The 72089-nt window shown below is 40.4% G+C and overlaps 1 protein-coding gene and 1 long non-coding RNA gene across 4 annotated transcripts; both read right to left on the reverse strand.

The window, feature by feature from the left end:
• Positions 1-301: 301 nt before the first annotated feature.
• Positions 302-4544, reverse strand: LOC148057475 (uncharacterized). The gene is made up of 3 exons (XR_015705885.1): positions 4465-4544; positions 461-554; positions 302-372 (listed from the first exon to the last, which is right to left on the reverse strand). It is a non-coding gene; the product is annotated as an uncharacterized LOC148057475 (long non-coding RNA).
• A 502-nt stretch (positions 4545-5046) lies between these two features.
• ECI2 (enoyl-CoA delta isomerase 2) lies at positions 5047-39189 on the reverse strand. Of its 3 annotated transcripts, XM_087762639.1 has the most exons (12): positions 39041-39151; positions 24060-24115; positions 23396-23574; positions 19696-19858; positions 18309-18407; positions 16493-16684; positions 15604-15673; positions 13621-13723; positions 11852-11972; positions 8626-8715; positions 6399-6542; positions 5047-5594 (listed from the first exon to the last, which is right to left on the reverse strand). In XM_087762639.1, exons 2-12 carry the CDS (start codon positions 24075-24077, stop codon positions 5439-5441), a joined length of 1335 nt encoding a protein of 444 aa, XP_087618765.1. In that variant the 5' UTR covers positions 24078-24115; positions 39041-39151; the 3' UTR covers positions 5047-5438. The 3 variants fall into 3 exon arrangements, with proteins under 3 accessions (XP_087618765.1, XP_087618781.1, XP_087618772.1); XM_087762655.1 differs by lacking the exon at positions 24060-24115 and having other exon boundaries at positions 39041-39141; XM_087762646.1 differs by lacking the exons at positions 23396-23574; positions 24060-24115 and having other exon boundaries at positions 39041-39189.
• Positions 39190-72089: the final 32900 nt, after the last annotated feature.

Here is a 72089-nt window from a genome sequence, read left to right on the forward strand (position 1 = left end):
ACAAAATAACATGCTCTAGAAGAGACTAAAGGCTTTCACTTGAACATACTGTTGGTTACTTCCCAAGTGCCCTTCCTTAACTTCAATGAAAACAAATTTACATCAATTAATAAAGGCCCTTTGAGCGCTCCAATTAGAAAATATATAAGCTGATAATTACCTGTTGATATTTAATTCCACAGAGTGCTAACATGTCTTTGCATGCATTGCTCTCACCTGTTCAGCCTGGCTGGCTGGCTGTGACATTAACTACTCGATTTAATTTGGTATAATTATTAAAACATTCTTTTACCTGCTCACAGCAATTTTGCCTTCATTATGTGTCTTCTTCCAGGCATGAAACATTGCTGCTTTGTTGATATTTTGAGTTAGCTAAAGTAAGGAAAACAGTTTTGTCTAAGTATCAGAAACATGTTTCAGAATGAGCACAAGGAATACAAAATCAAACAGGATACCTAACTGATTTGGCCAACGAAGTCCACCTGTGTTGTGCTACACTTATTTTCAGATGACCTCAAATCTATCAATACGTCCACTGGAAGTCTGCAAGAGTCCTGCAAAAAGAACAAACCCATCTGGGATACAGTGCATGTGAAAACACTTCTCAGAAATTATCACTTTTACCTTTTTTTTCTTTGATCTTTTACTAGAAAGTTTCAACCTGCTACAAGCGTGTATCTGTTAGTTCCAGTAGCTGAACTTGGCTTTTAATAACATACCTCAAATGTTGTGCCTGCATTTGAACAAGACGGGGATTTTAGGTGGGGAGAAATAACTTCTGTAAAACTAACTACCATAGTCAGAGAAGAGAGGTGTGCTTCTGAGGACACGTGAAGAAAGAGCTATGTGCCAGAAAAAAATTCCAACCACTCTAACAAAGGATATCTTCCTACAAACCTTGTTTTCTTCATAATCTTAGCACTCTATGTCTCTAACGTAATATAGGTGCATGTAAGCTTTGCACTCATGAAAAGCGCTGGTTCATGAGGTTTGCAAGTCCCGGAAAAGAACATCTCAGCCTGGAATGCAGAGCTCAGGGCACCTCTGGGACAGCAGGAGGATTCACGCAGGGACACACGCTGTGCTGCAACCCCCTGAAAAGCTACTATAGAATTTTCAGTCATACAGATTTATATTTTAATCCCAAAGTTTCTGACAATATGACAACAGCAATCTTAGCCTTTTTGCTCCAACCCCCCTGCAAACCCTGAACTGATTGCCTTGCAAAGCTCTGCAGGCTTCGCTGCAAGTGCAGTTAGTCGTCATCTTGTGCTGCGTAACCTTCTCAGTGAGAAGCTCCTGAACTGCTATCACAGGTGTGTTCCACAACAACTGATTAATTAAAGCAATATCATGTTAAATGCTCTATACAAACTGCTTTCAACTGTACACATCTCGATTATATTGAATGGAGAAGCGGTTAATAAGTCACAAAAGGATTTGGTTTGGGTTTTTTTTCCCAGGTTTTAGATGTTGCATTCTAGACCTATTCCACCTACTTAGGGCTAAAATGTATTGATATTACATTTCTCTTGTTACAGGCAATACGGAGCGAGTTTGCAAATCAAAGAGGAAAACCAATCCTCCAAGAAAATTCTGTGAATGAAAATATTTTGTTTAGTTACTGCAAGAAGATTATGTAATGTGCATAGTTGTCTGTCCCTAAATATCTAGGAAAGGTATAGATGGAGGAAACCTTTTAAGAATGGCCATGGTTTAGACTTTTTCATTATAAACTCTAACTTGTTTGAAAAACTTAAGAGTCCTTGTTTAGATATGAGATCTACTATGTTACCCTCATGGACGTGTTCACATTCAGCTGGGACAAAGGAGAGGCACTTTAATGCAGCAGAGTTGTTACAGGATATTTACAACTAAACTGTGAATTTAATGTTAGAAACATAAAAGCCACCATCATGATGCAGCCTGAAAATACTGAATCCTTTATGATAAAAATATGGAGTATATCACTAATGTTTCACAATGCCCTTACATGCAGAGTTTTGTATTTTTGACAGGCTTTGGATTTCTAATTGCTGGTCTCAAATCTGCTTTTAGTCAAACAGGTGTTGTATTAGCAGTAACTATAATGAATATAATCAATGAAAGTTGCAGGTCTTATATCCAGTGTAAGCTTAGAACACCTTATTTTGTGAAACTAGGTGCAGATATCTTGCCATTGGTATTTCTGTGGGATCTGTTTGATTACTTACCTGTGATTCTATACAAACATGGAGGCAGATTATTAAGCACGTACATAATTGTGTCAAGTGTGACCTGAATCCTATTGTGCATTGCACCCCCATGTTAGCAAGATGTACACCACCCAATGGTGATACCTTGATGGGAACATAAGGAACATTCAGGAACGTTTGATGTAATCCTGACAATCCAATTATAATAAATATTATTAGCAAGTGACTGTATTTCAGAAGAAATTATCTAAAGTTGCTAATTTGTTGTATGGAGTAAATAGAAATTGTTGGAAGAGATTCATCAGACTTGCTTTGTTGTTCTTAATATCAGACACCTATAAAATGTGTAAAAACTACTAAAGATGCTGCTAATCAGAAACATGTTTTGTGAACAAAAGAGTTATGAAGTAAACTTCATAAATGATCTGAGACAATGATTTAACTTTTCAAAAAGTTAACTAAAACCACCCAGGATTTCCATTCCCTAGAAGCAATGTTGACTTATTCTCACAACTCAGAGAGAGTCAGAACAGGAAAAAATATTTCAACAGATCTAATTCATTACAAAACCAGTGATGGTTCATCTCCCATTGCTGTAAGTGGTATGCTGGCATCTACCGACCGAGGAAACCCTGTTTCTGCTATTTCATCCATCAACTGATTATCAATGGCTGCATTTTCCCTCGAGGAAAGCAAACACATCACACACACACGAAACACACTTGATGACTTACCACGTGCTCTATTAAATCTACTAAATGTTATCACTGATAAAGAGCTTTCAAAAGACTGAACAACTGTTTATCCCCAGCTATGCCAACAATGGTCACCACTACACCACCACCGAAGTGCCATAAAAACCCCACAGAAAGTGTTTCAGGCTTATGTAAGCAGCGTGGGGGGGAAAAAAAAAAAAAAAAAAAAAAGCCTTGGCAAGACAAATCCATGTTTCACCCCCTGGTCCTGAAGGCACGTCCCCTCTGCTGCCCCAAGCCCAGGGGCTGCCCTGGGCCAGGGTCACAGCTCTTGGCCTCTTCCTTGCCCTGCACAACTGCCGCCATTTTGTAGCCAGCACTGAGCCTCACACCCTGGGGTGGCCCGGCAACGCCTGCCCGGAGCCAAGGTGGCCCCACTGGGCTACCTGTTGCTGCCCAATGGCTGCCCCATCCACAGCGGGGTGCACCTGGGTGGGATAGCGGAGGCTGTTGCCTCATGGGGCTGGGGCACCACGGTGGCCCTGAGCCTGCCTAGCCTGCCGGCAGCACTCGCCTCCCACCTGGGTCTCCGGCTCAGTTTCTTCTCTCATTGCTTCTCCTGCCACCATCCCCTGGGCCTCGGCCACCCCTCAGTCCCACCCCTGCACCAGCCCTGTGGCATTGCCCGTGCACATTGCCCCACAGAGGCATCCTTCCTCCCACCGCCATGCCTTGGGGGCTAGGGCCACATCCCCTCTCTGGGTGCTGGGAGGGAAGGCAGAAGAGCCCCCCTGTCCCTTGGCTGTTTCACACCTGCTGGAAGCACGCCCTCCCCTGCCCTTTTCTGTGTTACTTCATCGTAACGGGAAATTATTTTGGTTTCCCTCTCTTTCCTGTCAGCTGGGTTCAAGGCTGGTCTCGGGTCTCCCTGGCAGATTTACCCTCTCCTTCTCCCCCGTACCTCTCTACCGCTTCACTCTCCCCGTGTTTCTGTTGGCCCTGCTTCTGCCATCCTGTGTGCGACAGCAGACTTGGTTTTGCTGGTACATCCTGTGTGGCAGCATTGACTCTCTCAGAGGGTGAAGGAGGGCCCTAAATATATTTAATAGTTCTTAGTGTCACTTTTAACTGCTGTACCATAGCTGCGGGACGCATATCCACACTCCTCCTTTTCTTTGTCTCTGATCCCATTTATCTTTCTCAGTAGTTAAATCCCAAGGGCCAGGTACCACATTGGAGGCAAAGTCTGGATTTTAAGACCTGCTTACCATGCGAGGCAGCAGCGTCACTGCCAAGCAGTCACCCTGCATGGCCGTACTGCCCAGGCACAGGTGACTTTCCAACAGCGGCACCGCAGGTCTCGGCCCAGGCACGCTGGCGGCACCCAAAGCCGTCCATTTCTGGCAGCTCGCTCCTCTGCTCCAGCAGCTCCCACCCCCGTCCTGCGCCCCGGTGCTCCGGCACTCGCATCCAGACAAGAAACTGGCATCCACCTTGACCTCTGCTGCACCTATGCCAACCTCCCTCTGCATCACCCGCAGGCACCCATTGAACTCCTGCTTTTATGTACGTACCTGCCTAAGCACACAGGGCCAGGACCAGCGTGCCGCCTTTTGGGTTTCTCACCATCGACGCTCTTGAGATCAGAGTCTAGAGCACTGAAATTAAAGATTTTTTTTTTTTTTTTTTTTTTACAACAATCAGCTCCTTGTCATTGAGAAGCTTTTCATGATGAGTAACTGCTGCTCCTCTACGATTTCCTTTTGTTAGCATGAATAAAATGTCTACCTCCTTCCAGCAGCCTGACCCTGTCCCCTGCAGTGCCTCGTATGTTCTCTACCCAGACATCCACGAACAGTGGAGAAATTTTCTGTTGGAAAATAATTGTTTTGTTAATTTAACTCCAAAATGGCTATGATAAAAGGTCATACTATCTTTAATGGGATTTTTCACAGAAAAGGGCAATATGAAGCAATTAATGGAAAAATATATTTAAGATTAGAACCATAAAGCTCACTACAAACATCTTTGAGAATCTTCCAAGTTAGTCAAGTGAATACTTTTTGTAAGACTATTATATTAATACACCTCCAGGAACTACCTTCCCTCTCACTGAGGATGTTTAATAGAAGAAGTAAGAATCAGCACAACAGTAATTAAATACTTCTATTTATTTTTTCATTAATACAGTGTTTCCTTCCCCACAGATGAATAAAAAGAATCACTCATAAGACATTTATTGAAGAGCTACCAAAATATGGTGCTATTGAATCTGTTGCTTCTTTTGGAAGACAATCTGCTTTAGCCTTATTCAGAAACATCACTGCTGCCTACAGAGTAATGAACCTTTTTTCCCCCCAACCTAAATATCCATAATGCATCCAAGGCACATACCATTGTATTAATTTTATGAACCAGTTTTAACCCAGTACTCAGAACAGAAATACACCACATCAAAAGGTGTAAGAATTATTATTTGAAGAGAAAAGTTTAACGATAAGGGCAGCTTAAGCTATTGCCAGAAGGTGAATTATTCTACTGGTGAAGATCAGAGTTTTGATTTCTTCTGAAAGAAGCTGACAATAGCATTTACACATTCATCAGATAACCACCTCTCCTTCAGGACTTCACACTCTCTACTGTTGACTTCATGGAGCTTCTCCTTTTCCATACTTCGTAACAGTTGCTTTGACACTGCCAAGGACTGGAGGAGAAAGAGAGGAACATTAGGAAGTTATGTTTTTTATACCTTAATTTAATGTTTCAGAAAATAGCACAATAAACACATTACAATTCAAACAGAGTTGTAGTAACATTATATTTTTTAGCTGTTAGCCAACCTTTTTGCTGGAAGTAATTATTGCATTTAATTACTAAGACTGCTAAAAAGGTGGAGGAGGTTCATGGGAAGCAAAACAGCAGTCCATTAAGTGCTCATAATCAGAGTAGATGGGCATAAGTAGCTAATCCTGTTCAATTGTCTGCAGTGCCAAATGCAACCTACATTATCAGCAGTTGCCACGAGTTCAATGTAACATAATACCATTGTGACTCAAGTAGTTTTGCAAAACTCAAACTAGCAAGCAGGAGGACTGAATTCAGCAAAAAGGAAAGCCATCCAGCGTCATCGTGAGCACCCACAGTGCACACAGTACAATTAATATTGCAGAACCAGTGGTAAGGCTCTTAAGCCTAAACTATTGTCAAAACAAAAATCTAAGAGAAGGAACCCAAGGCACGCACAGAGATTCCAAGTGGATTAATTTTTAAGGCTTTTCAGGCATCGAATCTCTGTGTACGGTGCACTGTTTTAGACTCAGCCAGGGTAGAAGAGAGGTATCTGTTTCACAGCAGCAGAGGGACAGGGACAGACCTGTGCTTGAAGGAAAATATATCGAGTCTGGTTATTTCAATTAGGGTGAAGTGAAACCAAGTAGCAGGATAGGTTTGGCAGGAGGATTGGGAATGCTACAGGCTTACAAGGTGGAGAAAAAATTAAAATACTGACATTTTTGGGGAGGCTTGCATAAGCTTCTAATCTTGCCCAAACTTCCTTCTGAAAAGTGCTGTCGGGGAAGACTTCAGTCACAAGTCCCTGGGCACAGGCTTCTGCTGCAGTCAGCTTTTTATTGAAAAGCAAAATCTCATTTGCCTGTATAAAGAAAAGTAGAAAGTGTGATTCAATGACACACAAGACTTGAGTAATCTGACAGGAAAGGTACAAGCTTCCAAGTCACATTTATTTTACTCTCTTGCTCATTAATGTCTGCCCTCTGAAAAGAACACAGAATCACAGAATTGATGAGGTTGGAAGGGACCTCCAGATACTGTCTAGTTCAAACCCCCTGCCCAAGCAGGGTCAGCTGGAGCAGGCTGCCCAGGACTCTGTCCTGTTGGGTTTTGAGTATCTCCAAGGATGAAGACACTTCTCCAAGGATGAAGACTTCACAGCACCTCTGCACAACCTGTTCCCGTGTTTCACCACCCTCACTATAAAACTTTTTTTTTTTTTTTATGTTCAGATGGAAGTTCCTGTCTTTCAATTTGTACCCCTTTCTTCTTGTCCTGTCACTGGGCACCACTGACAAGAATTTGTCTCCATCTTCTTAATACCTTCCCATCAGGTATTTATAAACAAGCCTTCTCTGCTCCAGGAAAAACAGTCCCAGCTCTCTCAGCCTCTTCTCATATGTAATATGCTCCAGTGCCTTAATCATCTTTGTGGCTCTTTGCTGGGCCTGCTCCAGTATGTCCATGTCTCTCTTGTAGCTGGAGCCCAGAGCCAAGCACAGCACTCCAGCTGTGGTCTCACCAGTGTTGAGCAGAGGGGAAGAATAACCTCCCTCAACCTGCTGGCAATGCTCCGTCTAATGCAATCCAGGATGCCGTTGGCCTTTGCTGCAAGGGTGCATTGCTGGCTCATGGGCAACTTGCCCACCAGGACACACAGCTCCTTCTCTGCAAAGCTGCTTTCCAGCCAGTAAACCCCCATCACGCGCTGGTGCATGGGATTATTTCTTCCCAGGCGCAGGACTCTGCTTTCTCCTCTACTGAAGTCTATGAGATTCTCCAGTTCTCCAGCCTGTCCATGTCCCTTTGAATGGCAACGCATCTGGTGTATCAACCATTCCTCTCAGTTCTGTATCACCTGTTGAGGGTGCACTCAGTCCCATCATCCCAGCCATAGTGAAGAGGTTAATAAGTATTAGACCCAGTATCAACCCCAGGGCTACACCACTAGCGGCTGGCCTCCAGCTCCTACGGTTCACCAAGAGTCTACATGTCTTTTTGAGCAGAGCTCCAAGGTTGTCACCTGAAATTACCGCATCATGAATGCATTTGCTCACTTCCTGCAGTGACTCCAAGATATCTAGAACATGTACTGGTAGGTTATAGCTCACTGAATAGACGACCCTTGATACTTGGATGTTTATGAAGCACTTGTTCTACTCCTTACAGATTTAAACCCAGCTCAACAAAACCACATTATATTAATGCAGGCAATAATATCAGATAAGTATTTGAAACTATCATTTTTTTTCCTGTGGGATATCAAAAGACCAGAAAGGGAGTTATGCCATTCTAAGAAAAGAAAATTTAGATTCTGCTGTCTCTCCTTTTTTTTCTTTGCGTTTTCTTCTTTTTTTTTAATTACTATTATTTAGTTTCCTTATTTCTAGAGTAGACAGAGAAAATAAGAGTATGGACAGAAGACCAATGTATATTAGAACAAAACAGATTCTCTAAAAGGTCTGTAAGTAAATACATAAATGGATTGTTTCACATTCTCATTTGGAGGAATGGTTGAATACAAGTTTCCCACAGGGTTGGCAGAAACCACTGCAACACTTGCTCCCTTGCCTGATAAAGGCAGCCTACCAAGACATTTCTTAAGAGTGCTCTTATTTTCTTTTTTTAATCCTTCTTTACATCATTCCCTCTCATTGCTGTAAGAAAGATACAACTTTTTGCCATATAGAAATTGTCTCCAGAAGGTGGAGAAGGCCATGGGAAAGAAAACCTTCATCGGTATCACAGTATGGCTTTACAAGTGGTCACTACTCTGCTATGGTGCCTGTGCTGACACTGTCATTACATTTCTTGATCTTTGTTTCAAAAGATATGAACAGGAGCTTTCTTTGAGGACTCTTGCGGAGACTCCACCTGCTCTTACAGTTGGAGGATACCAACACGCAAAGGTCAGGTGACCCCACATACAGTGCAGACGTTCTTACCTTAGCTAAGCCCATGATTTTTGGAAACAGGTAAGAGGAACATCCTTCTGGGCTCTGTCCAAGTTGACTAAATGGGCTGTGAAATGTAGCCTGGGGAAAACAAACAAGCAAACAAAAAAACCCAAAGCAAATCTCACAACAGAGCACAGGACTAAAGTAACATGATTTAGTTTTCATTTTAAAGCTTCTACTGTGACAGAGTTCACCAGAAATACATTTGAACTGTTACCATAATAGTCTTTAAATACCATTTGGTAACATCGTTTCATCCTCTCAGTGCACCTAAGAGCTGACTTTGTCTGTATAATTCAATTCCCTTATCATAACAACCCCACTGATGAAGTTACCTTAATTGAATACAGTGCTTAGAGAAACTAACTTGGATGTGCAAAATCTTTACAGAAAAGATGTTTATACACATCTGCACTAAAAGTTATTAAATACATAGCCCAAATACCTTAAGAGGTAAAGAGCATTTTGCTTTCTGTAGGCACACTAAGTTTATTCTACTCCTGAAAAATTCAAGTCGTTGAATCTTATGTCCTCAAATTTTATGCAAATTTTAAAAGAACCTGTGGCAGAAACGCATCATGGGATCATACAAAATAATACCCTAATTGCAAGTTAGAGCTGAAGTGGAGAATTTTATGTTTTGACAACTTACATCAACTTTAAGCAAGGAAGACAAAATGCTTGCCTTTATTTCCATTTAAAAATATGAACTGATACACAAAGAGTGCACAAGTTGCCAAAGCAGCTTTCAGTGTAATAGAAGGTAATCATCTCTTACTGTACTGCAGATGGCCGTGCAGTAAGACAGATCAATAGACTCCCTAGGATGAAAGTGACAATTAGATCATTGTAAGAAAAGATTAGACGTCTGCCAGGATACAGGCTAGTGTAATTGGTCCTGCTTTAGCAAGGGGAGATGAACATGGTACAAACTGGTACAAACTGGTGCTCCAGGAACTGGAGCAAAATCCAGTGCAGAAGGCAATGTCAACTGCCTGCCCAAAATGCTGATCTGTTGTCAGACTGGGCTGCACAGTGTACCGTAAATGTGGTTGGTAATGGTCTGCTCTGGGAATACCTGGCTGAGAGTAAAACCAGACCCTGGACATAGAAAAGCTAGCTACTTCTGGAGTAGGTAGTCAATGCCTAAGGCACTACAACCAAACTACTGGAGAATGTGAAATTAAGTAGTAATTTGGATGAGAATGACCTTACTGCACAGGAATTCACAGCCCTGGAAAGGGAAGACTAGAGAACAACCACCTTTGAGAAGGCTTCAATAAACTTGAAGTTAATAGGAAAGTTCTCATGGAGACTAATCTAAAGTGAAAAGCTAAGAAATCCTCAAAGAGCTGTTACCAAGGGCACAAGCAAAAGCTGTCCCAGTGCAGGTAGGAAGGTACTAACAGATTGTCTCAGCTAAATCATGAGCTCATCACTGACTTCAAACACAAGTACACAGAAAGTGAAAACTACGTCAGACAACTAAGTCTGAAATGAATGTAAGCATGCAGAGATTAAAAAAATAGAAATACAAGGCAAAAATAAGACGCATTTACCCATAGTTATGTATATGAGTAGTTCAAGTAGTTCAAGGAGGTTCAAGTATGCCTCTCAAAGTATGAGGTATGAATCCTTCAAGAAAGAAGGATACTATTAACAGGACAAAACATTTAATGCTTATTTGGATTAAACTTCAACTAAATTTATACTAACTTATGGCTGCAGGAGATATTATGCCTAGGGGGAAGTGATTAGAATTCAAGATATTCTTAATAAAGTGGCGAGGTACGAGTAAGATGATGCTATTTAATACCATCAAGTTAAAGTTTGGCACGAATAACGTGGTATGCAGTATACGATAGACAATAGGGACAACTGTTTAACTGGCAACTCTACAGTAAGGGATCCAGGTGTAATAGGAGATCACAAGTATGTAAATTAAGTAACATCATGGGATGTCAAAACAGAAATACAGTCTGCAGAATGAGGAGAAATTGTTCTGCTCTATTTTGTATCAGTAAGACACGAGTTGGAGCGATGTGTCCAGTTTGTGCCGCTATACTTAAAGAGACATGAAACAACTGGAAGGAGTCCAGAGGAATGTGACTGCAGGCCTAAGAAAGCACATGAGAAAAAAAAAAATGAATGAATTGCAGCTATTCAGCTCAAAAAAAGAAAAGATTGAGAGAGTGGATGTAAACCTGAGATATATCTAACAGCCAAAGTACACTGATGGCTAAGCACACTTATGGCTATTGTAAGGGAGGATGAAAATAGTCTTGTTCTTTAAATTCTGGAACAAGAAACAATAGGTTCACCCTGCAGCAAAAAAAGATCAGATGGGAAGGGAAGAAGAGGAAGAACCCAAGTATCTTCTAGTAAAAGAAGAGATCTAAGGACCAGAATAGACTGAATAAATCATGCACATTATACATGCCTATGTCAGGAGTGACACGGTCCTAGCTGATCCTGTTACAGGGCAAGCAGAAGGATTTGGTCCCTTGCAGCTCAATTTTCCTAAATTTCACAGTGACAAACCCAATCCAGCAGGGACTTTGTGGAGAAATCTGACACAGTGCTGAAGCAGGAGTCAAAGTACCACCCGTCATAGACACTTCTGCAAGCAAAAGCTTGCCTAAAATTAATTAAGACCTTGGGTTAAGTTCTGTATTCGTTTAATAACCTTATACAAATGAACAGCACAGAACATTAAAAAAATAAGCCATATAACGGGATTCTGTGCTATGCCTTAATATAGCTTTCGGTTATGTATCTGGCAAGTTACCTTTAAAAGGAATCTTAAGTTGAATAAATCAAAGGTTTTCCAAAGTTACTTTGGAACACAGAGTAGATAAAATGCCAGTTACTGCACTTCCATTCCTTAATAATCTTTTGCTCCCCCTCCCACACCTGAAAGGGGCCTTACAACCATCATTTCACATCAGCTACTCTTTACTTTACCCACTGATACAGTAAAGAGTTTCTAAATTGGAGTTAGTAACTTGATAACCAGAACTACAGCAGGGAAATTCCACGTGTGTTAACCACTGGCTGATGCACTCCGTGCTGGTAATTAATATAGGTGTTCCTTGATGTGATGTAAAAAGCCTTTACACTTGTTCTTTTCTGTCAGATTACCCCAAACCAAATAATATTTGCTACAGAAAGAGGCTTAAAGACTGCTTTGGGATCAGCTATGTAAGGTACTTACTCTGTCAGAAGCATAGACAATGTCACACAATCCAAGGACTGTTACGCAGATTCCAATAGCTGGGCCATTCACCACTGCAATCAGTGGCTTAGGAAAATCAATAAAATGACCCACGAACTCTCTAGAGAGAAGGAAAATCAGAATGTAAGAGGCACATCCTAATCTTTTTCATCAAATATAAACAACTTTCAAAACACATGATTAGATACTGCATAACAAAACCCATGAGCTAGATTCTATGTAGCATATGTTTTTGTCCCTTGCCCAAATGAATTCTGACATAGAAAGTAACAACTATTTGAAATACCTGCATTTCCTTACCAACTAAGAACCAAACACGTGGATGACAGCACAGCCTTCCTAGTTCCTGCAATGAGGTTATGAAAGCGCTGTCCTCTTCAGCTACAGTTACTGAGTACAGCTCACTAACAAGAACCGTCCTTTGCCCTGTCTACCTATCTGCCCCTACATCCATCGCAACCCCACCCATGGGACAGCCATTCCCCTCACAGGTTCTGTTCTGCAGTGAAGCCCCAGCAGGCACCAAAATTGTGATGCTACCACAACACAGAATTCCCTAGCGCTGTTCCGCCTGGGTTTGAGAAATGGTGTTTTGTTTCATTTGACAGCTCCTTCTCCATCCAAGAAGTGCAAAATACATTCTCAAATAGAATATTTTTCAAAAGTGAACAGCGTTGTAAAAACTCTACTTCTCTGGCATCTCTGCGCATCAGCTGTAACGAAGCACTGTGCTTGTGTAGCAGTTACAGCAAAGCAAATAGTCTTCTCACAAGAGCAAGATGGAAGACCATAAAGCACACGTGAGACTCTGCATTGTGTTGAACACCCTACAAAACACTGCAGGCTGGAACGCTTGCCAGATACCACTGAATAACATCTTTGCAACAGATTCGGACTGTGTGATCGTCACTTTGTAGGGGCAACTGTGATCCATAGACAGCTTGCCTAAATAAAAACTGCAAAACTGAGTACTTTACTTGCAGTTCATCTTTAAAATATAAACCGAAAACACTGTTTGCTTTTCTGTGTATTTTAGATTTTTCCATCAATTGCAAGTGCTTGAGGAAGCAATCCAACTTGCAAGCATCTCAGATATAATCATCACATACAGAAGTAAAAGAGAAGACAAAAATCTGCTTAAATAGGGAAGAAAGAAACGTGTTGCTTGTCCCCCCCAAAAAATTTCAGCCACTGTGTCAGATGATGCCCCCAGTCTCCTTGGCCACACAAAATAAATTAGTTTAACGGGTAGATTCAGACTTAAAAGATGGAATCAAGATCTCAGAACTGCTGGGCAATTTTGAACAAGTTCATTACACCTCATCTCTGTTCAAAGTCGTCTGACAGCGAAGGTATTTTGGCATGTTCTGCTAGTGTAGACACTGCCGGATATCAAAAAACCCACAAATTTTTCATTGCAGCTTACAAACAACACAGTCAAAATCATGTTTTTGTCATTATATCTGCAGGTACTTGGGGACGAGAAAATAAAATCGAGTCTTTAGCATCACTGGACTTAAAAAGACTTAGAATATTAATCTCATTTCCTCATTTATTTCACACAATTAATACTACTTCTCCCACATGATCTTTGTGTTTGTGCACATGGTAAGCCCTTAGACACAGACATCTCAATGGATGTATCACAGCATAACTGGGTCCCTACTGTCGTGTTTTCTAACAATGCTTGCAGATTATATTTTACCCATTACAGTAACTTATGCATATATGAAATCAAGATGTTCTACTTGAGTAATACTGCTCCATCTTTTGCCATCTTCTCCATTTCACCGGGTTGGATATTAGTAAAATTATTCAGATCATTTCCACTACTATAGTAGTCTCCATTTCCTGCAGAGAACACATGAACAAATGCACCAATGGTTTCTGAGCAGGTCAGAGAAGAGAAGCTTCCATTTATTACATTTAAAAAAGAATTTCATTCTAAGTGTCTAACATTGTTAAGTAATTAGAGGGATTGTCTCAAAGTATACACACTACCTTAAAGGACATCTATGGTTTAAAAGTTAGTTTTGACTGACAATTCGCTGAAAAACAATGGGTAAAAAGCCAAAGAACATTAAATTTGAAAGATCTGGGGGGGAAGGATTTTCTTTTTTCCGTAACAGTGTCAGATGGAAAAAAAATATTTTATTTCTTTCCCTCCATACTTGCTTAGGTTTTTTTCCTGTCAATTCACAAACATTCACACAATAAGATGTGAGAAACTTTTTTTTTTTTAAACAGGAAAATGGAAATGTAAGTTTATGCATCTCTCTTCATCCCCCTTCAAACTGATGAAGGAATCAAAAGTAGACAGAATAACCTATTTAATATGTTCCAGAAGTTTCACATTTTTTATGACCAATTAAGGAAAACGCACTGCATTCTAAGAAGACTGACAGCACTGCATTGAAATCATTGTACTGAAAGATGTATTCTTCAATAAGAAGCAGATAACCTGTTAGTGAATGTATAAGTCAGTTTGAGACACCACCAAAAAAGCAAGGAGTGTTTAAAAGCTAGACTGCATGATTTAATTGCCTAAATCACCCTGTGTTCCATGAAGACGTTCACAGGACGGGACCTTTCACTGGTTTGCACATCCATTACTTACGCTGCAGTGCTCTTACTAACTACATAAAATGGAACAGAAAGGTTTTTGCAGGGGTGTTTGCTATTTACTCCTAGCTATATATATGTTACACATTCCAGTTGTGCGAACTACGCTTCTCATTTTGTAAGAGTTGTTGTGCCTAGTCGTTGCTACTGAAAGGAAATTCAGCACCCTGGGAATACAAGGTGTTGGTAAAGACGACAGTGGAGAAGAATACGTATGCAATTACCTCAGAAGTAATGAGTAAATGGGTTTAAGCCCAAATTCACCTTGCGTTCACACTACTTAGCTGCCAGCCAAAACTCAAGCTTTGACTAATTTCCTAAATGCACACCTATCTGCAACAAGGATGGGCCAGACAGGCAGCGCCTGCCCTCAGGCATTCTGTCCCTCCTGCCTGCCCTTGCCACTGTGTTAGCATCAGAGATGCACCACAGGGTCCTCTAGAAAATCCAAATGACATGTCCCCAAAGCAGCTAGACTTCACAGGCAGTATGACGTTGGGCTGCCCTCTCACATTGCTACTGCAGTCATCCAGCTGCACACATCTGGCGACTGGGATGTATACAGCTGGACCAGGTTGCAGTTTGCCTGGCCAATCCTTTCCTATGGCAGCCACAGGAAAAACAAAAGAAATCAACATGAAGTATCATTTTTTTCTGATGATCATAGGTAAACATGCAGTGTAAACTTTCTACTGGCCGTGCCAGTGCAGGATTTGAGGGGCTTGTTTTTACTATGTCCCAATGTATCACAAAGGTAGAGAATATTGACTAAATCCATACCAATGAACTTCAAAAGCAGTAGTGAAGATGTTGTGGAGCAGATATATCAGCTACTCAAAAGTAATAAAAGCCCTTAGGAGTATTCCATGTCTATCTTCTCATCTCAGAAAGATGTTTTGATGTAACAGCAAGCTTGCTAAAGAATTTGAAACACCACCTCGAGAGAGTTTTGACAAAACACTTTGGAAAATCTTTGGTCTATACTAGGGGAAAGAATTTCCTCACTTACACAATTCTATCTTAGTTTAAATAGAGGTAGACAGTTCACGTCGGTACTGTACTTTGGCATAATATAAACAAATCTAAGAGAGGCATATGAAGTGTGGTACCAGTAATAACTGCTATGGTAGAATCATCCTTGCCAGCTTCTTCAAGCGCTTTGATAATTTCTCTGTACATCTGCATAAGAAGAAAATCAACAAAGTACAAATGTGATGCTGCAAAAGATCATAAAAAGGAGATTCACACTGACAACAAGGAACTTGAGAGACAGATTAACTATGGTCCTTTTAAGTACAAAAAAAAAATTTGCATCCACAGACAGTTAAGTATTACATGTGAGATATTTCTGACCATAGACACACATGCTTGCAATCCTCAAGACTTTCAATGCAAATCTAAAGGACAAAATAAGGTCCTTTGGAAAACAGACATTAAACAGCTAGTTTTAAAACCTGAGAAGTAGTTTAAGTGGGCAAAATAATACATTAAAGAATTGGAGTGAAGTCCCTGTTCTGGTATCTTTGCAATTGTGAAACAGGATGATCACATTTCCAACAGGACGGACTTCCTCAAGAAGCTAGCTATGGGAACTGAAAGACTAACTAGGCATACACGCAACAGTGTTGAGCCAAAGTAGGCTCCACACATGCTTGGTTATACATAAGGCTACACTCAAATCTTGTATCCACAAAACATGCTAGTCTTCCTGCAGTTTGCCATTTTAGTTTAGTGCAGACCATAATCCTATAATAAGTTTGAAAAAACCCAAGAGACACAGAAAAGTCCAATCTGCAAAATTTTAGCTGAATGGTTTCATTTTGTACTGGATATTTATTCCCTAGGTTGTCATCGGAGTTGAGATACTAAGCCCTCATTAAATTCAGACCACCTTGCTTCAGTCAGTTCTGCTAAACCTGTAGTAATGATTCTTTAGAAACTTAAGTAGCTTACCCAGGAAAATAAAAATCACTAATACTCCCAAGTTAATTTCTTTACCTTATGGTTGATGGCATTTTTCCTATCAGGTCGGTTAAACGTTATCTTTGTGATATTGTTTTTGGTGGTAACTAATATTGTTTCATAGCCATCATGTCTGCTCTCTTCTGGAGAAGCATCTTTCTTCTGGCCAGCAGATTCTGCAGAGACCAGACTTGAGACGAGTTCAGTATATTTCTGTCTGGCATTATCCTGTAATGAAAGAAAAGAAAAAAAAGAAAAAAAAAAATCACACAAGATTATCAAAGGCTGAAATGGAAATCTGTTATGCTATTCATAAAACGGGTATCTGGGGGAGGGGAGGGTGGAAGGGAACTGTGCTTCAGGACAAAAGCAACAACAAAAATCTCAATTAGAAAGCATTCTAATTAGGCCGAGAAGAGGAACATGCTATATTAAACACTGCAGATCATGCTTAAAGTCATCTGTCAAGTGGCAGCAATGGATCCACAAAATAAAAGCACGTAGATGTCGGGATGTTGGCATTTATTTTGTTGGAGAAGTGCCCCCATCCACGCCTAAGATTACCAGAGACCTTTGTCACATTCCCAGCATTTACACATTTCTATGGATCCTTTGTTTCTGCTTACCAGTTGGACATTTCTCCAACAAAATAGAAGTTTTTATTTTAGAACATGTGTTGCTGAAAATAAGAGAGCTGAAATGGGTCTACGGCATTTTAAAATTGCTTGAAGACACTAGTTTTCATTTAGCACAAACATGACATGCAAAAGCCTAAAGAATCCTGCCTCCCTATTTCTACAGTAATTTAAACGAATTGTAAGTTCTTGGTTGTTACAACCTATTTTCTTGGAAGGATAACACACTTCAAACAATTCTATAATCCATAACCTATAGCACACGAAATTGTCTATTCCATGTCCACTATAACCTCAAGAGCAGATTCTTTTCCTGAAGTGTTTCTTGGCTATTCCTAAAAGCTGCAGAGCCATCTCAAAAAAAAACCAAACAAAAAACCAAAATACACCCCAAAAACCCCAAAGCAGTACAAGAATGTTATGTTCATGAAATTACACAAGCATGTTTTCTTTTAAAAGAAAAAAAAGCAAAAACCCCCTCTGTATTAAGCAGTATCTTTGACTGACTTCAGAAACTACTCCTGAAGAGCAGGCCTAATGCAGCAGTGACACAGCTGGTTTGTAAATCTTATGTTTCCTTCATTTAATAGTAGCTAAAGAAACTGTGGTAGCTATGTGCGATATCAGACTTACTACAGTCTGCATGAAAAAAGAACACTTATGTATCCTTGCATCTATATTCTTCCTGCTCACTTCACTTGAAGTAAAGACTTCTCTAAAGGTTAAGAAAGGCATTAAAGATGTCAAGATATACCAAGAAAGAATGAAGAGAGGCTCTCAATACACCACTTTTTTCTAGTCTTCTAGTCAGTGGCATAAAAGGCTGACTTTTTAAAATGACAAAGTTATGAATATGCTGGATTCACAGATTTGCTCTTTGTTGTAAGAGCAGAGAAGCTCAATCTCTCTTTCTTAAAGGGAAGAGCAGAATAGAACATAGTGTGAAAAACACTATTTTTACTGAAAGTCAACACACATGTAAGATATCTTACACTGTTACAAGCTGGTAGTAATAATGTAGAACTAGGCTTACACAGTAGAAAAAACTCCAAACATTGAAGCAGTGAAATGACTGTAGAATACAGTACAAAACATTTTGGTGTCTGAAGCAGAGTCATTCAACTAGCATATAATATATTTAGACATCAACCATTCACTTACAGACCAGGCCAAGGTAGAGTAATCTACAAAGTATCTAAGTATCTCGGTATCATCACCTGAGACAAATTGCCAAGAGAATTCCATGCATCCCACTTGGCTTTCTTGACAAAGTCCAGCATACCTGGTTTTGGAGAATTGCAGGGACCTTCAGTAGCCTGAAAAGAGAGTGAAACAAAACTTATTTAAACCTTTGATTAAAGTTCAGATGCCTTGGTAGAAAAGATGACGACTGCTAGGAATAGTTATCTGATCAGGATGCAGAATTCAACTCTGGGACAGAAGGACTACCTAGTGGTTGGGCAATATTCAGACAGTTCACATACTGTGAAGGTTTCGGTGTCTGCTATTTCCTAATACCTGGTGCTGGGCATTCAGAAGCACCTAACCAATATGAGACACTAGTTTCCAAAACGCCCATGTATGTTAAGTTCTCCCATCTCAAAAATTCTGGAAGTTTTATACTTAAAAAGAAAGTTAAAGACTTGTAAGCTGTGTGAACAAAGAAACCATTGCATAGGATCTTACTTCAAAGATCCAAAGAAGTACATATTAAGCTGGATCTTACTTCAAAGTTGGTCCTACTATGAGCAAGGGCGTTGGACCAGTTAAACCGCAAGAGTCCGAGCTATCCTGAAGTATTCTATGACTGGTTTTCCTGAAGAAAAGTACACTATTGCAGAGAAATATTTCAAGTGGGAGGTAGGAAAGAAAGAATACATTTATGAGCTCATTATTATTAATTACTAAAACTACCTGGAACAGTCAGCTGTCTAAGTGTTTATTTAAAGGAGCGACTGATTGCCACCTTCTCTATAACAAGCCACAGCCTGTACTGACCCTGCAGCCAATCTTGATCCAGAAATGCTTCCCAAGGACTTGCAGCTATTTCTACAAAGGTCTCCTTCCATGCCGTAGTAAAGAATAACCTTCACTCAAAGCGTGGAGGAACAAACAGTTCCTTGAATTTAAAAAAAAAAAATTACGACAACGCAAAAAAAAAAAAAAGGGGAAAGAAAAAAACCCCCAGAAATCAACCTTCCAATGTCAACACCATTATAGGCCCAGCTGACTGACTGTAGATACAACAAATTTAAGAGGAAGCATGTGGCATACTCTTTTTTCCTAGGCATAAGCCATTTTCCAGAGCTGCATCAATATATGCTATATTATATGGAAGGCATCACACAATTGATGTAAATTGGCTCTATTTCTTTGCATAAAGGTTTCCATTCAAAGCATGATTTATCAGATGAAACAGGTTTGGCTTCCCTCAGAATTCAGTCAGGGTTTGAGGGGCTGGCATTTCAAGAACAGAATTTGAGCACTTGAAGAGCTTGTTAAGACACAATATATTTGAACAATGCCTATTTTAAGTAAATATTTTACAGGTCCATCCCCTCAGATTACAAATGCTGCTTATGAAGCAAAGTAAGTCAAGCTTACCTGTTTAAACAAAGCATAGAGCTTCAACTTAGTTTCATTCCCAGGATCCTTTTTCAAAAGCTTCAGTTGTTCCTGAGCTTTTTCAAAGTCTTTCTGGCTGACTTGCATGGTGGCTGCAGTCATGTGCAGGTGAATTGCTGGAATGCAAGCAGCTTGCGCTCGCCTGTTAGTATATGGAAAAAAAAATCCCATTGCTTGGTTTTTGTGTAAGACTAGAGGAGAAACAAATATGCTGCTTTTTAAAGACCTTTAAAGTAAACGTAAAACATCAAATATTTGTACCTGAACTGATTAACACAACAACAAAGCAAGATACTATAAATTACAAGAAAGTTGCTTTATAAGTTTGCTTTAGCTGCAACATAATTAACCTTTGGAGAATATGACATTATCTCTCTCTAGTATGCAAACTACTAGATTTAATGCTGCCAGATGACAAAGGAACTGCAGTGATATACCAGATAATCATATATAGACCAGTAAACGGCTGTAGTGGTAAACTAATGTTTTGCTGTTTCTGGAATAAATCAGAGCCCTACAGGTTCTGTCCATGACAAACAAATAAGAAATACAGAACACTTTTATTAATGGTTTAAATCTCTGTATGCAATGTTAACAGCTTTATATGTCTATGAATTAAAACGAGTATGCAGCCTGTCTGGTTTTTGTGATCTTTTCAAGTTTTTGTGCTTCTATCTAGAAACACTTCAATCTGAAAGCCTGGTTGTCCAATCAGGGCAGCATAAGTGAAGGCTAATTTCAAAATTTACTGGGGAAACACCCTGTAGACACTTGAAAAAAAACAGGTGGTCAAAATATTCTGGGAGAAGAACTCTGCACCAGAAAAAAGGTAATTCCTTCAAAAAAAAAAAAAACAAAAAACAAAAAAACCCAACAACAAACCACCCAAGCCCCACTCCAAAGAACCAAACCTAACCCAAACCTATAATGCTTTGTAAAAGCAGGTTTACTTCAACAGAGTTTGGAATCAAAAGCCATGAAGTCTAATAATTTTGCCTTGTTCCAATAGGGCAAAAGCATGTTGTCTCAGCTTTCTTCGGTTAAATTGCAATATACATAAGTATTTTTATTATTTTTAAAATGTTAGCAGTTTATGTATCCATGTTCCTTCTCTATGTTAGTAAAAAAAAGCACAAAAATCCCACAACTTTCCCCTTTTTAACTTACAGACACAGCTGCTATATTAGAACATCATATAGTTTCATAACCAGTCACATTTGAAAAATTAATCATCTCAAATGCAGATAGAATGTTAAATCATTAATCTAGTCTGTTAACATTTCAGTTATAGAACCATCATTTAAAAATCATACCTAACATGAAAATTCTGCCTTCTTATACACACCTAATGAGAATTTGAGAGACATTCTACTGCCGACACTGAAAACATGCTCATTGCTCTTATTTCTTAAATATAATTTATTTTCTGTTGCAAGCCTAACAGTTGCAGGCAGGAAGTGTGAAGAATGTCAACTGTGTCCAATTAATTTTATTACTCTTTCATTTCATGCAGATAGAAGGTTTTAGTTGTCTTGTAAAAATGTTTGTAAGATCTATTTGTTTTAGGTCCTATTACAGCCCTTTTGTATTAATAAAATCTAAGTTCCTGGTATTTCGGGGCTACTGAGTTTGAATGACAGAAACGGAAAGAATATTTTCTGTTATATATAGAAATTCTTTCAAAAAGAAAGAATTCCAGAATCTGCTTCAAGATTTTACGCTCGTAAAAAGAAACCTATCTGAACAATACAAAATGGAATAGGCTATCAAAAACGGTTTCAGGAACAGAAAGTGTTCTTACTTAAATCGATCAGCTGTAGGCCTCTATTAACATAGCAGTGCACCCAGACAGATGTGGGTTAACCATCTGCCACTTTATCTAACATTCAAACTGATGTGTTCAGAAGACTGTGTCAGAGTGTAAAAAGTTTATCCCTTAACCAACTGGGAGGCTATTTAGCCAACTTGCGGACTTCACCTCCGGCATCAATAAAAGCCCTTTGACAGGAAAAAATGTACCTAAACTGATACAGACACAAGTTTTTTTAATACTAAGTTTCTTTGATTAGGCTGTCCTGGAGTCACAGAACATGATGCTCACTTTCAGATCCTATCCCCAAACATGTTTTTAAAGTCACATTTACAGGAAGAAGAAAATGAGAGTGCAGGAAGACGACTAGTGGTTTGTTTTGGGTTTTTTTGCTCCAGTTTTGCCAGCAATCTTTGGAACTACTTGAATGCTGCTGTTCCCAAGACGACCTGTGTATCTGGCAGAAATTTTTTTGTCAGTCTAGGCAGTGACTATACTGAAGTGGATTCAGTGTTTAAAAAAGGAGATTTGGGTTTACATGTTTGACAATCTAGACTTCACTTCAGCTTGGCTATGGTTAATCTTATAAATAGGCTTTAAGAATCTCTTTTATATACAATTTGACAGTGACCATAAATTAACAAGAGTTGAGGATGGGCAGCTGGGGAGAGGGGAACAGCACAGCAGCCAGTCTTGAAGGTATGTACGCACATATATTCAGGGTTAAGGGTTTTGGTGTTTAGTAGGTCACAAGTTCTCTTCCTTATTAAGGATGCAAAGCGGACAAGTTAGAAGAGGATGAGAAAACAATCAGGTGAATAAAAAAAATCTGGCTGGGGAAAAGTGGAATGATCTTTCAGTAAGTCCAGACTCAGAGCTACTTTCCTGTGCTGTTTGGTTATATCCAGTTTTACATCTTAGCTACAAAAATGTGTGGGTAAAGTACGTTACCTACCCACTTCAAATACTCCATCTTTCATTCTTCTTTTCCTCCCTACCTACTGCTTTATAATAGGAAGATTGTACAACTTAGCTGTTTATTAAAGTCTAAGGTTTATAAGAAAAGGCCTCTTTTATTTAGTTCTTCCTTGCTGCTTGTAGCTCAGTTCTCTGCAGGATATCTATGATTCAATCCTTTCTCTCTGCCTTCTGATCTCAGAGGACATTTACTATACATTGGTGATGATCACCAGTTCTCAAAATGCTAAGGCTAAGCTGACTGCTACCATTTCTCTATTAAAATAACAAAGGATGAAAACACAAAGGAGAAATTAAGTTATTCCACAATTTATTTATCTTGGGCAGGACCTCATTCTTCAGAGATACACGAAATGCAGGAGCAGAGCTCCTTGACCCGAAATAGATCACGTGAAGAGCGAGGAGGAGGTGTGTGCTGACAGGTGGCGAGTCACAACAGCACCGCCATCTCTGGGACCACCCAGTGATGCTGTGCCACGATCCCAAAGACCGAGGAGCAGGAAAGGCTGCTGCAGCCTGCTACAGGGAGGACTTACTCCCTCCATCTGCTGCTCCCTTGCTGTGACACTGAATCCTTCTTACTCCCTCACTGAGCAAATCCATGCTGCATTTTAGCGGCCTCACCGAAACCACGCAAGATTTTGCCAAAACACCACAAGGCAGGCAGAGAGCCTAGAACCTGACCTACAAACCACTGGTGTCGAACCTACACTTGTTTCAATCCAAGCAGAAAAAGCAACCTAGGAAAGGCAATCAAAAACCCCTCTGTATTCCCCCTTCTCATCTACTCGCTGCAACAAAGCTAAATGATTTCCTTCGCAAAGTTTCCTCTCTTTATTGCCTTGCACGTTGCAGGCAATTAGCTGCCACTGCCCCACTGCTACAAATTACCTTTGTTGTACTGGCACCCATGGAAGAGCAGTGAGGGCCCAGCAACCTCCCCCAGCTGGGTAAAAAAAAAACAGCTCCCGAGAGAAAGAGAGAGAGGAGTCACAACTTGGCAGAGCAGTCACGAAGTCCACGCGCACTCCTGCAAGATCATTCACTTGGTACTTCGCAAGCTGTACACTCTGAAAAAAGAAATAAATCCTGGGCATCACTACCTGAACCTGAAACATCCAGCCTGACAATAATTTCATATTTATTCCCTTGCCTTGGACATCTCCTTGTTCCCATTCAGTCATTCTGGATATCTTGCAAGCCCATCCTATTCATTCCACCTGTTCACATAAATGTCTCTTTTCCTGATAAACTTTCAAACATAAGGCTCTTAATTAAGATTTCTAAAGTCAATTACACTGAAAGTAGTTTCTCACTGTTTAGCAAAGACTGCAAAGCCTGTTAAAGACACAGCCCCTCATTACAGTGTAGTTCTGTCACTTGTATAAGGACTTTTACAGAGTTAAAATGCCAACTTTGTGTAAAATGCTGGCTGCTCACTTTCTAACTTTTAAAGCAACTTAGCAGTTTCCTCATTAAGACTAAACAGAAGCCAAAAGATCTCTTTGCATAGGAAACACCAGACATGCTCAGCAAAAGAAAGGGATGGATATACCTGAACTCCATCTTCCATTTACTTAATAAAGGTTTTCTTTTAAACATTAGTAGATCCTGCAGAAATAAAGCACAGACAAAAGCAGTTAAAGATCCTATTAGGATTAAAAGCAGCAGGTGGTGCTAGAAACATGCGCATTTAAAACTCCTGACAGAACTGGAAAATGCTAATTTCACGTTATTGTAACCAGCTTTAGAGAGACAAGGCAGAAAAAAGAATAGGAAGTATTATCAGCCAGAAATAAGCAGTACATTAAACTGTCACTCGGATGAATCCTGGAACCTATGTTCAATAGAAGATGTGGATATCTTTTGTACATTACGCGTAATACTTCAGATAACGCATACAACATCTCTTCTTTGCAATGATCACTATCTCAAGGTGCCGTGATCTTTTGCGCCGCTCTTTCCACACGTTCCTCATGCAGAACAGTGAGCAACACGGTAACTGCCCCTTGTCATTTCATACAGACCTGGTACTACAGCATCATAAAGTGGCAATATTTCTGCTCTTTCCATCTTAAGAGAAAATTAAGCAAAATACTGGTTTGCTGCTGCTACTGTACAAAGAGTTGTATGGGTTGTTTTTTCTTAGGATACAAAGCAATCAATTCCCACAAACCTCAAGGCACCAAGTGTTTGGTTACAAGCTAAACCAAGCTTCTGATTTCATGCCTCTCCGGAGTCCTGGACAGCACACATTGCCCAGCGCAGCCCATCACCATTTCTGAGGCGCCAGCCAGAGCCTCAACTGTTCCACAAGGCTCAGGAGTCTGAAACTTATCCCAAGTGCTTCACTGGGACTGCTCCGGCACCAGCAACCACTGCTCTGAGAGGCCGCTCCAAAGTCAAGCAGGGGAGCAACCAAATGAGACCTCCTCACTCCCTATTCTCCTGCTGTTGGGACACACACATCCACAGCGGAGGAACCACGAGCCCTCCCCGGTGGGGTGACTGGGGTAGTCCTTGCCTGCTGGTGCCTGGCCATGGAGTATTCCTGCTCCAAGCAGAGTCTCAGGCTTCAGTCCCCTCTTTCAGTAGCACTTCTATCATTTTGATCCTCCCTCAAAATTATCCTGATTTTTCTCCATGGAGGAAAAAGAAAGCGATCTGGAGAAGGAATAGCAACAGTTGATCATTAGTTCAGCTACATCAAGGGACACAGGAGCAGAGCTGGTGGGAAAGGTTGTCACCATTGGCAATGGCAGCAACTTTAGGAAATGAGGCTTGTGAGGGAAATAGAAACCAGTATTTAAACTGTAACCGTGAGAAAATAAGTGGACCATCTGAAACAGAAATTCAACCCAAGACACCGACTTCTCTTATTTTTTTCCCCCAAGACTTCATACCAGAATCTCTAAAAAGACAACTAAAAAAAAGGAAAAAGAAAGGTTGATAACCAAATAATGACAATGAGCAAAGCATTAGCAGTACCACTATTTCACAGCTTTCTTGGTAACTAGGAAAATAATGTTACTGTTTTCCATATTCACTTGCAGTATTTTCTGCATGCAATAAATTTAAAGTTGTACTTCACTTTATTTTGCCGAGTGAGAGGAAGCTACTATCTACGCTGTTAGCATAAAAATCATTAGAAATTTTAACCTGCAGGTTGCCCAGATCACCATTCATCATGCCATTGATTACATACTACTGAATCCAAACAGATATTTACCTACACAATAATGTAACATTAAAGATTCATAAATTTTCACATAGCCCGAGCACTTACAGAGCAATATAAGAGCTTTCCCCGTATAGCTGAAGGTGGAGAGGGCTAATGTGAAATTTCTGCCATACCCCTCAGTCCTCCAGTTATTTTCTCCATACAAGCTACCTAGAGCTGAGCTGGGACAAGAGGAGGCATCTGACAGTGCTAAAGCAAACTGAGCAGCCTGTGACATGTTTGGAGCAATCATTCCTCCTTTGCTGTTGGGAGAAAAAAGGAGTGGTATGTGGGGGGTGGGTGGTTAATTAACACAGAAATTCTGGGTGGAAGTTCTTCTGGCTGTAGAAGCAAAGCACCCCTCTCTTTCTTTATGCCATCCTGTCACAGGCTTCTCCCAAAGAACTTCAGATCATTTGACTATACACACTATTTCTTGTCATATACTCTTAAGTTTGTGGGTTTTTTTTTCCTCTCCCTGCAGAATTATTTTGTTTTTCATGCGTGTCTAACAAATGAATATGATGTCTGTTACAATATCTTGGCAGAATTTTAGGTGGAAAGCAGTATCCCTGGTAAGCTGTACAGACACACTTTGTTACAAATAGGAATTGTGTACTAGGCAGTGACGGTGTGTCCTGCATTTGGCTGGGACAGAGTTAATTTTCTTCCTAGTAGCTGGTATAGTGCTGTGTTTTGGATTTAATATGAGAATAATGTGATAACACACTGATGGTTTAGTTGTTGCTAAGTAGTGCTTACACCAGTCAAGGACTTTTCAGCTTCCCATGCTCTGCCAGGTGCACAAGAAGCTGGGAGGGAGCACAGCCGGGGGGGCTGGCCAACAGGATACTGCATACCATATGACGTCATGCTCAGTATATAAACTGGGGGAGTTGGCCGGGGGCAGCGATCGCTGCTCAGGGACGTGGTGGGCATTGGTCGGCCAGTGGTAAGCAATTGTATAGTGTATCACTTGCTTTGTGTATTATTATTACTACTGTTCTATTTTACTTCAATTATTAAACTGTTCTTATCTCAACCCACAAATTTTCTCACTTTTACCCTTCCATTTCTCTTCCCCATCCCCCTGGGGGCAGGGGGGGTATGAGTGAGCGGCTGGGTGGTGCTTAGTTGCTGGCTGAGGTTAAACCAGGACACAGTGTCATACTAAAGAAACCTCAGCTTGACAGTTCTTACACTAATAAAGTAAAATTACTTCAGCTGTTAATTTCTAGTCCCGTCCTTTCAAGTTTCTTCTCTTATACTGGGAAATGTGGAGTAACCATACTTGACACATGAACATCTTCCTTTGCAACTTCTGTCATCTTGACAAAGCCCGCATCTGCTTCCACAACCACCCCGTGTGAAAACTTCCACTTCCCCTCATTTGTACGCACCTCTTTCAGGATCCTCTGCCAATAATTAAAACTAAAACAATTCAGAACATGGGCAGATGTAATGCAGTCTTCATTCAGAAGATGGAGAAGCAGAGACTGCCTCTAACAATTTTTGCCTGTTCAAATTTCAGTAACTAGCACATTTTTTAATATCTAGCAACTACAAAAGAAGGAAACACAGTTAAGTAAGTGAGCTGCTCCTTCGAGTTAAAACCAAAACCCCACACTTGTCATGACAGCAACTTTTACACCTTACAATCAACAAGTCAACTAACTTGCAATAACTACTGCATGCAAAGCAGCCTGTACTTTCCCGACGTAAGCTCCCAGGCTTACTCTGTTAAGCCCTGCATTGCTACCACCTGCTAACATGCACCATGGAGGTAGGTTAGCAGTAATCCAAGTTAGTAGGTCGCAGCAGGTTAGCAGTAGGTTAACACCAGCTTAGCAGCCAGAGTAATTTTATTTCTTCGTGCAGCAAGAACTAATGCACAGGTCTGTTTGGTAAAGCAACGCTACTGTTCACCAAGCTCCTGCAGAGATCTATCAGAACAAGCACATCACTTCTTGGACCAAACCCCAATAGCCTAAGAAAGTCTTACCAGAACCAAGGTTAGTCTCTAGAAATCAGTTCATTTGGTTCACTTGGGGAAATACAAGCTTTCGTTAACCATGGTGATAACATGGAGGTGTTGATGACTCAGTAGACCGAACTTCAGTTTTCCCAAAAAACATAAGAAAATAACTATCCTTCCCTGTTCTACCAACACAGTCCCTGTCAGTACCCCATCGTACTGTAGCTAGTGTGGAGTATCTAAAATGTATTGCTATCAGGTAATAGGAATGCTTGTAGTGTTCTAGTATTTCCAATGTATCTTGCTAGCAGAAAAGATGAGTGCAAATACTCTATAACCAATTCACTTACTGCTGCTTTAATAAACAGAAAGAAATGGAAGTCAAACTATTTCCTCCTTTACATTAGAACATTTCAACAGTTGTTCTAAACACAAGTTTGGTGTACAAATCCTTATCAGCTTTTACTATTTTACACTCCTACACTGTTTTGACATATAAAAACTAGAAGATAATGATGTGTCTGTTGGCAAATTGAAGCGCTGAATCACTGTTGTTTAGTGTAAGTGGCTCAGCTGTGCTTGATATGTTTTTTTTTTTTTCAGTATTAAAGAATAGCTAAGAATCAAAGATCTAGATTACTATTCACCGAGATCTGAAATGGTCTGCTCTTTGTGCTCTATACAGGCACATTTAATATTCTCTCATCACAGCTGCTGCAAAGGAAACTGGGATCATCTCCTGAAATCTCTGCAAGAGCTCTCTTTCCAGCAGACTTAAGTCAGCTGGACATGGATAACGACTAAAGCATGAGAGAATTTCCTGTACATCCTCAGTCCATGTAAGACATCTCTGCAAGCAGGAAGATTTACAGACAGATATCCTCTGAAACACATTCAAAAAGCTGTAAATATGAACGTTAGCAGAAAAATATAGAGCTGTGATACTCATACACGTAATATTTGCTGAGAATCACTCAAAGTTTATTGTACTATTTGGAAAGAAACAAAGTCAAATAGGTTCTTTATACATCCTTATCCAAGGTGACTTTAACGAAACAGTTATGAACAAATACTCAAAATAATTTTGCTGCTAACGGAGAAAGGAAAAAGCCATTTTTATTTGGCTTCTGGGGACAAATCCTGCTGACTGTATGGAGAGCAAGAAAGTGTACACTTTGGTGTTAATGGCTTTTGGCCAAGGTAGGTAGGTTTCTCACAAGGATACAATCAGCTGCTGGAGCTCTCACCCGCATTAAAAAACCCACTGACACTCCTGTTAGTTCTGCTGAACCAGTGAAAGAAGACAAACAATCTGCCTGAAGCTTACTTTCTCTCCTGAATCCATGACACCTAGATACAGTGGGGATGGACACAAAGAATACTGAACAAGCTATATGAAAATAATGAAGCAGTTTTATCAATGGCTTATCCTGTCCAAATCCAGAACTCTTCCAGATAATTTAGAATTAAACAAATTAGGTCTAAACACGAAGTAGCACACTGCTCTTGGTTTTGGCACTATTTCCAGCACCCACAACCAAACTTAGAGGTGTCCTGTAAAGGCCCAGGCCAATTTACTCAATAAAAATCTGATGGTGACTTGGGCTTAGAGCTGAAGTTCTTGCATACATGCAAGACTTGCAAGTACGTTTCTGTCACAGCAGAATGTACAGCTGCTCTATGAATAACAGCGTTATTGAAAAGTTTTATCAATTTCCAACTGATAACTTTCTCTTTAGATACCCTCTGTAATATACCTTGCTCTTAGTTTTAGCAGAGAACGACTGATCTTGTAGACGTGACACACTACTAAGCCTTGCATACAAAATAAAGCACTGAGAATGTTTGTCACTTTTGGAAATGAAAATTATACATGTTCTAAGGGACTTCCGAGTCATGTCTTACTAAAACACTGTAAAAAAGCTTAAATCATAGCATTTAGAAGGCTGCACCTATAGCAGCAGCTCCCAAGACAGAGGTCAGAGGCTCACGTTGGATCGTGGCAGTTATTAGTGGGGATGCAACATGTACAGAGTCATATTGGCTTCTACTATTATTAGATAAGTAGAAGTTATGAAGAACTATTGGTCTGGGCAAGTGGCTGACAACCCAAATAACCTGGAAGTTCCTCCCCAGAATAAAAGTGTGTTTCATCTGGCATCTTACTGGCAATTAAGAAAAATAACACAAAACCAACCAGAGAGATTCTTTTGTTTCAGGAACAGGCTTGCTATACTGATGTATTTGAAGCAGTAAGCATTTTACAGGCACATTTATCATGGTATAAAATGATAGCATATTTGAAACAAAAACTTTACTCTGTTTTAATGGTTGGTTTCTAAGGACCAAATTATTCAAGAATTATTGTACATTATACAAATTATACACCTCTTATACCTATTTTCAGAATAAATATTATCAGAGCACCTTACTACAAAAACAGTAGCTACTTTTTTGGAGGGCCAAAGAGTCAGCAAAGAATCCATACAACATAATTAATCTAATCCTCAAGAAATCATTTTTATTTCCAATTAAGAATGGAATCCCCTCTATTCAGCACTGGTGAGGCCACACCTGGATTACCATGTAAAGTATTGAGCACCCCAGTACAAGAGACAGACAGACATCCTGGGAAGACTCCAGTGAAGGGCCATTAAAGGACTGGAGCATCTCACATATGAAGAGAGGTTGCGAGAGCTGAGATTGTTCAGCCTACAAAAGAATAGGCTCAGGGGGATCTTATTCATGTATATAAATATCCAAAGGGAGGGTGTAAAGAGGACGGAGCCAGGCTCTTCTCAGTGGTGCCCAGTGACAGGAACAGAGGCAACAGGCACAAACAGAAACACAGGAGGTTCCTCCTGAACACAAGGGAACACTTTCTTTCTGTGAGGGTGACCGAGCACTAGCACAGGTTGCCCAGGGAGGTGGTAGAGTCTCCATCCTTGGAGATATTAAAAAGCTGTCCAGACATGGTCCTGGGCAACCAGCTCTAGGTGGCCCTGCTTGAGCAAGGGGGTTGGACCAGGTGACCTCCAGAGGTCCCTTCCCACCTCAACCCGTCTGTGATTCTGTGAAAAAAACACATTTAACCTGCTAGCTATATTGAAGCAGTACACAAGCGGCCCACTAACTTTAACAGTTTATCTCTAGACTAGACTTTCAAGCTATAGCTCTTCTCACCTTCATGTGAAAGCCTTCAGAGTTTGTTTCGGGGGAGGAATTGGAATGATCTGCTCGAGGACACTCAGAAAATAGGAAGACTACATTTGCTGTTGAACTGTGACTGTTTAAATTCCCACCTGGCAGGCTCACTCTGTAAGTCAACCTACATTTAAGGACAAAAACAGTACCGAGATGAATGTACACATCCAGCCTTTGTAGCCAGGAAGTCCAATCATAAAGATGAATCTGCAGGATAGTGACAGGAAAAAAAATCCCCCAAATTACTGACTGTCTAAATTAGTAAAGATTTTTCACAGAGCAAAGTACGCTATGAACTCCTTGAAATCATAACACCTGCTAAAACCAAAGTTCCCCCCTCTGCCATTGCTCAGACAATCACAGACCAGGCTGGGATGAAGGGCAGGTGCACATGCCCTCTGCCACAAGCAAAGAGGTTCACCTGCGACAACTCTTGTGTTGCTTCCTTCTCCAACCTAGCCTTATTTTTGGCAGAGCAACAAAACGGGGGGGGGAAGCAAAAAAAAAAGGGTGGGGAGGGAAAGAAGAGAAAAAAAGCCCTTCCCTCTGGGCAGTCAGATGCCAACAGAAGCCGACAATTTTGTGAGCACATTAAAAGGACTCTATGCTATTTAGATAGGAGGAAGTTTTGGGGGTGGGTTTTTTTAATTTGTTTTTAAACATGGCTTTGCCCTACCACAGTCAAAAAGCTACTATGAACTATGTGGTCAGGTAGCACTGAGGGCAAAGTTGTGTTTACTTGTTTCTAAACCAACACAGTGATAATTTCCATTTAATCTTTGATTAAAATAGACTTCATTCACTGACTGGATCACAGAATTTTTCACTTGGAGTACTCCACATCATCAGAAAAAAAGTAGCTTTCATACACACAGCAAAACAACAACATAACAAAACATACCACAAGTTCTCTCTGGATTTCAGTACAAATGAAATCTGTCTACCTACTGAATTTACTGCTATCTAGTGCTGTTATCCTTTCCGAAGGTATTTAGATCAGCATGAAAAGTCAATAGTTTATGAACAAAATAATGAAGTTATTAGCTCACCGATAATGCTTATGGTCTCCTTCCTGTGGCTGGCTAACCTGCATTACTTAACACCATCGTATTAAAAGCACTAGCTGATAAAATACTATTTAACCATTTTAAGAGTGATTTCTTTCTTTAATATCGTTGCTTTCAGACATAAAAGACTACCGCCAGGATAATTTAAAAACCAGGATGTTGGCAAATTATCAAGTTGCTATGTGTTAATCACTGCCAGACCTCTCCAAAGCCAAACAAATAGCACCACTTATTCAGTGACTTAAAGCCTGAGTTTTGATGGAAGAAAGAAGCCTTAACCAGAAACCATTCCAAGAGAGCTTTTGCTTCCTCTGTGCTGGTGGAGCATCTACTACTGAATTACTTGGCAATGGTTTCTGTTTCTCTGTGAAATAAGGGATGGTTTAATAAGACCTATAAAATCTTAGCTCACAGTTTTTGCTGGAGTTTATTGATTACAGTCTAAATTTTATTATAATGAACTTCAAGGGAACCTGAAAAATGTTCGCTGTAATCAGTGGGCTCATCAAAACTGAAAGGCTCAATCATTTACTACATCAGAATAATGAAAAAACATCCAATCTGAACTGAATATCAATATATAATAGTTTTAGGAAGACTATTTCACATTGATCAAGATTTAAATTATTCTTTTAAAATAGAGCAGTCAGGCAATAGGAAAAAAATCACAAATACTCTTATGCTGAATACAATAAAGTGGGAGGAAAAAAAAAAAAAAAGAGACTGACATAACTGGTTCAATCTTCTGTATGTGCTCACTCTAACAAAGATAACTACCAGTGAAACCTCTGGGGTCTATTTTGGCATTACTATAAATGGAGGTTACTTGTAAACAAGGTTCATTACAGTGAATTAAGTCTGCATATCAAGCCCAGGTAGAATGTCATGTTTTGCACTATGAATTCTGAATTCCTGACATTCAAGTGTTTTTCCACTTCTTCATATGTGCAATGTTCCAAAAATTTTGCTAGAAATAAATAGACCAATTTCCATCCTAATGAGGACTGCTATGCAAGAATGAAGTATCTTACTTGCTTGCTCTCTTCACTAGATCACAGTTGCAGACAGAACATAATTTGCACAGGGGGAGAAGTACAAGGGAAGCGAGAAATAAGTAGCTTCTTAGAACAGTACTATTCAAAGACAGTATCTTCTACCCTAGCAAAAGCTGAAAATTAATTCCTAGCAGCATATTCAATTAAAAAAAACCACCAAACATTTGCAAATGTATTTACATTCTCCTCGAGAAACTCATAACTAACTTCTGATGGGGAGAGGAGTCTTATAAAGCAAGGGCAGAAAGAAACTGTGGTTCCTCATGTCAAGTGGAAGCTACTCGAGAGCCCACTTTGGAGAGCATGGCTGTTCAAGCCTAGCAAAATTCAACAACAAAAAGTGTAGTGAACCACCACCTTATTTGCATTCACATTATCAGATTCTTTTGAACTTGGCAGCAAAGCTGCTGCAGAACCACCTAGCGATCACTGACTTCAGCAGACAAAGCTGACAAGGTCACACTGACTTCAGTGAACAGCTGCTTCAAACCAAATTAACTACAACAGAAAGCTGTGTTCCAAGCCAATCCATCTTCAAGACTTCCAGACACCTCGGCTTGATATTAGCTGTGAACTGTCAAATCCGGCTCAATTACATACAGTTAGTGAGTTTGCTGCTCTGGATTTTCTTTTGTTGATTTTAACTGCTGCGTGTACTTTTGTTCAAAACAGTTTAAGAGGATGCTTAAATAAAGACAAAAGTTTATTAAGATGCTTTTCTGGACAACTGTTCAGTCATTTCACCACTACCTTTTAAGTCACATTGGTAAACCAGCATGTGTAAACAAGATGTACTAACTCATGCAATTAACATTAGTATTCTCAGAAAAAGCCTCCTATTAAGAGACTTAATTGGTCATTTTCCATTGACCAGTTAGGCTCAGTATTCAAAAGACAGTGGATGAGTTTACTCTAATGGCTATGTTTTAGAATCCCAACCATTAAAGAAAAAGAGAAATTAAAGATTCATTGGTGGTATGAAGACCCCTTCTGAAAGACTCTGAAAGTTACCTTACAGTCACAATGTTAGGGGAAGCTGATTTCACCAGTATTTTGCAAAAAGTTACTGCAAAAGTCAAATTGGGCAAGGTTTCAAGAAAGGAAAGAAGGTGATTTTAAATTTTTTTTTAAATATAAAGAGAAAATTATTACTACTTAAAAAGTAAGGGAAATATGACGAGCTCTCTAAGCTTTTTATTGACTTGCACCAAGACAGAAAAGACTAAGTTTAGGGGGCGGGGCAGAAAGAGGTTTAAAATCAAGGAAGTTATGTGCTCTGCTTGCTTTTCTGGTAGTCAGGCGATGATCTGTCGTCCACAGTTAGTCAAAGGCTGGGCAAGACAACTTGGCTCACAAGCATCAACTAGAACTAGAGGCATGACCTACCGAAGGGAAGTTTTAAAAGATAAGCGCAGGTATCTCGAGCAGGAGGAGCAGAGACGAGTAGCTGAAACCTACAGAATCCAGCGTAAGCCAAGGAGAGCTGATAAACAGAAATCTGTCACAGGAAAAAAAATGTTGGCTGGCTGACAGACAATAGCAAACAGCTGAGCAAGGCAAGCTAGTACAGCCTGAGACACAGCACCGAGAGGCATGACTTAAGAGACTCGGAAAACCAAAACACAAAAGCTCATGTAAGACAGCAACAGGGAGTAAAAACCACAGTCCACAAGGCCTCCCCGGTGTAGGATCAGGGTATGCATTTTGTGCTGTGGATAAAACACAACCCTGTACATGGACGTATTTCCTATGTCAATGTGCCAGGATGTATTTCCATCCAACTGCTAGCGGGTGGGGAAGTTGGTGGGCAGACATTCAGGAGGCTGCAGGACATGTGATGCCTATGCCACACTCAGATCAGGAGGGAAACCATATCCAACTCAAGCAAGACCCAACATCTGGGCAAAAGTTTCAGGCATAAAAGGCATAAAAGCAACTTCTACTGCCAGCACCAGAGAAGACTCAGGAGTGTTAGCAAACTGGGGTGTTAAGAACGTAGTCTGATACATAACTTGAGAGCAACACTACAAAAATCCAGTCCTCCTCCTTATAAAAGGGGATTGGAATAGGGGTGACAGTGGAGAGCAGGAAAGAGAATGAAAGCAGCTGCTGCAATACAGAAATAGGGCCTGGCAGCAGGAAAGTGGGTGAGAAGTGAAGAGGCAATAGTGTCCTTTTTGCTCAGCCAGCATGAGAATATCAGAACGAAGCTACTAAAATTTGTATCTCTGCATCCAACCACAGCTATCTGAATAGGATCGAGAGAAAGGACTAGACATTTCCCACTACAGAGACACAAGGCAGACTCCCTCCAAGACCAATTAGCTCCTCGTGGCCAAACCTGGAAAAAAGAAACAGGACAGAAGAAGGGATACCACCAAACTTACTGGTCATCTCCAGGATAGTAGTGAGGCTACTATCTTGGAGGTTTTCCAAAAGGCAAGGCTTACACGCACTCTGGGTGTGCTGACATCTGCAATTATCTCCAAATGCAGGAAACTTTATTGCATATCTGTAGCAGTGGAAAACTGCGTTTCCATCTTCCTCACATATTAAAAACAAGCAAACAAAAACCCATGATGCAGTTGATAGACGGTTAACAGCAATAAAGAAGTATTTCCAAGGAATGACCTGGAATACTGAGCCTCTCCTCACTGAGACAGGCCCCAGAGCACAGCCATTCAATGAAGCCAGAAATAATCCCTCAGCTGCAAGAGATCAGTTCTTCCTCCACCCTCCACAGAGGAGCTTCCTCATAACATGCACAGTTCCAGGGCAAAGACAAACCCCCTGGGCCTTTTCCCAGGACTTTACATCTGACTGGCTTAGTGGGAGCGAAGGCAGAAAAGAGCTATAAGGTCTGCAGGCAGAAACAGGAAAAGGAGGAGGTGCAAGGGTTATACTGTCCTGCTTTGCCATAAATGTATCAAAGGACCCTTAATATAGTGACCAAAGAATGCAACTGCACTACCAAGGAAAGTACAAGCAATTCAGGGAGCAGGTTCAATCAATTCCCAGACAGAAATAAAAAACAGCTGCAGAGACTGAATAAGGATTGTTGCATATTGTGCTGGGACTTAATAGCACCTGAGCTCCTGCTGTGTGGGTGGGCTGCAAACATGCAGATGTCTTGTCACGAGATGATGCAGGGAAGCCAAGGAGAGATTTGTGACACTGCTCAAGAGCCAGGATGGAAGTGAACTCAAACCCTTAAGACTGCTGCCTCCCAAGCTGAAGAGCAGATACTGTAGTAAAGACAGATTTACTGTAAGCAGGAAGTATTCCAGGCACAGGCAAGGACCAACAAGGCCACGTAAGCAAGGACAAGCCAACAGCTTAAGAGAAAATTAACTGGTTTTCAATCCACTTTAAATAAAGACCAGCATTTAATATCGCTCCTCTGAAAAAGGCTCTTCAGAGCTGCTAAGAAATAAAAGTAGCTCATGGAAAGATTGGGCTTTGATAAGATCTGACCTCTGTTAAAGTTGCTGAGGTAACTGTACCAACTAGGAAGTTAGGGTGTGACTATGTTACTGTCTTAGTTTGGACCAGGAGAGTACTCTTGGATCGAGTCCCTAAGTTGATGCCAACTCCATTCCCCTGGTTTGTGCTGCAGAGCTGTCTTGGCACATACGAGTTAGATCCCTTCTAGATTACATAAAATTGGGAGATGATGTCCTCCAGCTACTGATAGGCATTCAGTGCTGGGATCATACTACAACCAGCCTGAAGGAAACCCCCAAAACAAGGATAGCGTGGATGCAGGTTTCTCAGCAGCAAACGTTCTGCTCCCAGTGGTCTGGCCTGCTGTAAACACAGATACAGCCTGCCTCATAGCAGCGGAGTTGTGGGGCCTCCGATCTCAAACAGCTGAATGCAAAGACTGGCAAATGGCTACAGCCCCAGTAAGGCTTTTCTGAATGTGCGTTTGTGTCAGCGTTCCCCCTCCTCAGGCAAATTCAAACTTGGAAAAATTACACACTGCGACAGGACAGGACAATAAGTGGGCACATGGGAGAAGAGCCTGTGGAACTCACAACTCCGTATCTGAAAGGATTAGGAATGTCCTGCTTTGGGGAAAACAAAACAAAACCAAGTAAAAACCACAAAACAACAAAGTGAGAGGAATTCTTGCATTTTGTCCTTATATTCGTATGTCTTCCTCTCCCAGTGCTCCAAGGATATCCTCTCTTTCAAGTTTAGACTGCAAAAAAAGCTTCATTTGGCACAGCAAGGCTGCCACTCTTTGATATAATTCTGCTAGTAGAATAGAAAATAAAGCCCACCTGTCTGGTGTTCCACCACTGGAAAAATTGCACCATTTTCCTGTATTATATCTGATTATATACTGAAAACATTAACCCATTATTAATATCGATATATGACCTTATTTCACATACAGAATCTTGCCATTTCACATACATGACTCCACTACCCTAATGATGTCCAGCAAGACAGTCTTTTACGTGTTTTCCAATTTAGAATTGCTTTCTCTCTCTCTCATTGTAACAACTTAGCTATATTAAATTAATATTATTTATCTGTAGAAAGCTTGCCTAAAGAGCTATTTTTTTTGAAACGAGGGCAGAAGTCATGCTGATCACACAATTTGCTTTCTCTTTGTTTCTTCCTGTATCTTAAGATGTTCATGTACATACTTCAAATAATTTCTCACAAAGCTTTGGGAGAAAAATATTACAATTTAATGCATAAATGACTACAGTTTTCTGGTCAAGATGCACTCACGGATACTTGAGAAAAGCATTTCACTTATAAAAGCACGCATTATAACAGTCAAATTTGCATGTTGTTAACAGTTAGAGTCTCGCAGGTCTTCAATCTATTGGTATGATGATGCCTGCTTCACTGTCCTACTTCAGAACTCACTTACCGAGTATACTTAACACACCAAATGCCTACTTTTTTTTTAACTGTGTATTTATGAAGCTATTTTTGATAGGAAGAAATAATTCTACGAATTGACATCTTTTGTGATTCTTATGCCTACACAAGGAATTTTACCGTGGAATTTACAATTTAACCATTTTCAATAAAACCAAAACGTCAATCCTGCAATTTTCAGTCTACTTGCAGGTCAAGCCATCCTTTCTGCTTCCCACAGCCCAGCTAACGCTGAAGGTGCGAAGCTGCCCCAGCGCACACTACTGCACGTGACGCTTTATTTGGAAACAGCTTAAAAGCGGTATGTAATAAAGACACGCTGCAGGAGATATTGCATCACTATTTGGAAACCCGGAGTAGCCTTAGCAAGAAACCTTTAAATTAAAGGTTAGACACACAATTAAGCTTGTTTTTGTGGGACTGATGAGGGGAAAAAAAAAAACCAAACTAACAGGAAAACATAGAATCACACATTCTTCCCGGTATTTCAGTACAGTTTCAGATGCCTTACCCCCAGCCTAACCAACAATTTCTGTGTTAGTTAAACATTTGCCTCGGGAGACAGACACATGCGGGTGCGGGCCCTGTTTGAGGGAGGCATCAAATGCAGGTCCCCCACTCCCCCGGTGTGTTCAACCACCCGAAAGGCAGGCGGTACGGCTGCAAGGGTCCCTCTCCTAGGCGGAAAGCCATCTTCCTCCTCTTCGGAGGAAAGCAATGTCTCGTCCTGCGCACCTACGGGCCATACAGACAAAGCTAACCCCGTTCATCCAGCGCCACAGCACCCGGTTTCCACGCCGGGCCCCGGCAGGAGGGAGATGGGGCTGCCCAGGCCTGAGGCAACGGCCGGCCCTCCCGCCGCCCCGCGGCGCTTACGCCCCCGGCCCCGGCGCTGCCTGCCTCAGCCTCCCCCGGCCCCTGTGAGGGGGCCCCGCCGGGCAGCGGCGGAGGAGCGGGGCGGCGGGAGGGGGAAGGCCGCCCGGGGCCCGCTGCCGGCCGCTGACTCCGGGAGCGCGGCCGGGAGACAGCGGCTCGCGGGGCGCTCCCTCTCCGGGGCAGGACGGCGCCAGAGCCCCCGGCCACAGGGATGGTGCGCGGACGATCGGGGCTCACCTTACTTCGCAGGGCGACCGCCAGCACAACCTCCGGACGAAGGTCAGGACCGGGGCCGCCATGACGGCGGGGGGGGGCGGGAGGTGAGGGCGGGAGAAGGAGACGGCAAACCCCGCCCCGCCGGAGCCGCCGCGCCCTCGGCTGAGGAGATGGCAGCCGCCCACTCGCTCCCCGGGGAGGGCACCGCCTCCAGCGCCGTGGGGAGGCCGGGCTGCAGGCGGTAGCTGCGCCGGGAGCCGCTGAGGGGCAGCAGCGGGGCTGGGGCCGCCTTGGCGGGAGGCGGGAGGCGGGAGGCGGCCGTGTGGGCCTCCGCCGGCGGGAGAGGCCGAGCGGCAAAGGGCACTCTCCCGTCGCTACAAGCAGCCAGGCACGGCCGTGTGGCTCGGAAGCCATACCCTAGAAAATGCGCTTCGGGGTCAGAAAGGAAACAGGCTGTCGTGCAAACTGACGGGCAGCCAAAGTCGCCAGAGCAGTCTGCGGAGGATGAACGGACGTGAAACCAGAACCCCTCCATGGCAAAAGTCATGGACTTGCCCCCCAAAAGTGCCTTGTAACATACATTACGTTATTAATCAGGGCCGTTAATTGTATTATCTTTCTATTTTTGCATGATAGGTAGTTCTTAAAAATGTTTGCGTTGGCGTTTTTCCACACGAATCACCTGGCGGGCTGCTGGACAGCCTCATGGCTGTACCTCAGAAGGGTTCGCACCGTGCAAAGGCGGAATAAACACTGATGTCTGCCCCATCTAACTTAAAAGATACTGCCATTTATTTCTAAGCTTTTGCTCTTTCAGCTTCACCTCCTGAGGATGTATTTAATTTTTATTTAATTTTTCCTTGCTGACGTTATCTGCTCTGTGAAAGACATTTCTGTGTTCAGTCAGATGCTGGGAAGATCTTCACAGTTCGGCTACTCAGCTCTGTCAGTCTCCTTTCAAAACACATCCAATAAAGTCACCTTTTAGTCCTGTGTTTTTTTTTTTCCCCTCTCCCCAAAAGTAAATGCGTTTAAGACTTTTCCCTCAAGGATATATGTTTCAAAGCCGTTAATGAACTATGGAGTTCTCCTTTCTTAAATGTTTGATTGCAGTTTTTCAAAAGTGTACGTAACTGTTAGAGATTAGCAATTAGGACGGCATTTTTTTTTCCTCATACTGCCAAGATCGTGATGTGTGACTCTGGTCAAATCACACGTAGGTGACTTTTTCTAACATAGCCTTGAATTTCAAGTACAGGTGTTCTTTGAACTTGATACACCTTGAATTCTGCTTAAGATTACAGATATAAAAGCCTAGCATTTCTCAATTTCAGACACAACCTTTACTGGTTTGCACCTCTAGCAGACCTACTTAAAATAGTCATTTATTTGTGTTTCAGCCTCTCAGTGGCAATTTCCTTCTCTGCTACACAGGGCTGTGAGGTGAAATTAATTCATGTTTGTAGAAGACTTCGAAAACACCTTCCCAAAAGTGTTATAGTAAATGCTATTCTTGATCTATATCCTTACTTAGCCCTAATCAAGAAAAACTCGTGGCTTTTAAGTATGTACCTTGTAACACACAGACAGTATTTTGAATACATAAAAACAAACTATGGGCTAAATTTTGCTCTGAGGTAAAGAATGAGACTTTCTGTGAATAAGAAAGAGGAGAATTTGGCTTTAAAATGCTAGCATTTGTTTTGTCAAATAATAACAGGTTTTTTTCCTGAAAGCTTACACACACAACAGTTTTAGTCTTGTAGTTTGAAAAGGCTGGAAAAATCATTACAGAAATGTAATATAACAAACACCAGTTGAAAGTTCACTGTAATAGTATTGTTAGCACTGATGTAATGAATCCAGAGAGGACTCCCAAGAGAACTCATTTGCTAAGTTGCTTCAGATTTATTGTTTGACAAGTCCCTAATGACAATGCCCTCTCTAGCATTTTATTGTTAATGGTAAGATGAAGGGTTTTTCCTGGCTGCATTTTTATCCTTGTGTATAAGTCTCATATTCTTTCCTTTAGTTCAAAATAGTACAGCTTCACATTTTGTGCTACTGTCTGGAAGATACATGAGGAAGAAAAAAAAAGTGCACTTCTGAATTCTCTTTGCTTTTAAATTATTACCCCCTTAAAAACATAAGAGCCTATTATATATTTGCTTAGTTGAAGATAACTAAGAGTAATGAAAGAGACCCCTTAGAACCAGCTCACCCATTTTGATTCCGAGGCAAAATAGTCTCTTGCAGTATGTTTTCTATTGCCTCTGTGCCAGTGAATACAAAGCACAGCAGCTGTACTTTATTTGAGAGCTTCCTTCTCACCCAATACCACTTGCAGAAAGCTTTTGCTGTTAAATATCTGAGATTAAATATCTTAGATTTTATTTTTCTTAATTTCTTTTTATTGAATATATACCAGTTTCAACAGGCCTGCCTTTATTTTAATAAAGTCACACTGGAACTTCTGAGAATGAATGAACATTTTCCAGTTTTACCTGAAGACAGCAAAAAGGCATCTCTGGGTTCAGTCAAAGATGGATTGTATGCTATAGGAATTAAATATAGACACCAGCAGTATTCGGTGCTCACCACAGAGGGGCATAGAGAAGTAGTAACTGCAGTGACTTCTTTTTCTCATCACCTCTCTAAGATACATATCACAAGCCATGTATTGTGTCTACAAGAGTGCCATTTGCTGTATGTGTCTGTCTCTTGAAACCTATACCTCCCGATGTCCTCCTTCCTTTTTTCTTCTCTGTTTTTTCTTCTCTTGTCTTCCATTCAACTACTTAGCTTCTTAGCATTCATCTGACTGCTCAGGTGAGATAAAATATTAAAAAAGCATTTTGTGAATAGCATGTCACATAAACATCTTTCTATTCTATTGGTGGTGTTACCTTTTCCTTACATACGTGATGTTACTTATTTTCTTAGCACGTTTTTAACCGTTTCTTCTTTGTAATGTATTCTTACTTGTGGAAGTGGGATCTTGGGGGAGCAAAGTCACATACCTCACAGGATGGGATTTAAATGTGGCTTAATGTTACACGCTTTTGTTCTGGCCCTTTGTATATGTGCATCAGTACATTTTACCATATATGTCCTATCAGAATAACTATAAGCTCTGTGTATGCTACAGAAACTATTGTGCCCTTATTATGAAACACAAAATCACGCAGTAAGTTTTCAGACAGCTGGATCTTGATGTTTTGGTTGAAGATATGTGTTTCAGCATAATTGCAGGTTCTTTGACGTGCTGATACAAGCCTGAACAAAAAGTGTTTTGTGTACCTTCACGTGGAAGGGAGGAATGGTGCTGATATCACGGGAGCTGATTCTGATACATCAAGGTGATCACTGTATCATCTGCATCTCCGATTTCTCTAAGACTGCAAAATATTCTACAATCTGACCAACACAATCATCCTTTTTTGCTGTAATGATAATTCTTGTATCTTTGCAATAATTTCTGCAGTCTTTATGTTGAGTGTTTGCCAGTTTTTCCCATAGATTTTCTGAAATACGCTTTCTGTAATGTCACTGAACTGAACTCAGTATTAAGGAGTTGAATATTTCCCATCCTTTACCATGACAAGGCAGCTGTGCTCTCTTTGATAGAAATTGTTTATCCAGGAAGCAGATGTGTCGGGTACTTTATTATTCAGAATTTGATTTCCATGGCAAATGGTTTTGCATTATCACTACAGGGAACTTTAATACATATTTAACAGAAAGTTATCTTGATGATTTGTTCACCTTCCCCTTGAAAATCAGTCCAATAAATCCAGCAGTACTTACGTGTGTGATGATATTATTATGTTTTTTGCATTGATGATGACAAGCCATTTCAGACACGTGAGAGAGGGGTTTTCATAGTTTTGCTGCTACAGTGTAGGAAACTACAATCTTAGCAAAGGGCATTAATCACCGGCGTCTTTGTAAGCCTGGTTTTGGAAAGCCCTGTTTATGTGGGCCATGTTCTTACCTCAGCATGAAAGGTATGCTCAGTTCCTGACACCCAAGAAGAAATTAGACTTGGACCCATTTACATAAGCAGAGATTTTTATCAACAGAAAAATATAAACATGAGCTCTAATCAGCAGCTGACTAATTATACCGTGCTCTGCTCCACTTTTCTTGGCTGGATTGCTGGTTCATTCTCAGGCAATCAGTAATTCTGGGGGAATTGCCTTTTTGTAGCAATGTCCTTAGTTAAGATCTAAAATACCAAGTTCTTAGTCCACAATTCTCATTAATCACCTCCACTGACCAACTGGTGCATGCCTTGAGCTGTCTGTGTCTTCTCACGCTCTGCAATAATGTTCCATCCAAAAACATTCTTGCTACTCCAAATCATTGCGGTTCTTTTATGCAAATTCATTTACCCCATCTAGCTGCAGATTATCCTCCTCTAATAAAAACATAATCTCTTCTATCTTGAATTATGAATCTTTCCAGAACTCTCAGCATTCAGTTGGACAACACGTATCATTTTTATTAAGATCATAGGAGCTGGACTACAAGTTTAGGCCTACCTCACTGAGGTATTTTCACAAATGAGGGTTTGAAGGGCTGAGCCTTATGTCTGGAAAGTGCTGTAATTCTTTAGGCAGCTTGCCACTGTTGAAGGACTTGCCTCAAGTGTGCCATAAAGTTAGCTGTCACATTGTATTTTTATTGCTTAGTCCTCCTCTCTATGTGCTGTAATCTCTTTCGATAATTTCTCTCAGTATTTCACTGTACGGTCTTTCTGATCCCTTTACAATACAGCTACAGGAGGTGTCTGTGTTGTGCAGGGTCTAGCACAATTTTCCTTAGGTAGAACATAGGCAGATTCCTATTTACTTTGGTTGTTCACCATTTGCTTCCAGTATTCAGAAACAGGAGAAGGCTATATGTAGTCATAATAACTTTTGTGCTTCTTATCGCCAGCACTAAGCGGCTCTTCCAAGTCACTGTTGCGTGTTTAAATAAACTATTTGGTAATCTTGTTCTGAGGCTTCTCTCTGTAACTAGTGTGTTGGCGTTCAGAAATTGCTGCACTTTCCTCAGCAGGTTGCTCAGTGTATTGACTGAACGTTTAAGCTGCCTGGGAATATCATTCTTAAGATACTTAACCAGAATAGAAACAAAAGTGCAATTACAAATAATATTTTTTTGAGGAAATAACATGCAAAACAACCTCAAAGAGATTTGGTAGAGGTTTACCTGGTGACCAGCAAATCTATATATTTAGCTTTTGAAAGACCTATATGTTTTTAATATGTTGTAGATTTGCAACCCCTATTAACAATCTATGGCATGTGTACATTCTCATCCTGCTGTTCTGAAGTGCTACAAATATTTGTGAAAGGTTACATATCATATCCTATTTGCCAGGACCGGCAAGATATCCACTTAAAAGTAATCTGCGAAATGCAGGAAACGAGAAGGTACTGTTTGAATGCATCTGAAGTGGTATGTTGGGTCGCATCGGTTTTTCACACTAAGAGCACCTGGGAAATAAACATTATTGGCAGGATTTCAATCAGGAGATGTGGTTACAGGAGTCTTATTTTACATATGAATCAACTAACAACAGAATTGTTGTTAATTAAAGGAATTGAAATCTTCCTAAGCTGGAGTCCTTTTTAGTTTCCTGAACCATTAAACGATGCAGGTGTTGGCTGTGGGCTTGTCAGGCTCTTTTGCCAAAGAACTGGCACTCCTACTTTTTGTACTTTCACTTTTAAAAAAAAAAGCATTTTGGGCCATCATTTCACAGTTTAAACTTTAAGCCAGCATAAGCAAACACTGCTACTGAAAGGAGCAGTCTTTCTATTTTCCTCAGTCCCTCCCGGTTCGCTCCCATGCCTTCTTTTCTGCTGACACGGCTGTTTTCATGGCCAAGCATTGAACCAGTTCAGGGAATTGATCTGAGTGACAATTAACCAGGCAAAACCAAGTAAGTACATGAATAAAGGTTAATTGTGAGCCAGATCAACCCCCTGATCCTTTTCATCACACAACTGAATGCACGCTCGTGTCGGTGCCAAGGAGGGAGACGGAAGGGAGCCTGACAGGCAGTAGGATTGCTTCTTTCAGCAGCAGTGCTTTGTTACGTCAGCTTAGGACATTAAAGCATTAACGCATCTCCTCTGAGGGATTTGTTTCGCTTTCTGTCATAGCCTCTGAGGGATTTGGTATGCTTTCTGTCTTGGGCTGTTTATATTGCTAAAATGTTTTACTCTCTTATCGCAGAAAGTATCTCTGTAAGTAGGTATAAATGGGGCTGTTAGCTTGCTCCTCTAGGAAGTGCCTTATAAAGCGGTAGTAATGTGCATCTATTAGCATGTTAAAACCAAGGTTGACAGAGGGGTGGGGGAAGATATTAAGTCCCTACACATTTTTTTGGCTGACAGCGGAAGGTGAGACTATTAATGGTCCCAATAAGCAAAAGACTGCATCATGAGCTTCACCCTCTATCAAACAATTGTCGGAGTAAACATTTTTCTCATGTATGGGATTCTCTGGGCCTCGATGTCTTGTAAGTGGCAGCAATCTCTACCTCTGCTTGTTTGTGTTCACCCTTGCATAGCCTGTTGTGCTGTGCCGACATCGGTGTTTGTGTGTGGGCGTTCAGTGAACCAGATCAGAGAACTGATCCAGTTAAAAAATAACGCACCCAAGAAAACCCGTCAGCTGGACCAGTTTCCTGTTTTGATTTATTTTCTCCACAAAAACAGTGGAGCTGACACAGCTCAGAGCATAGTCACTATTCAAGATGGCATGATTGCTGAAACATTTATATTTGGACTACATCCCTATGTCTAGTAAGACTTAGTTCCTTCACTAGGTTAGTATATCTCACTTTCCATATGGTGACCACAGTCTAACTGGGGTAGGTCTCTGCCTGGCTTTGTTAACATGAACTTTAGTGAAAAAGGTATCGGCTGTCTAGTGACTCCTACCAAGCTGCTGAATTCCGGGCAGCATAAAAACTTAGAGTAGTTAAACCATTTAAGACTTGGGTTTACCAGTGTTGGACTGCACCACTTACAACTCCAAAACTTCAGCAATCCCAGTTTGGCCCAGTGAGCATCCAGACTGCAGCATGTACGTGCTGCCTTTTAGCTGCTCGGTGTGTCATTTGCTTTGCAGGCTGCCTGTTGTGCAGGACTGGTTTACTTACCAAGGGCAGGGTTTTTTTCAGGATGGTCTCAATTAGACTGCTAAGTAATTCAACGTGGTTTTTGCCTGCGTGTTCCCAAAATACTTCAGCACGTACTTAATATATCCTTTTGCTAAGGGAGGATTTCTGATCTGATTGTCTTCATCTATGGCAACTCTGTTCCAGTAGAGGCAAAATTCACCTCAAAACGTCCCTTGTGGATGTCTTTAAGATAGTTACATCCTTCTCATTTGAGAGAGGGCAGACCCCTTTCCATCTCTCTCTGTATTAGCTTTTAGGAGATCATAGGTAATCACATTGTCTCCTAACAAAGTTTAACTGTTGTCGTTCTTTCAAGCTGTAACTTTGCAGTCTAGCAAAATGTGTCTGTGTTGCTTTGACCTTTAGTGTATGCCACTATCCCCTTTTCTCCCCCCAAATCTGATGGACAGTTACTCATCTAGATCTGTTACAGTGCTTTCCTGCAGTTTCTCACCTTTCCTGACATAAGGCTGGGATAATACATTCAGACAGTTAATCTACGGTGAAAAAACAAAAGTTTTAAATAAACTATTAAATAATGCCACTGGAGTTAACAGGTTTCATATTGTGCTCTGATGATTATTCGCTGATATCTACATTGCACCTCTACAGCCCTTAACCTCTCTCTGCTTTTGTCTAGACCAGGATATCACCAGGATATTCACCTTCCTTGATAGCATCTCTGCCACTTTCTTGTAGAAATGTTTTTGGTTAAACTAGGTAGCCAAAGTAATCACAAACAATGTCTGTGAAAAATAATAATTATTAGTGTGAGTTATTTTGGATTTTTTCCAGAAAGAATGTTTGTCAGAATGCTTTGGGCTCATCCACCACAGTGCAGTTTACTGGAATCCAGCCAATTTGGTATTTATTACTTAGCAATGGTCTTGAATGATAGTGAATTTCTGGTTAAGGAATTTTTTTTTTTTTTTAAATGAGGACTGGCATTCCAGCTGGCATTTTCAGATGGCAGTGCTCATACTTTTTTTTACTTCTTAGGATTTAGGTGATTTTTAATTAGTCCTTGATTTATTCAGGTGCATGCTTAAATTGTCCCTTATGGTCAATCACATATGCGTGATTTAGTTTGTGTTTAGCACGGAACAACTCTGAATTTCTCAAGGGGACGATGAGGAGCATTCATCTCTTCTGGAGGGTTGATAAGCCCAAGTTTTCTTTCTTTGTTGTTGAACACTTGTCTTGAGGTAGCACGAGTCTTAGGCCTGCTCCCCATCATGGTGGGTTTTGTACAGACACAAGGCAAGAAGACATTCCACATCAAAAGGATTAAGGTTTACAGTGTTTTGTAAGACTGTAAATCAAGAGGCAACATACAAATATGACTGACTGAGACAAGACATAGCAGTGACAACACTGATCAAAGGAACAGGCAATGGTCTCAGCATGTCAGGTACTTCATATTTGTCGGGTGCAAAACAGAGTATTAAAATACTTATATTTTATAATTTTTGTAACCTCAATTTATTTTACATTGAGAACTAGATCCATTCTGAGGCATACTGGTGATGATACTAGGAAAGGTTAGTAAAACAATGGTTCTGAGGAATTGGTGGTAGATATGCCTGAACTGTCACAAATTTTTAACCAGATGGAAAAATAAAAAAAAAAAACAACAAAATAAATTCTAGGCCCTGATGTTCTAAAACATTCTTAGTGGAAAAGCGTCTATAACCACAGTCACAGTGGCATATGAATCTACGTACCTGCTGCCAGGTTCAGCATCCAGAACTGGCATATAACTTGCTTTCATTTTATTTAAGAGATCTATACCTCAAAAGGATTGAAGTGTCTCCTACGGTTGCCCAACTTTTAATTTCTGATGCACTTGTACAAGAGAAAAAGACCTCAGAAGGATGAGACTAAAATTTATCTGCTGTTTAGGGAGCTGCCTAAAGCTCACGGGCAGGAATTGCTAAGTCTAGGGGAATGCTTTCTGTCTCATTCCTCTCTAGAGCTGACACAGGGTTGCAGATAGGATCACCCTCCAATGAGGGGTGGTGTCCGTAGGATTCCCCCAAGGGCATGTACCTATTTTCATTTCTCGAGAGGACTTTAAAGAGCTTGTCCTTATTTTAACATAGGAATGAAGGAAATGGCAAGGAAAGAGATGGAGCAGGAAAAGTAGGCGCCCATCTTTTACACTTTACCTACAGGTAAAAGAACCCAGCCAGGCCTTGAGAGACTTAGGTTCAAGCCTACAGCTCTTACAAAAGATCCTTACATTTATTTTAGTATTGCTTTACTAGCGTTCTGCAGTTTCCACAGCAGTTGTACAGCCTGTCCTCTTACATTGATTTTAACTGCAATTGAATTAGCATAGGGCAGATGGAAAAGGGAACCGGGCAACTTTGTATCTTATCTTGAGGGAGCTGCAAATGTCTTTTGAGCTGTCCTCTCAGCCTTGACTTCCTCAAGCTCCCTGCCTGCAGTGAGTGGCTGGTTGCTGCAGGATGCCTGTGGCTACTGCCCTGGCTCCTGCTGGCTGATTACTGCTGCACCTGTGACAATTCAATTAGCCACAGCTGGGCTGGCTGGAGGCCATGGCAACAAGTTGTCAGGCAGTAATAGCTGGTTCAGATTTGGCCTGGGTTGCAAGCTCAAGAGAAGATGACTGTTACTTGTTTTCCTTCCAGGTAAGGATTTCTATATTCATTAAAAAATCAAAATTGCCACTAGATCTTGGTTAAGCCTTTTTCGTTGGAAGACACCAGTCCTTTCTTTTGACTGTAATTGTGCTGTATAGCTCATAATTTCCAATTGATTAATTTTCCTAAGTCATCAATTCTGTAAGGTATGGAACTCTGACATGCTTTCTATTTCTGCTGATCTCAGTGGGACTGTTCAGCTGAACAAAATAAAATACATGTGTGCTGGCAGAATAGCAGCCTTGGCATATGTTTATTTAAGTGCTGTTTTGCAATCATGTTCTCTCATTCTTATTGTTTATATTAATATCGATATTTTCTCTATGTTTATCCAAAAGTGTAAGAATCACCTTCTAGTATAGGGATAATCAATATTCTCATGAATATAGTCATGTATCAAAATCTTCATATAGCTAAGAGCTAGAAGACAGGTGCCAGCAAAGTCGGGGGAGAAGGAATTTTAGCAGTAAATCACAACTGGGTTGGAGGTAAGTGGGGCAGGGCATTCAGCTAGGATCCAGTGTCATTTGGAGCCTGGCTCCTGCTAACTCATTTTCTCCCACAGCCCAGAGCTTAGATGACCTAGCAGACTCCAGGCCACCACAAGCCTGTTGACAAGGGTATGATGTAGGTCCGTGTCAGGAGCTGTGCTTGAACTGCTTGCAAAGTTCAGGTGTCAGAGACTGGTCACCCCTCTTTAAGTGTGAGCTAGTGATTTTTTTTTTTGGTGTTGATGATGTTCTTGGAAGGTAACCTAATACATAACCTTTTTCCTTTGTAATTCTTCTTTGCATTGTCTTTTTGCTTTAAGGCAAGTTTAGTTTTGAAATATGATTTTAGTCAGTATCTATTAAAAGACCTCTTAATTATGTGACATTGATAGAAATTATAAAAGAAGAACAGAATTTGTAAGGACATAGATAAATATGATACATTCTTTTGGCATGTTTTTTTTGAAGTCATAGAATTGTTAAGTTTGGAAGGAACATCTGGAGATCATCTAGTCCAAGTGCCCTGCTCAAAGCAGGGTAAATTTAGAGTAGGTTGCTCAGGACTGTGTCCAATTGGGTTTTGAATATCTCCAGGGATGGAGGCTCCATAACCTCTCTGGGCAACCTGTGCAAGTGTCTGACCACTGTCACGGTAAAAAAGTTTTTTTTCTTATGTTTAAATGGAATTTTCTGTATTTCAATTTGTGTCCATTGCCACTTGTCCTGTCACTGGGCACTGCTGAGAAGGGTCTGGCTCCCTTGTCTTTACATCCTCCATTGGGTATTTACACACCTTGATAAGATTCCCCTGAGGCTTCTCTTGTCCATAATCTCCCAGCCTCTCCTTGTACATCTGATGTCCCCATCCCTTAATCATCTCGGAGGGTAGACCCTCTCCAGCATGTTCGTGTCTCTCTTCTACTGGGGAGTCCAGAATTGGGTAGAAAACTCCAAATGTGTCTCATCTATGCTGAGTAGAGGGGAAGAATCATCTTCCTCAACCTACTGGCTACACTTTTTCTAATGCAGCCCAGGATGCTGTTGGCTGCCTTTGCCGCGAGGGCACATCCAGGGGTCATGGACAACTTCTTGCCCACCAGGACCCCCGAAGTCTTTTTCTGCAAAGCTGCTTTCCAGCCACTTAACCTCCAGCCTGTTTTGGTGCATGGTCCCAGGTGCAGAACCTTGTTGAACTTCCTAAGATTCCTTTCTGCCCATTGCCCCAGCCTGTCCAGGTCCTTCTGACTAGCAGCACAACCCTCTGGTGTATCAGCCATTCCTCACAGTTTCGTACTGTCTGCAAACTTGCTGAGGGTGTGCTCAGTCCTGTCATCCAGGTTAAACGGTACAGGTCTCAGTATCGATCTTAGGGATGCACCACTAGTGACTAGCTTCCAGGCAGGCTTCATGCAGCTGATCACAACCATTTGAGCCCAGCAGTTCAGTTTTCAGTCTAATTCACTGTCCCCTTATATAGTCTGTACTTTATCAGTTTGTGTATGAGGATGTTTGAGGAGACAGTGTCAAAAGCCTTACTGTAGTCAAGATAAATAAGGTGCACTGCTCTTTCCGTCAGGAGTCATCAGGTCATTAGATGAGGAGTTCTTCACAGTAGGAACGATGTGTGCCACTGGCTAAGATGTGCAGAAGGACATCATGATATTGAGTGACTGGATGATAAAAAGGCAGATTAATTCAGTCCAGATAAATGTTAAATGATATACATGTGAAGAAGAAAACAGTTATTTTGAATAGAGATGCTGAAGTGTTTACTTCTACTGGGGGTCAAAATTTGAGTTGTAATAGATTGTTAGAGTTATAATAGATAGTTCCATGGTAACATCAGTTTTGTGCTGAATAGCAATTAAAACAGCTGACTCTATGCATCTTTGTTCCACATCTGTATGAATTAGATTGAAATGCCTCTACATCATATGCATCTTATGAGGTTAAGTTGAAGTATACCTGCTACCTAGGCGCTTTGATACTAGATACTTTAATCCTGGTACGTTACTCTGAACTGATGAGGTATTTTGTATAACTAATCTGTCTGATTTCTTTCCTTAGTTTTAAAACTGTAATTTTTTTAAATTGGGTTGATAAGCAGCTCATATAAAGGATTCCATTAATCATTAGAATAATATCAGTACTTTCCTAGGGGAAATCCTCCCCCCTGTTTTTTAAAGAATCCTGTAACTTGAGGGTCAACTCAAGTGAAAACTTACCATACTTGGTCAAAATCTTCAAATCTCAATACTTAAAATCTAGTCTCCCTTTCCTCTTAAGTAATTTCTGTTTTTTCTTCCTGTAGGTTTTTCTTCCCATAGGTTTTTCTTCCCTTTATCTTGTTTTCTTTTGTCAAATTACCCTCTCAGTCTTTATTCTCTTGCACTCCTCTCTCCCCCCCCCCCCCCCCCCAACCTCAGACTTGTTTCACTAGTTGTTTTAAATCAATTCAGTCAATAGTAATCTAAGACAGGGTTATCCACATGGTGGAGATGCTTTTCTTAGAGGGGATTGTTTATGAAAATGCCTTTTCCCAATTATGTTTTAGAATATTTTGGGTTTGGTGCAAATCCCTGGCTGCTAAAATCATGGAGAGTACCTTTAAATCACGAACTAGTTGTAATGGAAACTGAGGCATTTACCTGCATTTATCCATTTGGCAATGATCCATTGCTGCTTTCCTTTCCGTGGCATGGAAGCACCACTAATGAAATCAGAGTGATCTCATGATGATGAATGAAGAGAGAATGAACTTGGGCTCCAGCTTGATTACAGAATGAACTGGGGCAATCCTGGGGCGCTGTACCTCTCATTGAGAGAACCTGAGCATCACCAGTAAATGGCCTTAAGTTGTAGGTGAAACGAAAGGCAAGACTGCTTGTGCTCAAAAGGGAAGCCCAAGCTGCATGAAATGGATTTGGCATATCTGGGAGTAGAAGAAATGAGCATCTTTCAGTCTCTGGTTCATGGACTTCTTCATGGCTCTCTGGGTAGCAGAAGATGGCCAGCAAATGACTGGGAGAGCAGCTTTAAAAGTGGCAAAATGTTATATTAAATTACCTCTTGAGATCCTGTCAAGTCCTAATGTCACCCATTTTGTTCCAGTAAGTAAGACTGTTTCTCAGACAACTAGGTAAAGTTTGCTGTGCATCCCACCTGTGCTATAAACACTGTGAGCCATAAGCATTGCCTCATTCTTAAAGGGGCAGGCCATGCCTGACAAAGAACTTAGTGTTGTTGTAATAAGTCAGTAGAATTTTACTCTGTCATGTTGGAAATGCTTGGCTGAGGAAAGGAGAGTGGCGTGCTTCCTCCAGTGTACAGTGGATAACCTTTCGTTGTCCAGCTCTAAAACACGCTTTTAGTCATGTGTGGAGAACGTTTTCCAGCCATTTGTCTTAGCGTTGGACTATTATGTATTTGGAATGTGCAGAGGCATAGTATGCCTCTCAGAAGATTTCAACGGATTTATCTTTGGAGACCCTAAATATATCTGTTGTGGATTTTGGATTTGTTCTGGCAATACACAAAGAAAACGGAGTGTTAGTTTATTGAAAGAGTATATGGTGTATGCAGTTATATTCAGGACAGCAGCTTTTTTACGTATAGTTGCAATTCATATGTGGGCCTAGAGACCCTCAGTGTAAGTGATGAAAGCTATTAGTAAAACATCTCAGTGCTCCAAATTATCCTGTTTATGTTATCACTGAAAGCAAAATTGTCAAGTTCCTGCAATTAAAATGAAACTTCATTATTGACTGAATGTCCTGGGATGATGCATTTGAACAACATGTCAAGTTTGGAAATAGGGATTTCTTTTGCAAAGTAAAATGCAATCCTGAAGAGGCATATGATGGAATTAGGCCAAGCTTGCTTCTAATTCCTAGCAGATAGGTGTCCAGATCATACCAGTCACTAGCACCAGTTGTCATGCTGGTTGACAGCAGCATGCAGTAGAGAAGCAAAAGAGTGAACAGACCTGAAGCATGAATTGATTTCTGCTGCTCATACATTGGGAGAAAGAGAATGAGAAGGAAAGGTTGGGACAGAAAAAATATCAGCAAATGACTGAAGTATCTGATTCAGGAGAGAGAAAGCTAGATGCTGAAACACAGAAAATAGAATGAAAAGAAGAAAGATATAGTGATATTATTTTGTTTATATACTTATTTCCTATTAATTGGTGAAAAATTGCAGTAATTTTCTGCTTCATAAAGAAATGTGTCATTAATCTGAGTTAGGAAAAAAGTTAAAACATATCAAATATGGTTGGGTTGTAAAATATTCGTTAGGACTATTGCTTTGAATAGCATGTTCACAGTAGGCTACTGGTGGTTTACATCTCTATAACTAAATAGTAAAGCCACTGTAAAATGAAGCAGGAAATAACATAGAATTCCATAGGCTTCAGACAAAATTCTTGACTAATTTCTCCTCTGGGAGTTAAAATTAATGTGTACACTAAATTTTAGGAAGACATTAGAATGTAATATATGCTAATCCATTTTCCCTGCTTCTCTGGAGACAACTCAGCCAGTTTAGTATAGGCTTCAGCTTGTGGTAGACTTGGCCGCTTGAAAAAAAACCCTCCCGTACAGAAGGGACCTTTGCATGCACACACGCATGTGACTATGCATGAATCCTAGTGCTAGCAGTTGGTTCCACTCATCCTGCATTTGGGAGAAGAAGTGGAAGCTAGAAATAATAGCTAACTCTTTTTATTAGTAACCTCAAAAGTGTTTTTTAAAAGAATAGAAATTGTATTGGGTAATTTTAGGAGACCAGAGTCTAATGTAGCCTTTGATTTTTCAGCCATGCTAAGTATTCTGATTATAAATGTTGCTGTAAGCAGTTGGCTGAAATACTTGTTTCCAGTAGTAGCTGAGTCTGGACCAAATGTTTGCTACTTGTGTGTTCAAAGATAAATTTTCCGGGAGTTTTCTACCTCGTTACGAAGCACCTTACAGCTCCTCCTGGTGGTAAAGCATTGCAAAATGAGGACAAGGAAGATGTTAAGACGGTATCCTTTGTACTGGAGCAGCGCAGATAATCAAATACAATATAAAAAACCCCACTGATCAAATGGTTCATAATCTGTTAAATCCTTAAAGTAACTGAGTGTGGAGAACTAAGAGTGTTGTATATGCCTGCTTTCCTGTAGAATAGCTTTCAGATTGCAAGCTGCAAAGAATAGCAAATGCAGGGCTGAATGCAACCCCAATAAGTAAATGAAGTAGAGATCAGAAACATTAGCAATGGGTAACATCTGAAGCATAAATTCTAATGATGCTTTCTGAAAATATCTCTCTACATCCAGGGTTTAGTAGTCTTTGGTAACCTGGGACATAGCAGCATTCGTGTGTATTTTTAATGACATTACCCTCCCCCCTACTGGCAAACACTAGTTGTAATGCTTAAGCCATGCTTCTTTAGTAATTAAAGATTCTTAACACAATCTAGGAAATATAACACATACCCATTGTTTTATAAATAAACACAGTATCTTTCTTCTTGGAGAAAGGCCACTAGATGTACTGTCAGTTAATTAGGAATTAAATGTAAACTTGAGACAACCTACTAATGCTCCTCCCACCAATCCACCTCAAAATGATCCTTAGCACCCTTTACTTCACTGGTCTTTTGAACAGTGTAAGTTTATAGCTAATACAGCTCTATGTTCTAGGTAATTTGCTGCAAGACAGCCAGTTAGTTGTCTGGAACTGATACCATGGGCCAATACTGCAGAAATCTCCCAAATCCAGCTTTATTTCTGCATAGAGCACAAGCTGGTATAGGTAACTTCTGCACAGCAGGAGCTGTATGGAGTGAAATAGCAGCTTTCTGGAGCAGAATTGCCAATGTCTTTCACTAATACCAGTTGCTGCACTTCTAGGGACATACAGTTGACATGTGAATTCCTGCAAATTCTGAAACACAGCTGGGAAAACTGCAGACTTGTTGAAGCCCTGAAGAGCTCTGCTGATAAATTCACCTGTCTGCGAAAACTACGGTGTTTTCATTTTTCCCTAGCAGTGCTGATGCAAGTTGTAAACAGGAATCCTGCCAAGGCCAGTCACTGGTTTGCATGTACCCATTCCAAGGGAGCATATTCTCATATTAAACTTTGGTTTGGTTTCCCCCCCGCTCCCTCCTTTTCTGGGATACTGTGTAGGATTTCATCACTCTGCTCCCCTGGTTGGAGTACAGGGACATTTGTGTCTTCAGAAATGACTGATTTTTTTGTACCTATTGAGAGCAAAATAACAGGAGTGCATCTCTCCTCCACAGATAATTTCAGGAGTTAAACTTCCTTACAGTGATCTTTGGCTAGTGTAAAGCAGAGGAGCTGATACTATTATAGATACCTTTGCCATGCTTACGCTTGTAATATCTTTTTAACTGTCCTTTTTGTCAAGCATTTGATAAAATGCAGTTTATTGATGAAGCTATGCAAAAAAAGTATTCATCTGTCATATTGTGACCTGCAGCTGTGTTCTTAGAACAAACACTTTCGTAAGTCTCTGTTGTACCTGTCAGCACATTTTATTGCTATGCCCCAGCATGTATGGATTACCACATCAATTCTAGGTTTTTGCACCACCATTTTGCTTTGCCAATGACCAGGCACTTTCCACACACTCTGCAAATTACTATTGGCAGTGTTTGTTCTTTGGCTCAGACTTACGCCAGCGATAATACCAACCTGGCCTGGGGCTGGTTTTAGCACGACTTGCATTCTTTGCTGCTCCTTTTCCTGAAGTTGCTTCATTCTGGCTTTTTAATCATGATCTATAGAAATTGAGCCTACTGTGGGGGGAGGAGGGCAGTTCTCAGACCAAAAATAAGACATTAGAGCAACACTTAACATGGTCCAAAGAAACCTGGTTTTTTTGACTATGACGTTATTACCTGAGAGCTCTGCACCCTTTTCTTTCAGAGTAGATCCAAACCCATATAAAGTTCTAGTAGATGTATTACTATGACATTTCTCTTTTTTTTTCAAGGCAGATCTGGAAGCTGTCTTCTCTTTGCTCCTAAGAAACATATGGCAGGACTAGTTTTAGAGGCTGACAGCTGCCTGATCACTGCTTGCTGGATCCACCCAGTTGTTCTTGAGTATTTTGAGCAAGATTGCAATATCCTCTTGATCTCTTTGAATCCCAGGCCTCTGTCATCTGCAAGAGCTCAGATTAGTTATTCAATTGTACTGTGTTTACCCAAATGTCTGTATACAAGTGCTCTGGTGGTCAGCAATTCTGTGATACCTAGTCCTCTCATAAAACTAAATCCTTTTAAAATGCCTGAAGTCTGAGAAACATGAATCCACCTGGATTAAGGGAGTACTTTCAAAAGGGCTTTGAAATACAATCTGAACAAAAATCTTCAATTTCAATATGTGTGTAGGCAACCAGATGGCCAGCTGACAAAGGTATTGTATGTACATTGTAGACAAACAGATATCATGGATAGTTCAGCTTGTCTTGCCCTTTGTGCCTTGAATCTCTGACTCCTTAGTAATTACACTTGTAGCATCCAGTTCCTTTTATTAAATGCCTCCACTCATAAGGACATGATGGGCATTATACCGAGGAGAAACATCCAAAAAACGATTAGGTTTCCATTACTACTATCTCATGGGTAAGCAAAGAACACTTCAGTAAACATATGATTTGTGAAAATGAATAAGTCTGAAAGATGGTATTAAATTTTTCTTGGTAGATGTCATCGTAAGTACTGCTGATTGGTTGAAGTGCCCACTTCAAGTAGACAATATCAGTGAAGTAATTAATCCTTCGTGATTCCTTTGTGCCTTGAAGCATTTGTTTCTTGTCTGACAAAAGAAACATTCTGCCTCTGTATTGTTGTTTTGCATGTTTTGTCACTTCCTAGAAATTTATTCCTAGCTGGAATTATAGCTGCCTTGCTCTTTTGATGCAATAATATTTGAACACTTTTGCACTGAGAACAGGGGTGCAGCACTTTATTGAATCTGTTTTATTTAAGTCTAGTTCAGGTGGTCAGGCAACATGTGGATTTATAATGTGATTGAAGCTCTGGGGAGCTCTTAGGAGAGTATCCCATGAATTAATGCTTTGGAGTAACACTAGGTGGACACCTGGATCTTCTGAAGCTGTGCAAATTTTATGTTACATGTTCTCATTTAGAATGGCATTCACTAGATACTCCTCTATTGCTATTTCCATACCTTCGGCACTTATCCTTCAAACGTGCGTTCAGTATTGTTGTAAACAGCATCAGTTACTTGCTAGTATTATGGAAATAATTGCAATACCAGTAGGTGCAGGAACAACACTGAGTTTGCTGCACTCAGTGTTGATTTCAGTGACCATCTTAGAAAAGCTGCTCATATGGAAAAGCCACCCTGTATACCATAAGACTCTGATAATCCCTATGAATAGACTTGGCACCACTGGTGATTCATTGGATTTTTATCACTCTAAGGGACTTGATGTTGTCTGGGAAAAGGCAGCATGGTCTTCTGTCTCGCATGATGTCCTGGTATGGCCAGTACCGATGGGGTGAGGTAGAAAACTGTCACTTCATTTGTCTCTTTCCCCTTGTGAGTCCTCAGCTGAAATATGTGGAGTACTGCAAGGCAGTAGAAATGCGAGGGACTCTATTCTCAGTATAAAACAAATAAGAAAAGTCAGCCTTGTAAGATGATGCACAAGAATCCTTTGCTGTTTGCAGGATCACTTAAAATTGAGCTCAAATTATGTAGCTGTTTATTTTCCACATGCAGTAAAAGGAAGTAATGTCTTAAAGTAAAGTGGTTATTATGAGCATCTCAGAAAAACTAGCAGACTTGGGAACAAATTATTAAATGATAATAGACAAAAACTCTGAGAGGCAGACCTTAAACGTTTTGCACATGCAGGCTGCAAGAGCTCTACAGCTACACTTCAGACACAATGCTAGTTCCTTAGTTCTTCAATCTTTGATAGAATTGCATGGTGTAAGGAAGGTAGATGTGATGAATTTGCTTCAGGAGTTTATTACAGACACATTTAATGCAGTTTACAGGCCTAAATAGCTGAAATTTTAACAAATTCATGTGGTATAAACCCAGGTTTCAGAGCACGAGAGATTCTCTCAAGAAAAATACACACAAAGTACAAAATATTATGCAGGTCAGGCTTCAAGAAAGGTTGATTTTTAGTTTTGCAGTTGCTTAAAAGTGCTAGGAATTTATTCACATAGCTGAAAGGAGAGACTAATTTATTCAAATCTCGCTCAGAATAGTCACTGCTGGAACAAAAAGGTGTCCCACCCAAAGTACCACCACAATGAAACCGTTCTGACATATAGACACAAATGAGAATATAGAGTCATTCATCAGTATTCCTGAAATCATGTGCTGTTTTGATTATGCTTGAATAGACTACATAGCTGTAGACTCTGTTCTTAAACACTGCAGCTGTTGGGATGAGAGTGACTGTCAGTAATGAACTGTCTGAAAAACACGGATCAGGTGTCAGGTAGTTGGACCACCTCTCTGACCTGAGTAGTGTCATCTCCAGAGGCAAGATGTATATATTTTATTGCCTTTCCCCAGCAGGTAGTGGGATTTTAGGTAGCCCTTGCTAAGCTTTGGAAGGAACTCATCTTACCAACTAATTGTAGAACGAACGCTGTGTGTACCTGTGAAAAGGGGAAACCAAGGCTTTAGAGACAGACTGTTTTTACTTTCTTCACCATCCATGAAATATGCACCTACGCTTGTGGGGAATGTGTAATTTTTTTAAAGGTGAAGTTTATTCTACATGATTGTGTGTCATTGAAGGCATGACGAAACACTGGTGTTCTGGTGTTCCAAAGCTTTAAAAAATAAAAAGTAACCTTTCTCTAGGCCTAAGTAAGTGCATACTGTAAAATCTTAGGTACAAATATGTCAGTTTTTCAGTGGCAGTTAATAAGAACTCTCTTCCTCTCTCATGAAGAACAATACCATGTTCTTTCCAATTTGTCTTTCTGTTATTTTTAAATAAAACCACTCACTGTAACAAAGATCATTTTGCTCTCTGTGGCAATAGCAGCCCATAACTTGGTCATCTTTTTGTGCCTCTGTCTCTCTTCAGAAAGCTGATTATAACTGTAAATTACATATTGGGCCATATTTACATTATACATATTTGAAGAAGAGTATTTGGAACAATGTTCTGTTCACTGCAGCTGAAACCAATATCTTTGGGAAGGTGTGTATGGAGCAGTTTCTGGAGTTTGGCTGAGCTGGGTAAAAAGGGTCTAAAATGTCACCTATATAGATATAAAAATAGAAAACAATGCATGAGCATGTGTTGCTTAGTATTATGGTAAAGCTTAGGAACCTCATTCCTCATTGTGCTGGGTGCTGTCCAAAAAAACCCACCATAAAACAATGAACAAAAGGCTTTTCTGCCACAAAGAGCTTACAATTTAAAAGACAACAGGGTGGAGAAAGACAGTGAAGCATAAAGAAATAAACAGCTGCCTCTGAATTCGTAGGAGACTGGTACAGTTGTCATTGCTGGGCATTTAAAAGAAAGTGGATAAGAGCACAGCTTCAAAATCTCCCAGTGCCCTGTTCTATAAAGAATAAATGTATTTATGTGGCATGTCAGGATTGACAACTGTATCTTGTAAAAGCTGATATAAATTCCCCTAAATAATGAAATCTATACATACACACAGTACAATCTTTGCTATTTCTTACATTTTTTAGGAAGAAAAAGAAAAGACATTTTCTGCTGCACAATGAACCTTCCTCTGCAAGCGTGTTGAGTTCTGGGATTTCAGCCTTACAGGAGTGGTCTCTACGACGTGTATTGTAGGACTGAGTACCTCAGCCCTTTGAACGCTATGATCTGAGATTATGTGGTTTGTTCATGAGATCAATGGCAGCCTTGTCCCTAGTGATGATGAAACAGATGTTCAAGATCCTGAGGGGGGTGAGGTAGGCAGAGAAGAGGGAACAGACCCTGGACTTCAGAAGAGCAGACTTTGGCTTATTCAGGAAGCGGGTAGGTGGGATCCTGTAGAAGGCAGCACCGAGGGACAAAGGAGCTCAAAAGAGCTGACTCACTTGGAAGATATTGTCCTTAAGAAATAAACACTTGTCCATGCCAGGACTCAGGAAAAAGAGTATACATATCACGAGACTGGTTTGACCAAATAGGGAACACATGACTGAGCTCCAATGCAGAAAGAACATATGTAAGAGGCGGAAGCAGGAGCAGACTACAAAGAAAGAATGTAGAAGTTGCCCAGGATGGCATGAGTGGTAGTAGGAAAGAAAAAGTTCAGCTAGAGCTGAAACTGACAATAAACATCAAGGACACGCTTACTGCTACATTAGCAGTAAAAGAACAAATGAGGAAAATGTAGGCCCATGGCTAAATGGGACAAGTAAATCAGTGGCATCAGATACAAATAAGACTGAGGTACTCAACGCTTTCTTTGCCTCTGTCTTTACTAGCATCTCCCAGGCCTTTGTGCCTGGAGACAGGTTCAAACAGGAGAGGAACTACTGGTAGTGGAGGAGGATCAAGTCTGGGTTCACCTGAGAAGTCTCAATCCATAGAAATTCATGGGACCAGATGGGTCAACCTCGCTTACGTCTCTAGGAAATTACGGCCCAAGTCCTCTTGGAAGCCAGTTCTCAGCATGTGGAGGAGAAGGTGGTCACTGAGAACAGACAGTGTGGATTTGCCAAGGGTAACATGCTTGGCCAACCTGATTCATATTATAATGAAATGACTAGATCTATGGATGAGGAAGAAGCAGTGGATGTTGTTTACTTTGACTTTAGCAGAGTGACAAGGTCTCACACCACATTGTTCTGCCCAAGTTGGGGTGTTACAGTCTAGGTGGTAGAAAAACTGCCAATTCTAATAGTTTCAGTTTATTCTTCAGTTGACTTTTAGGTGTTTCCAGTAGTGCAGCTTCTATAAATGGCCTTTATACTGTCCCATGTACCAGTTGTTCCTACCACTACAATTAACATCAGGAATCTTTTTTTTCTATGAATGTTCCTTGTCAGATGTAATGCGATGAAATAACTTACTCTGCCCTAGCTAACATGTCATCCCCCCTCACCCTCTGCCCCACTTAGGGTAGATAGTTGTGGTTTGGGTTTTTTTTTTTTCCCCTGTTGCCTTTTTTCAGAGTTATATGTCATTATTATATTCTCTACTTCTTCTCAGTGTTGATTCATGCAACACTTTTATCACATTGGTAGCATGCTCTTCTGTGAATTGTCTTCTAGTTTCAACATCACTTCTGTTGTTGAGTTACCAATTGTAGTGTTGATTTATTGAACCTGGATAAATAAATAATCTAAATTTCCCAGTCTTCAGAGTTATAAAGAATAGTTACATTGCTTAAACACCAATTAGACTCTTACCTTCTGAGGTTATTCCTCCCTACACGTTTTTCCACTGATGCAATACTACTGACTTAGACACCTGGATCTTGATGTATGCAAGTTTGTGTCATCTGTATAGGCAAAAACATCTATTAAAAAAAATCTGCAGTTTCTGAAAGTCCTCTCTGCAAAGAAGTATCAACCAAACCTCTTGGAGTACATAGCATTCGTGTCACAAACAGATGATTCCATGGCCAAGTCAACTTGGAGAGGAGCTTCATGAGCATGGGTCTTAAATGGGCTGGCCACAGGCGTTCTCACTGATTTTTAACACAGCACTGCAAATACCTATGAGTGCTTAAACTTAGATTCACATTCACTGGTGTGACTCATTGCATAGTCAAGATTTGGTGCAATGGTGAATTTTTTGCCTTTTATCTACTTAATAAATGCACCTGAAAATTCATTTCACTTTGCAATTTTCCTTGATCTTAATTCACATATTAGAAAGGAAAAAAATATTCATGAATATCTTAATAAGCCTAGTTATAAATTAAGATTGACTTACTTAAATTTTAGTGTACCGTAGACACTTATAATCATTTATGCATTATAGAACAGAATTGGTTTTTGAAGAAATAATACTCTTGTGATGGTCCTTCACCGTAAAGAAAACATGGTATTCATATAATTCACAAACGCCTCTTTAAATGGCTTCAGCTTTAAAGAGTTTTCATATTTCATTTTCAATCTGAACTGTAGCAGCATCCACATTCACAAATGTCATCATGAATTTGTCTCCTAAATTAATTTAATTATCTAAATATCAAAAGTAATTTCACACCTGCAACTCTTATCTAATTCACAAAAGGCAACATAATTATCCTGGCCACAGTCTTCCAAACAAACTGTGGCTCTTGAGTCCACCTAAAAGTATTACATTTCCCAGAGTTTTTCTTAGTCTTCCTTTTCTTGTCTTAGCAGGTTTGGTGGCTATGCCATAAGGTTATTTAACACCTGAAAAATGTGTTTGAGAAATACCCATACCGCAGCATCTAAAGGAAAGAATACTTTACCATCTCAAAGTATATGAGTACCCCATTTGAAAAAAAATGGTTGGCAGACAGAACAAAAATTGTACTAATTTTTGCTGCATCCTGAAAGACCAAGTGCAGAGATGTATCATATCACTGTCATAATGTATCATTTTAATTGTGGTACTCAACAGTGATGTGGTACTGTTATGACTGCGCTATAAAAGGCTTTTCTAGTACCTTGCTATTTTTAACTCTCCCTGACATTTGAAGAAAATTCTATTTTTTTTTTTTTAAACAGCCTTTTTAATAAAGTAAAAGTGAAAAGAAGGTCTTGACTATTTTGGTTTTGTCTTAAGATTTTTTTTTGGGGGGGAGGGGGAAGGGAAGCGTAAGAACTGGATTTATTTAGATAAAAGGGTTGCTTAAATAAGAATGAAACAAACATCTTGTTTTATCTGTCTTTATTACCAACAAGCAAGCACTGAGTTTTAAATAAGGGAAAGGCACGTGCCTCTTCCTGGTCTTGTCCCAAGAACAAATGGGTATAAGCTGGCCATCAACAAAACCATCTTGTGGTTAGCAGGAATCCCTTAGCAGGGCGCTTGAAGGCATTAACTTACAATGTTCCATCTAGACCCGTGCTTCTCTGCTAAAGGAGATGAGAGGTTACTCTCCTCTTCCCGTCTTGAAAAATGGTGCTCCCCCCTCCTCATTTCCCTGCCTCCCTCCGTCCCTCCCTGCCCTGGAGCCTCTCTGCTGCTCCAGCTGGTGCAGTAAGAGCTTGCCCTTCTTGTCTCAATCTCTCTCAACCATTGCGCAAAGGAGTAAGTGACAACAGACACCGACTACCTCTGAACTCTTTGTGAGGTGGCTTGACATTTTACTTACCTGATACTTGAAGGACTTTTAGTACTTTGAAAATCTTATTCCATGTAGGAAGACCCTTGTAAGCAGACCAAAAACTTATTCTTCCTGAAAGCTGTTATTAGAATTATGAGAGTTGAGAAGAGTGCGAAAGCTTTTAAGGAGTCTGAGATGCAGTAAAATGAGGCTGGATACATGAATAATTAAGATCTGTAGTGGGAGGAGATGCTAAAAAAGCTGTGGGACTTGTGTTGCAAATAGACCGATGCAGGGACAGTCCTATTTTCTCCTGAATTCTCATAAAGTTTCCTGGAAAAAACTGCTGTTGTCAGCTGACTACCACTGTGGTGGTACACATGCTGTTTCAAAATCCATGTGTATCTGTCTCAGAACAGTGCCCATAGCTTGCCTGTATCCCAGATAACAACGCAGCAATCTCTAAACTGAGCCACTCCATCTGTAGGCTGTAGTTCAGTCTAGAGTACAGAGATTACCCGAGATCTGGAAACAGCATAGCTGCACCAGCAGAGGCTTTGCAGCAGGGTGTTTTTGCTGTCTTCGGTGATCCTTGGCTCAAGTCCTTACAGACCAAAGTTTAAAAATGTCCATTCTTAATTTATTTACTCACCCTCCAAATTTTCTGCAAAATTGTTGAGGTTGTTCCCATGACAGCAGTAACTGCCACTTCCTGAAACAACGAGGAAGTCTCCTAAGCACGCCAACGCAAACTGATGCTGTTCATAAAAAGTGAGATTCAGCCACTTTTACAGCAGGTACAGCCCGATGATGGAGCTGTGTCTGTCAGGCACAGAGCAAGTGATGAGGTAAGGGATCCAGACCAGCCCTCCTAGTGGTGATGAGGCATAAAACTGGGCTCAGCTGCTTTGTATTTTATTTTAATCAGGATTCCTCCAGATGCTCACCTTTGGCTGTCAGTAACACAGCATTACAGAGGTTAAAGGTGCTCTGAGTTGTAACAGAGGTCACAGACATTTCCCTGTTTCCCTTTTCTTACTGGCCATGGTTATCTGCTGTCCCTGCTTGGTTCCCCAGCAGCTTGGCCTTTAATAGACTTGTCCTCTTTATGGGCCTATCAGTTCCTGGAGCCCCTTGCTTTACTCTACAGCTTGTATACAAGAAGGCAGGAGGCAGAAATGAGGAGTCGGTCTGATGTGTAGTAACCCGGTCAGTGCAAGTTTGGCAGTAAATGCCCACAGAGAGATTCAGAAGATGCAAAAGATGCAAGTATTCAGCTCCCTGCCCAGTCTTCTAAGCTTTCAAGCTCTTCCTGAAGGACTTTCCATGAGTTTCGAGGCTGGAAGATTTCCAGGGAAGTAAACTAAACTCCTTGCATTCACACCAGCTTCCTCCTGCTGTAGCTTTGACCTGGTAGATTGGTCTGCCCTCCACTCGCACACGCCAAAGATCATCTGATCTTTCCTGCATTACATCAAGGCTGGCTAAGGAACATGTGAAATGTGATGCCTGTTATGACACTTCTAGCTGAACTGTCCTTGGCAGCTTCTCTAAGTGCTGCGTAATTTCTATGTACCTCTGAGGAAAAAGAGTAAAAGACAGAAAGAATAAGAGAGACTGTTTTTCTGCCAGGATTTCTAGGAAGAAAAGTGTAATATGAATCAAGGGGAAAAAATTTTTGGTTTAAATAAAAGTTGTGAAGAGGTTGATACTGGACTCAAAAGGCATGAATGGTCTCGCCTACTCATTTTACACTGCCTCCAGTTGAATTACACATCGCTGGTGCTGGTAGAAGTGTAATCACAGCCAAGATCTTGAGAACCAGCAGGCTTTATTATAAATGATCCCATAGTTTCAATTAGATTACTTTCTTGTTTAGCTTTCCAGGTGTATTAATATTTTGGATAAATTTAAGGCCCAATTCTTTGACTTCCTCAGTTCTTTGACTTGCCGTTAACTCCAGAAGGATTACATAAATGCGACTAAATAGAACTTGGCTTATACTCAGCTCAGCTATTGAAATCTGTAATAATTGTATTTGATATGAATAGTTTTATGAACAACTCATAGACCAGTTTGTGCCCTGCCATTCTTTTTGAGCAAGTGAGAAACAGAATATTAAGGTATTTGTGCCTTCCCTTAAGTCAATTTCAGGTATACTTAAATTTTAGTAAACTTGATTACTTTTTCAAATGCATGCTATTTCACCTCCCCAACCATTAGTTGGCAGTGAATGCCTTTAACAAAAACATTGTGAACTTCAATTACTAAAATTCAAGTGTACTAATGTTTTGTAAACTGCAGGACTAATTTGAGAGGACATCATCGTTCTGAAAACAAACTTCACAGGCTGGAACAAATCTCTTACCTATAATTACAAAACCTGGTGTTCAATAATAAGGAGGTGACTTCAGTCAGTTGCTTGAGTAATTTTAAAGATAAATCCATAGCCTCATATAGGATCCCAAATTCGATACTACTCAGTTTTACTGGAGATTTTACTCTGCTAGCTGAAGTTCAGGTGTTCTTTTTGATGGAACCCCACTTAAATTAGTAAGTTTGGTGATAAGATATTGTTTGCATGGATAAAAAGGTATAGTTACATTTTAAGGGGAATTCTTGGAAACTGCTGTTTACTATATGTGTTGTTTGACCGTTTATAATTCTACTTAATATTTACTTATAAAAGAGCAAAACAGTAACAAATTACACTTTTTTTTCTTTGGATTAGAACAAAAGTTCAGTGCATTGTGTCCAGTCTTGATCTAGGCATGCTCCTGATAGACAGCATACACTTGCTTAGATGTGCTACATTTTATCCTGACTACACTTTGTTGAAATCAATGGATGTTAGTGGGATCAGCAACTTTTTTTTGACAGTCCTTCAAATAGATCTTAAAATTCATTGCACAAGCTTGGTAATCGTAGTTTACAGTATATGCATTACTCAGTGCACCTCAAGATTGGTATCATTGCTTTTTCTGGGTGTTTTACTGTTGCTTTGGTTTTGCTGTTAGTGGTAAGTTGCAGGAGTCTATTATTTGCACTTACAATTATCAGAGTCAATGTCTTCCTGAATGAATGAGTTCAAATTATAAACAGGATAAGAAAACTAGGAGGGATGTTATTTTATAGTTCAAGGAAACTCAATTCCAGTAGAATCCAGCATCAAACAGATGCTTTCAGTCAGGCAGTGTTTTGTGTCCAAGTGTTTTCTTGTCAATAAGAGCGTTAATGCATACCTGAGATATACAAAGTCAGCAAGCAGACCTAAAATTGGATATGAATGCAACACTTTTCATCCACAGTGCCCTCAACAGTAGTCTTCCATCAGCCTCAAATCATCAGAAGGTACTTGTTGTGTCATTGTAGCTGACTGTATTTGGCCTGAAGGAGGTCTTTGGGATGAGTTGCATACATCTCAAGGCTTTCTGGATGAATATAGCATAGAGGAGTTGCTAATCCGATGCACACAATGTGTTTTTTCATGGAGGCTTATGGCAGGAGCAAAGTGAACAAGCAAAACTTGCAGTGCTGCAGCACCATCAAATAGACCTACAGAAATTAATAGACTACAAGCCCTTGTATGTCCAGGTCTCTTACAGTGGACAGAAGCTGAAGAGATGTGTGCCAAGAGGTATGCCCAACACCATCTGTCATGCATCTGTCAGTTGCCTTCTACTCAGTCATGGCAGAGACTAGCAGGAGGCATGAAGTATCTTTTGGGGCTGTTTGTTCGATTTTTTAAAAATGCTTTATACTTCCCTAGGAATAATAAAGAGTATTTCCAGACAAATTATTTTCTAGTTTTTAAAAAAAGAACTTTATCAAAGAGATTTCTTTCCCAACACTTATATTAACATTTGAATTAACATCTCAGAATACTATTCACATATTTAAAGAAATGGAAAAATTGCAAAAGATCCTTCGTATTTGTATATACAGTATACATTCTTAGACAAATACGCTTAGTCACTTGACCTGGTAATAGAGAAGTTAAAAGAACCAAACATGATGCCCTGACTTGCACCGCACAGTGCCAACTCATATTTAGAAAAGTTTCAGGACATCTGTAGTTACCCAAAAGACTGGAGCGGAGAATATTCTGACAAGTGAGACAAGTAAAGGGGAAGTGACAATTTCCATCTAGCTTCTGGAACAGAAACACATCAAAACAGTGCATGAAATCAATGTGAATTAGGCACCTAAATTGCATATTAAAAGTTTGAGAGGTCTGAGACATTTTTTGTGAGTCTACCTACCCATCAAAAATCCCATCCTGGAATTTTAAACTTATATCCAAGGAGGCCATTTTCTGGAAGTCAGAAAAGATTCCTAATTTGTGGCTCTACTTTGCCTGATAGTTCCTTGAGATTCCAGTCACAACTGGCTCTTGAAGCTGCTTCTCAAAAAAACTAAGAAGTAGATTTTTTCCCTGCTCTGAAGTGTCTAGGCAGATGAACAACATATAAAGTGAGGTCACTATGAAGTAAGTTCATTTTTTACATATTGGATGTATGTTGTTACGTGTGTTTATGCAATTACTATATATGCTTTCTAGTGGCACCAGTCAATAGCATTATACTAGGACTATGTCTTTCTCCAGCCTTGAGACTCTCTGGCCAAGACCATGTCCTGTTGCTAGTAGTGTGTTGGTAACAGGCAATGATTGGTTGTGCCCTGTTTGTTAATGCAGATGTTAAGCAGTAGCAGTACCAAGATCAACACTTCAGAAACATCACTAGTAACTGGCTGCCCTTTGGACATGGACCTCTTTGAGGCTGGCAGTTCAGCTAGTTGTGCACCCACGCAAGCCATACCTTCCCAGATAGGCTGAAAAGATGCTTTGGGAGACTGTGACAAAAGTCTTACTAAAGTCAAGGTAAATGACATCCACTTCCATCCCCTTGTTTACTGAATCAGTCATTTCATCACCATCATCTCCTTCATGTGTCCAGAAATGATGTTCAGGAAGATTTGCTACATTTTCTTCTCAGGTACTGAGATGAGACTGACCAGCCTGTAGCTTCCCATATCTTTCTTCATCAAATGGGAATGACGTGTGCCAAAACAGCCTCCTGCCATGCCTGCTCGACTTATCACACATCAGAAAGGACTGTTGTCTATGTTTTGAGTTTGCCCTGGGAGGTCAGCCATTCTTCTGTTCTCTGTCTTGTTAGGAGACATAGGAGATACTATTTTGACTGTAGTCCTGTTAAAATCAACGAGACTGTTCACATGCGTAAAATTGGACAGAGTAGTAAATATGTATTCAGTTGAGGTGCTGAAGCACTCTACTTCCATTTCTAACTGGCAACAAAACAGACATTAGCTAAAAAGATATCATATTCAAATGTCTAATTTTGTATCTCATTTTCAGGAGTCAGAAGACAAATCAGAAAACCAAACCCAAACGTTTGCCAAGTTTTGAGGAAAATTGATCTTTGGAGCCAGGCTTTGTTCCTTAGGTCTGTCCCTAGTCAAGAGACCAATTGGTAGTACTTCATTTCTGAAAGATATAGCAGTGGGAAAATTAGTTTTAAGCTGCTTCAGACAATCCACTAGGCTTTCCCTAACTGGATTATTTGTGTCAGTGGGAGTCAGGCCTTCTTGAAATCATATAGCTAATATTTCATCCTGAGAAATTTCAGTGGGAATAGTGCAAGGTTTTATCCCATCTAATTCCAAAGTTAATGCATTCTTGTTCTAATTGCTGATGATACTTCCTGAAGTTGCTAAATGCTTCAAGAGCAAATATTTATAGCTATATGAAACTCCTGACTGTTCATAAAAAGATCGGCAATACTCCCTAGCAAATAAGAGTAGACTTATTTAATTTTATAAAATCTCCTTCTTTCAAGACTTCAGAGAATAAAAAGAAAATGCAAATGAAGGAGCCCCTAACTGATAAGGGAAACATGTACTATCAAGGATGAACACTTAGTATATATTACACGCAGTTTATTTAAAGTATGTACAGTCATTGGTCTTCTCCCTGGGTGCTGTCTAATGCATGTGGAATTAAAATGCCATCAGAAATTTTCGTTTGTGGCTGGTTTGCTTTTTCATTATGCTTCCTATATTGATCACAGATTTCACACTTGAGTACCTTTTATCTTCAAAGGAAACATTCCCTGAACCTTATGTAAGGCATCACTGTTTTGGAGCTTTGCCATTTGCAAAATTCTTTCCATCTTTCCTGGATTTGATCAAATTTGTTTGGCAATGAGCATTTGGTTTATGTACTTATCCCAGTCATTTCAGCTTAGTAGGTCTTTCTCCTCTTTTTCTTGCCTTCTCTTTGGCGTATTGCAGAAGTTTCTCTCGCAGAGCCCTGCATTGTGATAGGGATTGTCTGTGTGCTAGACAAGAGGTCTTTCACAATCTTATTTCCTTCTGATCCTGTTGTGTGAGAAGTGATGTTTTGGGACTTAACTGCAAAACGAGATAGCTGAAATGTATATTTTTCGATACATGAGCTGAAAATGCAGAGTTTTATACATTCTGTATCAGGTCAAACCTGCCAGAAATGTTGGTTTTCATCCAAACATGAAACTATTTGAAGTTTACCTGTTAATCTGGAATACTGTCATGGGGAACCACAGATTGTTTCAGCCATATTGAAATCATTGTGCCATATTGTAATTATCTCCAAATTTAAAGTAGAAGAACAATTTTATACCTAGGCACGGTGTATGTCTTTATTATTACTATCATTTAGAAAGCACAGTTCTTAATAAGTCTTGCAAAAAGCCACTTAATCCTTGAAAACTTTTACCTACTTCTCTCAATAACGTTGCTTTGACCAGTTAGACTACAAAAACCTTGCTCCCAGATCTGTACTCTCAACTTTTATAGCTTTTATTTCACTTAGATATCTGTAACACAATGGGAATAATCTTGCCAGGTAGCTGATTCCTTGTAAAGAAAAACACTTTTCCTGGGAGAAAATTTTAACAAAACAAAATTAAACTTTAAATTTCTGGCTGACTTTGTCTTGCAGTATAATTCATGCTCCTGCTGGAATATTTTGTGGGTCTCTAATATCTGCTTACCAGCTTAGCTTTTGCCTGCATACCTACTTCTTTCAAAGAAATTCGGAAGAGTGGGAACCATTTTCCTATATCACATTCCAGAGGATTCAGGTGGCTTTTGTCACCAAAACGCCCTGAATTTTTGGTAAAAAATTTTCCAGGAAAAAAAAAAAATCCTGAAATTTTCCAGTGATGCAATTTTTACACCCCCCCCCCCCGAAAATGACAATTCTGTGACTCAAACATTTCATTTGGTAGAGGCTGAGTTCAGCAACCATATTTTTGATGTACCCAAGACAGTGTTTATCAGACAGACATTCAGAGCTCATGGACTCTGAAGCCCCAGCCCCTGCAGCTCAGCACAGTCTTTCCTGTGGGGAGCCGAGCCGGGACTGCTCCTGCTGGGACACTGCCACGCTGATGACCCAGCCAGGCTTGGAGGCCTCCAGCTGTGGTAATAAGCCACAGAGCAGCATGAAGTCTCTTCCAGTCTTCTTGAGAACTAGATCCTTGTTATTATGCCAAGCTGTGAATAAATGACATGTTCTCATTTGAGGGAAACGTCTCTTTGTTATGCCGTCTCATTCTTTTCTTTTTTTTTGCCTCTACTCCCATTTCCTTAAGAAAAAAAGGGTTTTAATACAAACCTGGTAGAAATCAATATTTCATACTTTTTTACCAAATCAGAAGCTCAGATTTTTTTTCATGAATTCTTATAAACAGTTTTCCAAAGTGTGAAGTTGACTTTCACTCTCATTTCTTTGCTGGTCTTTCCAGGTCTACGGAGCAGCTTCAAGAAAATATGTTCCAGTTTAGAAAGTGTGCTTTAGTGTCTTTGAAAAAGATATTTCCTCTATACTTCTGGTTTGCAAGTGAAGGGATTTGCAAGAAGCCTTCAACAGAGCACCTCTAAAGCCTAGGCAGGGCAGCTTTGGGGCCTGATGTTTGCTGGTAGTCTAAGTTCAGTGCTGAGGGCCAGCCTTATAACTGAGCATGGGAGCAAAGCTGACAGGCTCATCTGGAAGCCTGCGTGAATGGCAGACTACATAAAAGTCCCAAAGACCATTCAGCGGTACAAACTTTGTGTCCTCCCTAAATGTATTTGCAGGAAACTGTGTGGTGAGGAGCCAAGAGGGAGGCACCTCCAGCAGCAGGTGGAGCTGTACGTTATGCTTTATGTGCGTGGCCCAAAGCGGGTATATGTCGACATCACCAAGTCATCTCAGGCAAATGCTGAAGTGATTTGGAGCTTGGTTTTTGACCCACAAACATGCATGTAAATACAGATGACGCCTTTGCAAACCAGGAAGATGTTTGTGGGGCTCTGCTGAAGAAATTGTTTCTAGAAGAATGCTTAAAGGAAACGATGTTAGAAATCTGGTCAAAAGAAGAAACAGAGAGGAGTAATGAAATTGGCAAGATGTAACAAGC

This window comes from Nipponia nippon, unplaced genomic scaffold (assembly GCF_047370975.1).
Source record: "Nipponia nippon isolate SJK-2023a ecotype South Korea unplaced genomic scaffold, ASM4737097v1 scaffold_1, whole genome shotgun sequence".
NCBI lineage: Eukaryota > Metazoa > Chordata > Aves > Pelecaniformes > Threskiornithidae > Nipponia > Nipponia nippon.

Excerpts from the sequence above, each read along its gene's own strand:
- ECI2 (XM_087762639.1), bottom strand. Across the intron at positions 8,716-11,851 it reads TTGTCTATGCTTCTGACAGA|GCTACATTTCACAGCCCATT; the intron begins GTAAGTACCTTA and ends TGTTTTCCCCAG. Across the intron at positions 6,543-8,625 it reads AAATCATGGGCTTAGCTAAG|GCAAATGAGATTTTGCTTTT; the intron begins GTAAGAACGTCT and ends TTCTTTATACAG.